General features: G+C 33.6%; 1 protein-coding gene and 1 long non-coding RNA gene across 2 annotated transcripts; one reads left to right on the top strand and one right to left on the bottom strand.

Moving 5' to 3' along the window:
• Positions 1-22,474: 22,474 nt before the first annotated feature.
• On the bottom strand, positions 22,475-24,031 carry LOC107935719 (PTI1-like tyrosine-protein kinase At3g15890). The gene is made up of 2 exons (XM_016868336.2): positions 23,757-24,031; positions 22,475-23,283 (listed from the first exon to the last, which is right to left on the bottom strand). Exons 1-2 carry the CDS (start codon positions 24,029-24,031, stop codon positions 22,665-22,667), a joined length of 894 nt encoding a protein of 297 aa, XP_016723825.2. The 3' UTR covers positions 22,475-22,664.
• A 14,466-nt stretch (positions 24,032-38,497) lies between these two features.
• On the top strand, positions 38,498-40,983 carry LOC107935718 (uncharacterized). Its single transcript, XR_001694248.2, has 3 exons — positions 38,498-38,854; positions 39,811-39,855; positions 40,753-40,983. It is a non-coding gene; the product is annotated as an uncharacterized lncRNA (long non-coding RNA).
• Positions 40,984-72,089: the final 31,106 nt, after the last annotated feature.

A 72,089-nucleotide genomic window follows, 5' to 3' on the forward strand; every position in this document is an offset into this window, starting at 1 on the left:
AGGCATCAGAGGTGGGTTAATCAAGTTCGAGGGTTTTTGAACAGCCGGATTTGTCCGGATATAATGATTAAACCAGTCACTCATCATATTATTGAAGGCTTGTTTAGCCCCCTCGTCTTGGTTACTCGCAGCTAGTCGAGATTCAACCAGTGCGGCCCCTTGAGCGGGAGCAGGCGCCACTCTCTCGACATCATCGGCTACTACTCATTTGGGATCTTGATCCATTTACTATACAAAAAACACGTTTTAAGCATCAGAAGTCATCACACTATCATTTAATAATTTATGGTATGTATAGCTAGACTCACACGCGCCACGTGTAACATCCTGAATTTGGGCCTAGAAGTATTGGGCCTTAAGTGTGGGTCCGTAAGGAGGTTGTATATGGTATTTAAATGTGCAATGAAATGACACAATTAAATGTCTGCTTTAGTGGTTAATGGCCATGAGAGGTGTTGGAGAAATCTTGGGTTCAAACCTGGGCTTTAGCCAAAATTTTGGTATTAAGTGAATAAAACCCTGGATGCTTGGATGATGGCCTTTTAAATTATTGTGTTAAATAAATTACACAATGAAGCATGTAGTCTAGGGTTGTGGCGTCATTAAGGATGCAAGGGAGCCTGGGTTTAAGTCTTGGCTCTTACAATTCATTTTGGTTTTTCTCTTAAGTGAATCTGGACGTTGGCACATATGTCTTAAAGTTAATTATGGATGTTTTTAACACAGAAAGAGTCTGTGGTGAAGTGGCAAGGTGGCATGTTGTGTAACTGTGAGGTTTAAGGTTCAAGTCTTGGGATGCACAATAGTGTATTTATTTTTCTATTTGAGCTGCGTAGGAGGTGCAGTTGGACTAAAACTCTGTGGTTGAAGTGATCATAAAAATGAGGAATTTTCCAATTGGTTGGAAGTAATCCCACATCGGGAAGCTAATAGGAGAATTGGTGAGAAGCTGGCTTTAAATAGAGCAAACCAGATGAGTTAGGGGGAGACGAAATGCAGAATGTGCCAAGGTTGGTGATCGTGGACTTCGGCACGCTCTTATAAACAGGTGTGTATTTCACACCACTCTAGCTGTAGAACGGCAAATGCCGGAATGCTGAAATGCCGGTCACACGGCGATGGCAGCCACACGAGCGTACAAGCGCACGTGTGGGAGCTTTGACGTTATGGTTGAGGCCATCATGAGTGCTCTCGTGGACATAGGTTGCTTTGGGCCACGATGGGCCAGGATGGGCCATGTGGGCCCAATGGGCCCATAGGCCCAAGTCGATAAATTATATGATTGTGTAGTAAATATTGGTTTGGACTATGTGAATCTCATATCTGTAGGCTAGCATTACTGAAATACCCTTGTAAGGTAGAATTACTGAAATACCCTTATAGGATAGAATTATTGAAATACCCCTATAGGGTAGAATTACCAAAATACCCTTGGTTTATAAAATTACCAAAATACCCCTAGTTTGTAAAATTACCAAAATACCCCTGATTTGTGAAATTACTGAAATACCCTCGACCTATAAAATTATTGAAATACCTTCGACTTGTAAAATTACCGAAATACCCACGATTTGTAAAGTTACCAAAATACCCCTGATTTAAAAAAGTACTAAAATACCCTTAATTTAGAAAATTACAGAAATACCCTTAACTTTCATAAATTATAGAAATACCATTAGTTTGCAAAATTACTGAAATACCCTTGGGTTGTAGATTTACCAAAATACCCTTGTAGGATGAAATGACTAAAATACACCTAATAGGTAAAAAGACCGTAATGCCCTTGTAGGGTAAAATGATCGTAAAGCCCCTGTAGGGTAAAGTGATCGTAATACCCCTTCTCTCTGTCGAATCTTTTCTTATCTCTTTTAGTCATCTTTTTAAATCCCTATGATTACTCGGTTAGTTTGATTGAGCGAGTTCGGTGCCTCTTTTCTAGTGGTAAGTATATCGCGTGATGACTGTTAACCGTGTTCTCTTATTATTTTCTCTAGTCAAATATCCCTTTTTCATAGTTCTCTGTATTTATCGAGTGGTGACTCCTTTTTCTATGTTGTATGTTCGCGGGGTTCAGTTATCACTGAGGAACGAAGGGTGCAGAGCGTTATTGGGCCATCGAAACCCCATCTTCCAATGCTTGGGTAAGCCGACTACTCCTGATCTTCTTAAGTGTGCGGTATTTAGGGGTAGTAGATTACTTTTAATAAGTTTTATCTGTTAAATGGTCATGTGTGTAGTTAAGGGCCGAGTTGCACGAGATCAACCCTAACGAATCTAGACATCGTGGCCACTTTCTCTTCGACCAAGGTAAGTAGAGGAGTTGGGTTAAGGGTAGTTGTTGCATTGGAATGTAGTGGAGACTAACTAAATGTTGGGTTGATTGTAGGCCTTGAACTCGTAGGGATCCTGTCACTTTCGCAAATCAAGGTGTGTAGTCGTACACCCAACCTTACTCTGTGTGCAATGATGAATGTAGGTGTGTAGTCGTACACCCAACCTTACTCTATGTTCAATGATGAATGTAGGTGTGTAACCGTACACCATTCTGTAACTGACCAAAAGCCAAAAGGTGTGTACTCACCCCACTGCGTAGCCACGAATCGGCAGAAGTCGAAAAGCCAAAACTTCGGCATTTGCGATCACGCGAGCATACGAACACTCGCAAGGTGAATCAAGCCACAAAATTTGGGCGACAGACTGTAGAGGCCACCACGAGTGCTCTCATGGGCTTGGGCCGTCATGGGCCTCTATGGGCCTCTATGGGCCGAAATGGGCCGTGTGGGCTCGATTGGCTCGAGGGCCCACACGTAGTAAAATTCACGAAAAATGATAAATGTTGGACTGGGCTATGAAATTCGCATAGCCACGGCTAGATTTAGGCTAAAAGGGGCCACGCGAGTCTGTGGGCTCGCTTGGGCTGAGTGATGGGCCTTAGGCCCATTTACACTGTTTTAGTCACACGGGTTGTCTGAGTCGTTCGTGATGACTATAGACATTTTGAAGGGTCATTATCTGTACTGAGATCCTAAAATCAGTTAAATGACCAAAATATCCCTGAGGGATAAAAATTACTGATTTACCCCTAACTGATTGTATGACCTTTATAATGCTAGCGGTAGGTTATTTAATGTGTGAATGACATTTCCATGATTGCTTATGAGTATGATATACTACATACATGTATTATTTATGACACGACACCTGCATGGGGTGGGTTATGATATGGAGGAAGTATTGTACTGGTGACTATGTCACGATGATTATTACTGGTGGTTTACCACACTTACTGTTACTGGCAGCTATGCTGCGTTATCATTATTACTGGCAGCTTTGCTGCGATATTGGTGTGCTGGTTGGGTGGGTCGGTTGATATCCCCACAGGTGTGTTGGTTGGTACGGGTGGTGTGCTGGCTGGTATGGGATGGGTTGCATTATGCATTTATATTAATACTGTATTGGGCTTAGGCCCACCTTGCTACTGTTTAAGGGCTAAGGCCCAGACTGTATTGATACTGAATAGGGTTTTGGCCCAGACTGTATTGATGCTGTGTTATTCACTATTTGCTTGTTATGGGGATTACACATTGAGTTTCTGTAAACTCACCCCGTTTCTAACTGTGCAGGTAATCCCTAAGCTTAGATGGTTTAGAGATGCGAGGGACTCGGAGATGGCCACACTACTGCTTCTGTTTCTTTTATTTGCAATTAGATTTCGTTTTGGGTTTTAATTTATGTAATAAAGTCGTTGGTGGCTTTTAAGTTTTAATTTGGATTTTGATTTCTTATACTAAACTGCTAGTCTAGGAAAACACGAGTTTTCAAGATAGCACGATTTTTTAAAGAACACGAGCTTTCATCAACAAAGTTTTTAAAATGCTTCCGCGGTTTAAATTGAAGTAATATACCAAAGGCAAACAAATTGGTAAACGTTTTGACGAGAACTGTTTTTAAACAATAATAAAAGGATTTAGATCCAGTAATGGATTCTTACCGAAAAGATCAATTTTTGAAAAATACTTTGATGTGACACACCAAATTCGGCCATAACATCTAGGCCGCGTTTGTGGTGTTACACCACGTTAGTCTAAGAATCGGCTAAACCGTAGCTCTGATACCAATCAAATTATAACACCCCTAACCCATGTTTGTCGCCGAACGGGTTACAAGGCATTATCAAACAAAATTCATCATTTAATAATTATCATAATTTTGTTAACATAGTTAAACATAAAGTTTAGAACATTTCTATAATATACAATTTATAGACAATATTAAATCATATCAAATACAAAGAATTCATTAAAGTCAAGGATTTCTTACATACATATATAAAATAAATAACACACATATATATATAAGTCACCTGATCATTATCTAAATTCATCTGGCATCTAATCATTATCAATTATACCTTTCATATGGTCATTTGTAAATTCATAAATATGCCAAATTTCAAACATCTAATATACACATGATTTAATAATCAAAGTACCATAAACAAAGTCAATTTTTATCTTGTATGAACTCATCTAATTTAATCAAACATAAATCAATGTCCATTTATTCATTTTATCAACCAAAGTCGAATTTAATTATACTTAATAAAGATCCATTAGCAACTTTCTCATTCATAAAACGTGCATAAAATCTCACATATAACTAAACCGATAAGCCAATCAAAATTCATATCTCATATAAAAAATCTTCCAAGTACACAAATAAATTATTTCTTCTAGAAACGATTATCAACTAATCAATATCAAATGCCCAATTTATACTATAGTCAACGGCATACATCTTTAATAATTTCATATCAACAATCCACTCTTATGCATGATATATCCATAATCTAACCGTACCAACAGATCATGAATTCATTCGCATATACTAAGAATACTAAATTAATTCCATCGCATATATATTTATATATTATAGCATTACTTAATTATGAAATCAACCATAATTTACTTAAGTTTAAACATCATATTTAGCCATTTTCGCATGGCTTCCATAAGTACAACTCAAATCCAACCAACAAAAATACTAGACTATACATGCCATAAATTCAAATTAAACATTCATTAATACCAAAAAAGACGATAGTGTGGTGAACTTCACAGACGATCCCCGAGCACGTAACGATCTCTAAAATCTATAAAATAAAAACAAGTAAACACACACCCAAAGTAAGCTATCTTAGCTCAGTAAGTTGTAAGCAATTTAAACAATTTAAAAGACATTGATAGTCCAATTAAATAACTGAGTCGTACTTCCATAATCACATATTCATCCAAACTTATCAGTCCATATATCTATCAATCATTCACATATAATTTCCAACATTTTCGAATATACATTACTCTTTCACTTTCATCATTTCCAATCTCACATTTTCATAATTAGCCGAATGTTCATATGCAGTTAAAATAAATATTCAAACATTATAACATGTATATAATATATCAATTCATTCCTTTTAACTCCTTCATCTTTCATTTTACTCTTCTTTCATACATTTCACATTTACTACAAACAACCCCGTAATTCCAAATTCAATTATATCAACCACATAAGTTCGATACATACCTACATATTACGAATTTAAATATTCCACTTACTACTTTTGCGTTTGATAAATAACTCGTTCGACCACTTTCGATCACTTGTTGTATTCGCACACTTAGTGCTATTATTTAACTCGCAATGCAATGAGATCACACACTTAGTGCTCGATAGTTTTACTTCGCACACTTAGTGCTCGATAATTTTACTTCGCACACTTAGTGCTCGATAATTCACATATATATCCATTCATGCCTATTCAAAACATTCACTTTCAGCATAATTAACATTTTGCATTTTCCAAATCAGCATGTATATATGTATATATATAAATTGCATTTATATAAGTCAACAACAATAATTTGCTTAGTAACTTACCTCGAATATCGACGGGCTATATTTTTCGACTATTCGACTATTTTCGCCTTTCCCCGATCCAAACCTGATCCTCTTTGCTCTTGATCTATCAAATATTCAAATTGAACTCATTCAAAGAAAATTTTATTAAATTAACTCCCAAACTCATAATCAAGCAAATTCTATTCACGTAACAAAAACTCACATTTACTGAACTTTGCATACAACTATTTATCTCGTAAAGTCTGTATCACAAGTTTCAGATGTTCGGCATGCCCAGTTTTATCACAAGAATAGATCAAAATGTCATCCATAAACATAACCACAAACCGATCCAGATACTCTCTGAAGATCTGATTCATCAAATCCATGAAAATAGTAGGTGCATTAGTGAGTCCAAAAGGCATAACCAAAAACTCATAGTGTCCGTACCTTATTTGAAAAGCACTCTTTGGCACATCGGAGTCTTTAACTCATAACTGATAGTAGCCTGATCTGAGATCTATTTTTGAAAACACTGTAGCCCTTTTCAGCTGATCAAACAGGTTGTCAATCCATGGCAATGGATATTTATTCTTTATAATCACCTTATTGAGTTGTCTATAGTCGATACACATTCTCATAGTTCCGTCTTTCTTTTTCACAAATAAAACTGGTACACCCTAAGGAGAGAAACTCGGTTCCGCGAAACCTCTATTTGTCAACTCTTGCAACTGAGTTTTTAATTCTTTTAATTCTGTAGGTGCCATTCTGTACGGAGCTATCGATATTGGAGTGGTCCCCGGTACTAACTCAACACCAAACTCTACTTCTCTAATAGGTGGCAAACCCGACAAATTCTTCAGGAAACACATCTAGATACTTGTACACAACTGGTACTGATTCAATCTTTCTTTCAGCCACTTTACTATCAAGCACATACACAAAGCAAGCTTTACAACCTTTTCTCACATACTTTTGAGCTAACATCGAAGTTATCACTGCCGATAAACCATTTAGATCATTGATTCAATCTGAATAATCTCATTATTCTGAAACCGTAAATTAATAATCTTTCTTATGCAATTTACGACAGCATCATGCAAAGTCAACCAGTTCATACCCAGAATTATATTGAACTCGTCGAATGGCAACAACATTAAATCACTCGAAAAACACGAATTTTGATGCCGACTGTGTAACACCCCAAACCCGGCCCAAACGTTATGACCGAATCCGACATGCCACATCGAAGCGTTCAAAATATTTTATATTGTTGATCCAGAAAAACTTAGTGTTTTAAAAGATAATTTCATTATAGGTTAAAGTGAATGGAAGATGTGCACCAGGTAGGAAACCGAAAAAGAGGTGGTGAGTCCATCGGACTGCTTAAGTACCAAGCTCCCTTCGGATCCAATCCTAGACATGCATACCGCCATTGCCACACCTTAACGTCATGGATATTTCTAGGAAACTGATTTGATTAAGTCATTTTTAGGAAAAGTGATTAATTTTGGAAAATACTTTCATTGCGGAAGCTTTGCTTGTTGTCGTGTTATTTTGAAATCAATTGTTGTTTTTGAAAATGCACCCTAAAGCTATCCAATTTCAACAGTTAAAATAAGTAATACCTATCTTAGTAATACATATTAAAACCATCAAAAATAATTAAGCAGCCTTATTACATTTAAAAACCCAAAACTTCAAACGTAAATAAAAGGATGTCCAGTTCACCAGAAGAAAATCAAACTTTCAGAACGGGTGGCCACTCCGAATTCCCTCACAGCTCCAAGCCCACTATGGTTGGGGATTTCCTGCGTGGATGAAAATAAAAGGGGTGAGTTTGGGGAAACTTAGTGTGTAAGGCAAACCCATTCAAAGCCCAAGTCAGCTCAAGCCCATTAGATCTAAGCCCATTCAGGTAACAGTGATACTGGGCCAGAGCCCTTTTCAGATTACAATAAACTGGGCCTTAGCCCCTTATTCAGATAACAGTATGGCCCATAGGCTCATTTCAAAATACATGCAACATCAATAAACATATGCAAGCCCATTTGGGGAGACTACTCAACCCACCAACCACTACACTCCACCCATACCAGCCATACACTCCATGTAGGGAATAGCTCAACCCACCCAGCCCAACATTCCACAGTTGCAGCCTTGCTGCTCAGTTAACAGTAAATTGAGGCAAAGCCTCCAGTACGTGGACAAGCCACTTTCACTACTTCCTCCGTCAATATCCCAATCCCATGCATCAGATAATAACAACATGGCATGCAGTAAATAACAACAGTCAAACATGCATTTAGGTCAATTTAACCCTAGGGGTATTTCGGTAATTTATCTACTAGGGGTAAAACTGTAAATTTTCCACTTTTAAAGGTATTTCAGTAATTTATCTATTTTAGGGTTTTTCATGCATATTCCTACTTTTCACGTACTAACAGAATCACGTACCGAGGGTTCTTACCGAATTGGGCCCGTTGGCCCATCATTCCAATTTTGGCCCATTAAGCCCAAAAATATCGAGGGCACAAAAATCATACACTTTGCAGTCCAAATTTTGCAGCTTACCAAAAACATTAATCGATTTACCTTACGAGCATTCGCACACTCACAAATCTACAAAATACCGATTTTCGGCATTTCAGCTTTTCGACTTTTGCCGATCCAGACTAAGAAAGAGGGTGTTAGTTACACACACGTTTACGACGATATGCTGACGAGATCCACACACGAACTGCCTACAATTGGATTACTAACACATTAATCTAACTATTCAAATACAAACTACGTATTAACCCCTTACAATATTCGGCCAACCAGACCTACAGATCATAGTAAGCTTATAAGAAATCAATAAGCAACTCATTAACAAATTTTTGTCAATGTTTACCACATAATCATAATTTCACTGCAAGCTATCTTCCTGAGCAACAGTCACTAAATCATTTATAACTGGAGCTACGAAACTCCAAATCAAGTTCCATTAATTTTCCCTGAAAATAGACTCATATATCTTCTATCCATAAAATTTTAAGAATTTTTGGTTTAGCCAATCAATACCAGATTTTTCTCAAAGTTTCCAATGTTTCACTGTTTGACTAATCTGACCACTCTTCGTTACGAATCAAATTTCTCATTGTACAGAATTCAAAATATGTTCTTGTTTATTTCATTAGAAACTAGACTCAATAAGCTTTAATTACATAATTTATTCAGCTTCTAATTCATCTCCCACAATTTATGGTAATTTTCCAAAGTCACGTTACTGCTGCTGTCCCAAGCAGATTTATTACCAAATCACTCTTTCACACATACCTTGCATGCATGTTATTTAAACATGTATAACACCAATCAATCATCACATATCTATGAATTTACTTAAGTATAATATCCATTTCATCATTTTAAAGCACAACATGTTAGCCGATTTTTTCCTTTAGCATCTAAGGCACATGCATGCTCATTTGTTTGGCTCAACTTCACCTATCTTCCATTTTTCATCAAAAGAACATGAAACAACAACCATTTCCTTCATTTTAATTCATGACTAAATGCTCATAACACAACTAAAAATCAAAATATACTTAAAGAGTTAAGGTAGAATCAAGAAGAACTCATGAACCTCAAAATAGAAGCAAGGTACTAAGAACTTACCTTCAATTTTCCTCCTCCTAATGACCGAATACTCAAGAGCTTTCTCCTCTCCTTTCTCTTCTCTAACTTTCAGCTATGATGAACAAAGATAGACAAAACTTTGTTCTTTTCACCCCTTTTTTATTTTAATAAAACTTCATATTTCATCCATTTAATTCTTTTATATATAAATTTCCTTTTATCTTAGGATTATTTGTAACAGCCCGATTTTAGCTAAATCGGAACAATGGTTTCAGAACTAAAAATTCGAAGTTGTAAAATTATTTTAATATTATTTTTGGTTTTTATAATGTGTTAATTGATATGTGTGAAAGTTTCGTTTGAAAATTTTATTATTTAAATGGTTAATTTGACTGAAGGACTAAATCGCATAAAATGCAAAAGTTGCATTCTATTAGTTAAAAGTGTCTATTTGTTATGAAGCATTAAATGGGAGGTCCTTATGTTGATATTAGACCATTATTAGCTTGAGTGGACCATTATGGACATGAATTAGCAAATTTACATGTTATTAGTAAAGGTTAATTTGGTAATTTGAAATTTAAGTTAATATTAATTAAAAGAAACATTAAGGTGGCCATTTTATCATATTTTCTAACCAATTATGAAGTGAACAAGAATCCATTTGAGGGATTTGATATTTGGCTAGCATAATCTTTGATTGAGGTATGTTCTTTGCTTGATTTTTGATGATTTCTACGTTTTTGTAATCGTTGCTTCGTGTACTAGCTAGCCCGTTCCCTAATTTTTGAAATTTTTGATGATTTTGTGAAGTTCCATTTATGAGTGCTTGATATTTTTAATGATTGATGATTGAAAATGAATAATTGTTGATAGTTTTACATGTTTTATAAAGTGATTTTGAGTAAAAATGTCAATTAGGGATTAAATTGAGAAAAATGTAAATTGAGGGGTAAAAATGTAAAATAAATGAAAGATATGGGCTTATATGAACTAAGGGAATATCTGGCCAAGCATGTGTATAAGGAAATTTTGTGAATTTTGTGTATTTCTGAAATAGGGACTAAATTGAATAAATGTGTAACTTTAGGGGCTAAAGTGAAAAAAGCCTAAATTGTGTGATTTGTATGAAATTGAATGAATTTATGAATAAAAGGGTTAATTTTGAATGTATATAGATCAAGAACGAAAGAAATTAGATTTAGATCGGGAGAAAATGAAAGTTATCGAATAGTCGACTTGTCCGTTTATTCTGACTACGAGGTAAATTCATATACAAATGAATGCCTTTAAACTAAATTATATGTGTATATTATTCATTGAAATGTTATAAATGTTGAATGAACAATTACAAGTAAGAACCGACAGAGTTACGATATCTGAAAGTACCGTACGAACCTTAGGAATAGTATAGGATATGAATGTCATGACATTAGGTTATCGAGATGTGTTTACATGTAAGACCATGCCTAGGACATTGGCATTGTTAATTGATTTCGTATAAGACCCTGTCTGGGACAGTGACATCGTTATGAGGTAACATGTAAAACCATATCTGGGATATGGCATTGTACGAGCTTATGTGATTTTCGAGTATCCTTAACGATTCTGAATGGTTCAATGGGCAAAGATAAGTTGAGAAAGAATGTTTTAACGAGCTAAACGACTCAGGTACGTACGAAGTTTACACGAGTATTGAAAAGTGAAGTAAGTGATGAGTTACATGATGGAATGAATATGTATTCAAAGAGAAAGGTTTGTGTTTATATATGTATGTTTACTTGTACTTGGCCTAGTGATGTAAATGTGATGATTTATATGATAGCTTTATTTGTATATGGCTTACTAAGTTTTTAAAGCTTACTTTGTGTGTTCATTCTTTGTTTTTATAGATCATCAAAGCTAGCTCAGAATAGGGAATCGTCGGGAAACATCATCACACTATCGATCATCTCGTTGGTACTTTTGAAGCTTTGTAAATATGGTATATGGCATGTATAGACTAGTGTCATCTGGATATGTTTTGAGTTGTGAATTTAGCCATATGATTTGGCTTGTAAAAGTTGGTTCATAGCCATTTAAGTTGGCTTAAGTTTTGTGTTTGATAAGTTAATTATGTGATGTATATAATGTTCTAAGTGTTGGCCTGCTTTGGTATGTTTGCCAAATGGTTGTTTATTTAGTTAGTTGGTAATTGATGTGTTTATGCTTGGAAGCTAGCATATTGTGGTTTGATTTGAGATGATCATATGGTATATGTTGAAATATGAAATAGGTATTAAATTGATGGATAAATGCATTTAGTAGTTATGTATGTTTGATGTTTTGGCATAGTGAAATGGTATGTTTGGTTGTGGAATTGAGTAGTAGAAATGGTTATGAATAGATGGTATGATATGTGCAAGAATTGGTAGGCTTTTGGTTGCCTAAAGATGTATTGAAATGGTGTTATTTTGGTTGATATGTATACTTGTGATTAGGGTGGCAAATTGGATTGGCAAATAGCCTATTTTGTCCACACGGGCATGCGCCTCAGCCGTGTGCGACACACGGTCATGTTACACGGCCGTGTATCCCCTGGGTAACCCTACGATTTAAAGTCAGTATACCCTACAGTTTTGACACGGTCTAGACACACGAACGTGTCTATTGGCTGTATGTGGCACACAAGTTGGCACATAGGGGTGTGGTCGGCCATGTGACCCAAGTCAGTAACCCCCTTAATGTAACACCCCTTACCCGTACCTGAGACCGGGACCAAGTATGAGGCGTTACTAGACACATACTCAGAAATTTTCGAAAAATACGGGTTATAAAATTTCGTTCCAAATTAAAACCAATCAAACAACATCTTAGTGTCCTTATTATGGGCCTACGAGACCCAAAACATACATTGAGAATGGTTCGGGACAAAACAGAGAGCTTAAGAAAATTTTAGGAAAATTTTCTAGGTTAAGCCTCACAAGCTCGTGTGGAGACAATGCACACGCCCGTATGCTTTGGAGCACGCTCGTGTGCTTTGGGACACGCCCGTGTCCCTAACCCGTGTGGAATTAATTGAATTTATTTTCTATTTCGAACCTATAAGGGTTTTCACATGGCCAAGCACACGCTCGTGTCCCTGGCTCGTGTCTTTCACACGGCCTAGACATGCCCATGTGGTCACCCGTGTCCAAAAACCTGAACATTCTGTTTATGACGTCAGCATGTATTTAGGGGCACACGGCCAAGACACACGCCCATGTGCTAGGCCGTGCCCTCTACACGGTTGAGACACGGCCGTGTCTCTTCCCGTGTTTCTACTACCATGCATTCTGACTAAAGAAATTTTAGGTGTAGGGGACACATGGTCGTACCACACGCCCATGGGATTGACCGTGTGCCACATACGGCCTAGACACATGCCCGTGTGTCTACCCGTGTGGACCCTTTTTAGGCTATAATTTCAAGCCAATGGTCACCCTCATCATTTCCTCACATATAAGAAGCCCCATTGCATTTAAATTGACCCAAATGTACTGAAGGACTATCATCAATAAATCTATTGCATGGTAACCTCATCTCATCGGTTAAATACATACTCAATTACCCCTTTTTATAATAAGGATTTCTATCCCATTGAAACATATTTAGGCTTGACTTATTATTACAATTCATTGCCAATTATGGCCTAGCCATTTCCAAATGTTTTGGCCACATTACGAATGCCTATTTATGATATATCACATTTAATCATCACAAAAACATTTCTAACATAAACATGCATGGTTGGTAGGTCATAACCTACAAAGAAATGAGCCATGTCTTATGGCCATATACCAAAAACAATAAGTTTAACATTTAAGCCTTTACATTGGCCAACCAATGACATATAACACCAAGTAACCACAAACCTATACATGCCATTGTAACAAAATAGAAGTATCTATATACCAAAATAGGACAAATAGATAGTGTTGACAATACTCCAACCGTCTTCCAATCTCTACGAGTCCTCAAGCTCTATAAGATAGGGAAAAGAGAGGGGTAAGCATTTACATGCTTAGTAAGCCCGAATAATTGGAAAGTAAACTTACCGATTAATTAGCATACAACCATGTTAGGCAACCAGTCCAATAAATATAGGATAGCCTCCTATTACATGCACTCAAACATCAAGTTAGTCCCACAATAATTCATCATGTAATTTGTCTAGATGAGCTCATCATCCAACATTTTCATTTCCATACCTCATGTTTATCCCGTTGAGTACCTTAGAAATCTCGATGGATTATCCATTTACTGTCAAGTCATAAGAGTAATATTCTTAAGTACGCACTCCCATGAACCTCACATCTTACAATGGGATTACCAGTCCAGGCTAAATCCCCCGTAATATAAACTCGTGGAGTGTTGTTGGGATTACTAGTCCAAGCTAAATCCCTTATAGTGACAACCACCATTAATGAATTCGGATCTGAATTACTAGTCCAGGCTAAATTCAGATCCTAATTGGATTACCCGTCCGGGCTAAATCCTTAATGCACACATATTATTCGGGAGGCTCGATCACTCAAGGAACACCTGTCCGGGCTAGATCCTTCGTATATTTGAGATCAATGGATTACCTGTCTGGGCTAAATCCTTTTCTGCAACACATGCAGGATCTCAAGTCACGTAAGCCATAGTTTATCCATCGAATTTCCCTTTTTAGTTCAACTAGGACATTTATCATCTTGTCATTATTATTATTAACACATTTCATGGATTTTCATGCCATCATTATAAACAACTATCACACATTAATAAAACGTGCATTTAGGCATATTATGAGTTTACCTTAAGTTATTCGAACTTACCTGGTATTTGTGTCGATTTTCGCATTTTGGTTATTCCAAAACCTTTCGTTTTCCTCGACCGACCTCCGAAATTTGTTCCTTGGGGTCTATAACAATAAAAATGAATTATCAATATCTCACATTATTCTTTTCGAGCCTAAATTTCACCCCCAGAAAAAATGATCGTTTTGCCCTTAACCTTTCACATTATTTACGATTTAATCCCTAGGCTCGTAAAATGATATACATGCAATTCCTTGGTTACCCAAGCCTAGCCGAATGCATTATAAACTCATACTAGCCCACATTTTCCTCTACTTTACATTTCTACCACATATTTTGTACCTTTTGCAAAAAGGTCATTTTACGGGCTTTTCATGAAAATCACTTAAGAAAGGATGTTTAACACACACCTAACTTTCATATTCTCCCATAAAACGTCAAAGAACAAACATGTCACACATGGGTTACTTTGCATACATGAACCCTAGCTTAAAATATAGGTAGAAATGGCGAGAACATGTTACAAGGATCTCAAAAATACAAAGAACATTAAAAACAGGGCTAGGAGTCACTTACTATTGAGCTTGAAAATGTTGAAAACCCTAGCTATGGAGGGTTTGAGAATTTCGGATGGTACAAGGGAGAAGATGGCTGATTTTTGCCTTCATTTTCCCTTTTTATTGGTTTTATTACCAAATGACCAAAATGCCCCTCCTTACTAAACTTCCAAAATTTTCCATGCATGCCCATTTTTGTCCAAAAACTTAAAAATTGGGAAAATTTCTCTTTAAGACCTTCTAATTAACAATCTAAAGTAATTTCATGCAAATTGCTTCTAGAATCCAAGTTTTGCAATTTATTCAATTTGGTTCTTATTTTCCAATTGGACGCCTTACTCATATAATTTCTTCATGAAACTTTAACACATGCATATTTTCATATTTTAGGCCTCATAATAATCATAAAATAAATATTTCAATGTCGGATTTGTGGTCCCAAAACCACAATTCCGTCTAGGCCCTATTTCGGGATGTTACACTTAGATTTCACACGGCCTGGCACACGAGCGTGTCCTCGGCCGTGTGGTACAAGTCAGTATTATGCCCTGTTTTCACACAACCTGTGACATGGGCGTGTCTGGTAGCCGTGTGAGGCATAAGGCCTGTTCACACGAGCATGTGATCTGTGATTTCATGAAAATTTTTCTAAGTATTCAGAAATTTTTATATGTGATCGGTTTAGTCCTGAACCACTTCTAAGCATGATTTAAGGTCTTGTAGATCTTTTAAGGGGCATTGTGAATGTTTGTGAATAGTATATAATATTAAATGCATATATGTATGAGAATGTGATGTATTGTTCGGTAATGCCTCGTAACCCTATTCTGGCGATTGATACGGGTTAGGGGTGTTACATTATTATTATCTTAGGATTATTATTTATTTGCTTTGACATATTCTTGTATAAATAGGTGCTTGAATGCATCAATAAAATTAAGGTTAAATTACCTAGTTGGTCATCCAATTTTAGGGCATTTTCATTTTGGTCCCCCAAAATGAAATCCTTGTAATCTCGTCACCTAGCTTTTAGGGCGCTATCATTTTAGTCACCTAAGTATTGAATCTCTAACGACAGTTAACTGTACTTGTCACATCATGTTAACACTTTCATTTTGGTCACTCAACTTCTAAGTCGCTTTCATTTTGACCGCCAAAAAAATAATTTTTTAAGTACTAATTGATGTTAAAAAAAATCAAGAACTAATGTGAAAAGGTGGTAGGAATTAAAATAATAGAAAAAATCATCAAATTGTACTTTTTTATCTTGTTGCCAAAAATTCTATTTTTTTAATATTGACATTTTAAATTTCAAAACATCTAAATAAAATAAATAAATTGTTGAATTTTTTTTTCTCTTGATAATGTCAACCAATTTGTTACTATAAGGGTCTGTTTGTTTCACTGAAAATGGCTTCCGAAAAATGATTTCTAGAAAATAACTTACTTTCCTAGAAAAGTTAATATTTTCTAGTGTTTGGACGAATCTATGTAAAATATTTTTTGTTGTTTGACAGATTTCTTTAAAATATTTCATAAAAGTTGTTTTCAATGAAACAAACACATTTGAGATTTTATTATCTTTTCATTATTTAATTGAGTTTATTTTATATTTATAAATTTATATTTTACATTGTTTTTGCATATATTAAAAATATTTTGTTAAATTCAAGTACATTACGACGTTATTTTTTAGTTACATGACTACCAAGTGAGTATTTTTTTTAAATATGACATCAACAAAATTGAAAAAAAAGTTTAATAATGTTAAAAATTTGACTCGATTTTCAAATCTGAAAAGTAGAGAGACTAAATTCTTGAAAATAAAAGTACAGAGGTAAAATTGTAAATTTGTGAATAGTACATAGACTTATGACATATTTTAACTTTTATACTATAGAACATTTATTATTAATATATTTATTATTGTTCAAAACATTTATTATTAAAATATTACTTTTGAATATTTTCAAAATATGTGAAGAATATTATTTGAAATTATTATTTTAAAATTTATTATTAAAATAAAATTGAAATATTAAATAATTTATTAAAATAATTAATTTGTATGTGATGTGATGCTAAGTCCAAGCTACAAGGAGTGTAACACCCCAACATCCGAGTCGATTACTAAAATAGGGTCATATAACAGAACCTGCTCAACTCTTCAATAGAACACTTGAGATAAAAAAAATAATAAAAAATATTTAATAGTGAAACCTTAAATCTAATGAATAATATTACCAGATTAAAACCCTTCTGTTCGTTTAATGATTTATCCCCTATTGACCAAATACACGTACATAATGTAAAAATATATGATTCAATCCTATCACAATTATGAAGTTCTAAATCAAGTTAATTTACGTTTTGAGATTTGTAACCAAACATTTTTAATTTCATACATAGAACTTTAGCCATATTCGTATGGCTTTATATACAATTATACCAAAATAGCAAACCTCCCAGAAATTTCTATCCTATACATGCCATAATGTCTACTAAGGTTTAAAACAAAAGTACCAAAAAGGTTGACAAAAGTTGTGATGACTTCGTGATGGTTCCCAAGCTCTCCTTGATAAGATGATCTATGTAAAAACAAAAAAAAACACACCGAGTGAGTTGTTAACTCAGTAAGTCCTAAGAAAATTTAATACTATAATAATTCAATCATCTATAAACTAAATAATTAACTCCATATTAACCGAATTTAACCATGATATCACGATGAAATATTAGGTCACAAACGCACCTTATGCATTTGGTACATACCTACCCGAATTCACCATGTACTCCTAATCTAAATATACATAATTAAAATACCATGACAATTGTCATATACTACCATTGACGTATATATATATAATATACAAACCAAAAAAATTAAAGCGTAAGCCAAGTTACTCCATCTATCAATCAAATTTCCAATTAAATTTCCAAGTGCATTTTAGATTTCCACAAATAATACTCCATAATCAACATTGCACACTTAGTGCTCGATTTGAAAGCCCGCACACACAGTGCTCTTACTTATTCGCACACATAGTGCAATGTTTTCTCGCACACATAGTGCCACATAATCTAGCACACATAGTGCTGTATTTTCTTACCTTTAATCATCCCATTGACATAGATTGATAAAAAATTTCACATTCTATTCCCAATAACTCATACATACTATGATATCTTATCTAACTTAATTTTCCTAAGGACTTACCTTTTTAATCGGATGAACAACTCCGATCGGCTACTCCACCGCTTTCGCTTTCCCTTTGAACGAACTTGGTTCCCTCTGATCTTGAACTTCAACTCCAACTAAGCAAATAAAATAACTCAATCATCATAACCCTAATTTATACTTCTTTCTCATAGTCACACACACAGAGATTCGGTATTTGCCCATACATAAATTTAAAATTTAACTTTTAAACTTAATGCATATCCAAACATACTTTTCATCTATTCTAATAATTCGACACATTACAAGATCAACTTCGGTAACTCACGTTTTCATATTTTAGTAGCTAAGTTCATTTTCGGTTAGCATTCATTTAAAATCTATCAAGCTCATAAACTTCTAATTTCATGAATTCGACATCTTAATGCCCATTTTAATTAATCAAACAAAATTTCAAATACAAAAATTTGGTCACTCAATTATCTTGATAAACAAAATAATCGGCAAACACACATATATCAAGCTATTTTAACCAAATTCTACTTAACATTTAAACTAAAATATGCATTTAAATTTACTATATCTTCATTAGACCTTTCACTCTCAAAACATAAGAATATCAATTTATTCCTTCTTCCATGTCTCTATCAACTACTTAAATTATCACATAACATAAATTTTGTACTCTCCTATCCATCCTAACTCATTCGGCTTTAACAATTACCCATTTCTCATAAAAGAAATTAACAAATAAAATAAACATTCCATTAACCCATATGGCCGAATGTACCAAGCATTACTTAACTAAAATTCCACAAATTTCAACCTCATAATAATCTCTACTTATTCAATACAACATGAAACAGCCTCTACTCCTAACCTCTTGATATATGGCTTAATGCCCAAACCACCATAAAAGTTTGATTTTTCATGACATTGCCGAAATGCATTTTAACAATTAGCTCAACATACAAAGGAAGTTAAAACCAACATTTCAAAACTTACCTCCAATAAAAAAAAAGGGTTGTCGAATTGCCTTAATGAAAACTTCCCTATTTCCTTCCTTTTTGTTTCAGTTTTGGCAAGGTGGAGAAGAAGATGAACACCCCTCTTCTATTTTCTCTTTTATTAATCTTTATTTTTCATCTATTTAAAATTACTTACCAATATTTAATTATAAATAATATAAACTTAGTGGAGAAAATCCTTACTTGGCCGGCCACTTTGTATAAACTTGGCATTTTAACATGCAAACCCAAACTTTCCTATTTTAATACTATTTGGTCCTTACATATTCACCTATCATATTTTCTTAAGTTCTCAACTAAGTCAATCAAATGAAATTCACATTCATGAGACTAAATTAACAATCTCAAATTTTCACACATGCACTTCCACACATAAAGATATGCAATTTTATTTTTTTTTAAATCACTTTTGACTCGGTTTTGTGGTCCCGAAACCACATTCCGTCTAAGGTCAAATTAGGGCTATCACAAGGAGGGCCTTAATGGGCTTATGCGAATATGTTGGAATTAAGTCCAAACTGGTCATGACCAAGTTGGGTTGAGCCCAACTCCCATGTGAATCCAAATAATTCAAATTTTGGTTGAATTCTTTAAAGGGCTCGATTGATTTAATCATGCCAATTCAAAGACTTTTCTTTTTTTTTTTTTTATCTTAAAGACTATTTTAAGAAGTTTGTGTTTTTTTTTAATCTCAATGCTACAGATTTTATCTTGCATTATGTTTAATATTTTGCATGAGTTATTTATGTTTATGCCTGAATTGAGTTGAGTTGAGTCATGTGTCCATATTATATGTGCATGGAGTGCTTGTGAATTTTATGTTGTTGTTTTCTGTCATAATTATATCATTGATCTTAAGTATTGCATATATGCGTGTGTGAGTCTTGTATGTACATAATATGTGCGTATGAGTGTGTGTGTGTGCATCACATGTTTTAATTCATTTATGCGAATGAACGTGTATCATTCGGAATTGTGCAATGGGATTTTGCGGAATTGTTGTCTATTTATATGTGATGTAGGTGACTATTCGTAGGGTCAAGTTTGACCATTCATTGTCGAATCCATGCATCAGGAATCAACTAGAATATTCAAGAAGTCAACCATCAAATCTAGTGCATGTCCCCAAGCTTACCTTAACGAGGAAGGATACATGGCCATAATTGAAGGTGCATGGATGGTGGAGGAAGAAGATTCTAGAAGTATGTCACCTTCTTTGAACCAGCATGCTCATAAATTCGTATTTAAGAGAGATGCGTGAGCCATGCATTTACATTCGGCCATGGTGGATTTTGGGAAGATCAAAGGCTACTCATTCATGTACAAGGAAATACTTAAAAGCTAAGAAAGCATGAATGCACCTAGTGAAGCAACATCACCATTCGGCCAAGCATGCACCAAGCCATCAAAGCCTGAACCGAATTTAATTCCTAGAGTGTGAACAAGTTTATGCTTGTATGTGAACGTTTTAAGTGCTAGTATCAACATTATTATGCCGAATTTGAGTAGTCATTCTAGAAAAATAGCTTTGTAAAAAAGGACATTTGGAGTTAGACAATTTTTCGAATGTAAACATCTTTGTGAGATTTTTCTCTCTTCGGTTCTAGATTGAACTTATTGAACTAATCAAACTTCTTTCGAGTTTGTGGCGTTCACCTATCTTATCACTTCGATTTCCACCCCGAAGAGTGGCGACATCCTTATATTAAGAGTCGAACATTTGTCAAATTTAAGTGGGTTGAGTTCGAATATAACTCCGGTTCTTTAAAACATTCAAGTGTTTTAGGTTGCGGTTTCCACCATCCTTTGAACCTATTTCAAGACGATCTTTCCTTCAAGCAATTTTTTGAACTTTCCAAGTCTCGGGAAATCGCATTAGTATGTTTAATAATATTGAAAAATATAATATTTTATATTAATATTTCAAATATTTTTAAATATAAAAATAAAATTTACTATTAATATAATAATATTAATCTTGATTTAAGTTAATTTTTGTATAAAAATAAAATTACCTATAGAGGAGTTCTTTTCCGGAAAATGACTTACGTTTTTCAAAAGGGCAAGTCATTTTACAGGAAAAATGGTTTATTTTACGTTAACCTATAAGTTATTTTTCATTGATCAAGTTGTTTTCTGTTAAACAAACTTAAGGAAATGTAGAAAATATTTTTCGTAAAATATTTTTCATAAAATCTTTTACATGTAAACAAACGGATCCTAATATTTAAATTAATTAATTTATTCTAAATTTTAAATTTTTATTTTATGTTTTCAAATTATCATTAATGAAACCAACTCAAACAACTCATATTTAATAAGTTTCCACAAAACTTAAAATTCTTTTAATTATATAATCTTGAATCTTCCTTACTAAACTAAAAGCAAAGGAATAAAATCGTTACAATTAATCAAATTAATTTCTTGTTTTTCATTGGGGTAACGAATTTATGAAAAAATTATGAGTTTTGTTTGACATAGAAGATAAAATTAATTAATTTAATTAATTGTAAGGATTTTATTTTATTTTATTTTTTGCTTTTAGCTTAGTATGGAAAATTCAATATCATATAGTCGAAAGGAATTTGTGTTTCATTGACAATTATTAAAGATGAGTTATTTGAGTTTATTTTAATTTGAAAATATAAAATAAAATTTAAAATTTTAGAAGGTGATTAAATCAATTAATTTAATTAATTTTAATATAATAGTAACAAGTTAGCTGATACTATCAAGTGATAAAAAAATTTCAATAATTTATTTAATTAATTTTGATATTTTGAAATTTAAAATTTCAATATTAAAAAAAAGAAAAGAAGAAATTAGAACTTTTTGGCAATGGGATAAACAAGTAAAATTAGATAATTTTTTAATGCATTATTTTAGTTTTTACAGTTTTTTCACTTTCAATCTTTTTTTTTTACCCCGATCGATACTTAAAAAAATATTTATTTGGGTGACCACAATGAAAGTAATTTAAAAGTTATGTGACCAAAATAAAAGTGTAAATATTATATGATGTAAACAATTAAGCGTCTTAAAAATTACTTCACTAATTAATTTACCCTAAAATCAACCAATTTTTGCTTTATCATTCGAAACTTCTGTAGTTTCCTGGCTTGATTCTTCTTGTTGTACTCAATTGGAATTTTTTTCTTTGTAGTTTTATATATTTATATGAAAACCATCCTAATATTTGTTCCATATATTTTAACATTAGTATGAAATATGATTTGTTTGAATATATATGAGAAAAAAAAATAAAAAAAAAAGAAAGAAAGAAAGAAGAATACAACCATGTCAAACGCATCTAATACAATTTCAAATGAAAGCCAATATAAATTCATAAATGCGATCTTCCCTTCATTAATTGTTAACAAACCCAACAAGCATCTATTGAAATATAAGTTAAGTAATAAAAGATTTGGATCAATTTCGAAATCGATATTTGGAGCTCCCAATGAAACAACGTTTTCTTACAAATTATACACAAAAGAAAGAAACAAATGAATTAAACATTCAAAGGTTTTTTCTATCCTTTTTTCTTTTTTCTTCCCTTTTAACGTGCCCATTTCCGCCTTACTTCAGATTTTGCCATTCTAAAACCTTCCAAATCAGTATCCGTTTCTTTATCTCCATCTTCCTCAAGCATGTGTTCAATATTAGTCATCTCTTTCCTTCTTCTCCCAACACTACCCTTCAGCCACTCCACTACTTCCAAAATGCTAGGTCGATTCTCCGGGTTGCTGTCAGTGCATTTCAACGCTACCATGACTGCAGATTTAAGCTCAGCACGATCAAATTTCCCCTTCAACCTGGGATCTACAATACGGTCAAATGCACCCTTTTGAACATATGGGGTAATCCATTGCACTATGTCACGTTTCACTCCACCAGGGAGTTTCTCCAATGGTTTCTTCGCACTAATGATCTCTAAAAGTAAAATGCCGAAGCTATAAACATCACAACTCTCGGAAACTTTCCCCCACATTGCATATTCAGGTGCCAAATATCCGAGAGTGCCCTTCACCCTTGTTGTCATATGCGTAACGCCATCTGGTATAAGCTTTGCGAACCCAAAATCTGCAACTTTTGCTTGGAAGTTTGCATCTAAAAGAACATTGCTGGCCTTTATATCTCTGTGTATTATATGAGGATTGGCCTCATGATGCAAGTACCTTAAGGACACATTTAAAAATACCAGAATTAAATTTGGACGGTTTCAGAGTAATATTATTTGAGATAATATGGAAAATTTCATGTCAAACTACCTGCCAAGTCCATGTATTATTGGCTTAGGAGTAAATTAGCTCCTCTACTATAAAAATAGCAAAATTAGCTCCTCTACTATAAAAATAGCAATTTAGTCCTTATCTATTTAGTTTTGAAGTAAACAAATAAAATTTTAAACTACATTAAGGTTGAACTCATGTTTTAAACTGATGTAAAAGTAAATATGAGCAATGTAATCTTTGTGATGTTTTAAAACTTCTCAAGTTTAATTGTTTTTTCACATCAACATACTTTAACCTTTTTTTTTATATTATTAGGGTTTCTTTTTATCGGTTTTATTTCCGTAAAGACTAATCTTTTGGTTGATGATTTATTTACTAATTGAAGTATTTATTGCGAATGAAGAAAGTATACTTACCCAAGACCTTCGGCTGCACCGATAGCGATGCTCATTCTACGCGGCCAATCCAGCAAGCAATCGGCGGCAAGTTGGCCATGCAGATGAGTGATTAAACTATAGTTGGGCATGTAATCGTAGACTATTAACCTTTCTTCCCTACTGGCATAAAATCCTCTCAATCCTAACAGATTCTTATGCCTAACCCTCCCAAGAATCTCTACTTCCACAGCGAACTCCATCTCTGCCTTCGCACTCATCGCCTTGAGTCGTTTTACTGCAATCTGCAACACCATGTTCGCTACATACAATTAACACACAAGACTATATATGCATATACTTGAAGCTAAAGATTTTAAGGAAAAAAGTAAGATTAATTGCCTCGACGCCTTTACTTGTACGACCCCAATAGACGCTTCCAAATCCGCCCTCGCCAATCTTGTTATCGTTGTGGAAGTTGTTTGTTGCATGCAAAATCTCCTTCAGAGTGTATATTTCCCAAAGGTTATCCCTGCTCTTATTATTCTCCCTGTAAGCAAAACCAAACAATTACAAAAAACCAATACTAAATTAACCCTAGAAATGCTTTTTGTGGTCTAAACTCAAGAAAAGCCTACTTGTTCCCATCTTCTTTTTCTTGATAGATGCAACAGCATAAACGTCTCCAATTCATAGTTTCTATGTTAACACATAAGAAAAGAAAATATATTAAACAGGTTTGGTTCTTGAGATTACAAAGTAGCAAGCAATAAATTATGGATCGGAGATTTCTGAAGAAGATACTAGCTGCTTGCAGTGAGGACAAAAGGTAGCCTAGGAATGGCTTGTGAAAACAAGATGAAGAATACATTTCTATTACAAGTTAATTAAACAGCTAATTGAGTTTTTGTTGTTGTCCTGACTCGTTTATCGATTTTTCCCATCGGAAACATCACACTATTCTATCACTCATTAGACATTTTTATACATGATTTTTTTTATATTTTTGGGATAATTACCATGGATAAGTTTTTATTTTGATCATTTAATTAAAAAAAATATAATTTCATCACTGAATTATTGAAATTTTTTTATTTAAGTCATTGTACTATTTAAAAGTTTTTATTTAAGTTATAGGACAGTAAGTTTCTTTCTTTTTTAAAAATCCGTTAGTAAACTTCAAGCGACAATTTAACTATTGATATGGAGGATCAATACCTCATTAACAAGTAGAAGAACATACTTTAGATTCAAGTTTATCTGACAGTCACTTGAATTTTGATTCGCAGATTCATAACGTTTAAAGTTGTTTTATAAAAAAAATAATTCGTAAAAGAGAAAAGAAAAAAAACTTTTAATTGATACAGAGAGCACAAACAAACAAAATTATATAACATTCCTTTTAATAATCTAATAATTTAAATGAAAACTTTTAATTAAACAATCACGAAATATAACTTTTATTTTAATTAAATAATGAAAGGAACTTATAATTTAATAATTAATAAAATAATCTAACTGCTATAATTTAATAATTAATGAAATAATGTAACTTCTTTTCCTGTCTGATATAATACAGCTGGGTTATTTAATTGCTAATTAATATGATAATCATGGTGACATGTAGTTTTGTTTAGATGGAAAGTGGCTCATTCAAAGCTAATGTGACCCTAACATATCAGTTGTCAGTATTTCTGGAGCGTTGATTTAATTCATCATATATCACAATAGAATATGTTTAACCGTATGATCATCTTGAAGTACTTATGTTTGAATCAAAGACAATCAGAGGTAATAAATCCGTTCAAAAGTGGTATCACTGGACGCATAATGTTTTTAATCAATTAGTATTACTTAATGTATTTTGTCAATTGGACAATGGCCTATTCTTTCAGACCAAATCAGAATTATATATTTATAGGAATACAACAATTTACGGTAGATATTGACGAGTTTTAGGTTCGAAATATTGGCAGGAACTATTCGATCAATGGTTAAGAAGAAAACCTACTTTTCCATTAACAAAAATTAGTTTCTTTTTTCAGAAAATATATAATTTTAATAGTTTTAAAAATATTTTATACGGTAGATGTATATAATTTTAATCGTTTTAAAAATATTTTATACAGTAAATGTTGACAACTTTTGAATTAAGAAATTAGAAGTCATTTTCAATTAATCAACTAAAAGTAAGCGAGGTATCTCTTTGTTTATTTTTTTAAAAGAAAAATGTATTTTAAAATCATTTTAAAATATCAAATTTAATAGGTTAAATCACAGGTGATGTGTAAAAGATTTGAATTCTGAGAAATTCTTTTTTTCACTTTTATGAAAAATAAAAAAATAAATTTAAACAAAGCCTAAAAATATCTTTATTTTATATTATAAAAATAATTTTACTCACACGATACATAAGTTTAATTGTACGTATCAATTAAAATAATATTGAAATTATTTTATAATTTTATTTAAAATTTATGATTCATATTATAAATATTTTTAAATTATTTTTGTAATTTATTTATAGATTTTGTAATTCAATACTTTATTTGCACCAAATATATTATAATCTTTATAAAATTTTATATTTATAAAAATATATATTTTCGTAACAGTTTTTAGGTTTGCTAGACAAATTTTAAAAAATATAGGGCTGCTACCAATCTTCTTTGATTTGGTGTGATTGGCCACATAAGAACATACCCCTTAATATAATTTTAAAATGAAATTAAAATTTATAAAAAAGATCATTTTTGGTCTACAAAACAAAAACTGAGCTCAAGAGTACTATTACGCATGAGGATTAGCACCCTCACAACATCTGATAAGAAAAACGGTAGCATTTAATCATGTATTATCCTCAATTTTGAAATAATGAATTTATATCTAATATCTAAAAATAATTCTTTTTATAAACTAATTTTATTACGAGTGATGTGAAATTAATAGTGCTCAGTGATAGCTGGGAGGAAGGCAACCGGAGATAGCAAGAAAAACAAGTAACAAAGTAGAGAAACAACTTAACTAGAAACAGATAACAGCAAAAGAAGAAAGAAACTTGGTTTATGTATTGCATCAGAAAAAATTGCCATTCCAATATGTATAAAGCATGATTTTATAAGCTAAGCAAATAACTAAGCAAAGAGCTCAAGTAATTGACTTAACTGCTTAACAACTTCTTCAACAAACTAACTCATCCAAATTGTTTTCATACTATTCAACATTCCCCATGCTTTTTGGTTTCCTTACCCTCCATGATCAATAACTTATTTGCCTCTTGAATTGAAATGACGTTTAACTTGTTCCTTAGCTTAGTGAAAAGTGGTGCAAGTAACGTTTTTGTTAGAATATTAGCAATTTGAGCTACTACTGGCACATAATTCACCTGCAATTGATTACTCAGAACCTTTTCCTTCACAAAGTGATGGTCTATGTCTACATGTTTGGTCTTCGCATGTTGGATAGGATTGGCAGCCATGGCCACTGTACTAGTGTTGTCGCACCACACTTTGGGAATGTTGGTTAAGCTAATCCCAAAATCAATTACATTAATTGCATCCACATAACCTTTGAGGAATCATCATCTAGACTTCTATACTCAGCTTCTGCAATGGACCTTGAAACTGAACATTGTTTTTTTGAACTCCAAGACATAAGATTAGCCCCAAGGAATGTACAATAACCTGAAATAGACCTTTGATCATCTATATCACTTCCTTAGTCAGCATCAAAAAAGGCAATTAGAGTACCACAAGTTGAGGATGACATGACCAACCCATAATCACTAGTACCATGTAAATAATGAAGTATACGCTTAACAACAACCCAATGTTCAACACAAGGTGACTACATAAACTGAGCAACTTTAGTAACACTAAAAGAAATTTCAGGTATTGTGTGACACACATAAAGTAATTTTCCAACAATGCTTCGATAGAGCTTAAGATCATCAAATTTCTCCTCCATATATTCACAAAGCTTTTTTGATGCAACCATAGGTATGCGAGTTGGATTACAATTTGCCATGTTTTCCTTTTGTAAAAGTTCAAAAATATACCATTTTTGGCTCAACATAAATCCTTTTCCAACCTTTTGTACTTCAATACCAAGAAAGTATGCAAGTCAGCTAAGATCTTTCATGGAGAACTTAGCATTGAGGTTTTGCACAAGTCGGTCCACTTTTGCTGGAGAATTGCTCGTGAGCAAAATATCATCGACATATACAATAAGATATAATGTGATGCCTTTTTCTTGAAGAATAAACAACAAAGAGCCTTCCTTCGAGTTTGCAAAGCCCAATTGACCAAGGTTGTAATATCCTGATTTTGGGCCTAGTCGGAATAGTGGTTTCGTGACCACAAAATCCGATATAGAAATAATTATTTTATGATTATTTTAAGGTCTATGATATGATTGCATGATTGTGTGAAAATTTCGTGATGAAATTCTATGCCTAAAGTGCTTAAATTGAAAGTAGGGACTAAATCGAATAAGTTGCAAAACTTGCATTCTAGAAGTTTTTAGTATGAAATTGTTTTGGAATATTAATGAGGAGGTATTAAATAGAAATTTGACCAATTTTAAGTTCATGGACAAAATTAGGACATGGAAGGAATTTTTGGAAAGTTTAGTAGTAAGGGTATTTTGGTCATTTAGTTATTAAAATGAATTAAAAACAAAATTAAAAGCCAATTTTTGTCCATCTTCTTCATTAGGCCGAAATTTCAAGGGTTCTCCATAGCTAGGGTTTGTTTCAAGCTTCCAAGCTCCATAGTAAGTGATTCCAAGCCCCGTTTTTAATGATTTTTACGTTTTTGGAGTCCCGGTAGCTCAATTAAGCTTATGCTAGCAATAATTCAACCTAGGGTTCATATTTGGAAAAATACCCATAGGTGAAATTTGTGTATTTTGGTGTTTTATGATAGAATATGAGGTTTTAAATTATGTTAGACAACTTGTGCTACTCGGTTTTAAGTGAAAACGAGCAAAAGAGCTTAATCGGTAAAAATACCTAATAGTCATGAGTACATGTTAGAGTGAGAATTTGATGTTGCCATAGAAGGGAAAAATGATCAGCATGTTATAAAACATAAGAATAAGGAATAAAGTTTAATTCCCGAGCCTAGGGGCAAAAGTGTAAATATGCAAAAGTTTAGGGGGAAAATTGTAATTTTTCCAAAATATGATTTTGGGTCAATTTGAATAATGTGAGTCCTAATTAGACTATATTTTAAATGATAGAGCAAGGAAAACTGAAATTCGGGCTAAAATGGGGAAAATACCAAGTTGTGGACGAAATGGTAAAAGTAGCCATTTTCGCATACGAGGTAAGTTCATGTGTAAATGTAGTAACAAAATTGTTGTTTTAAGTAATTTAATGTTGTTTATATGATATGATGCTTATTATTATCATGAAACGTTATATTTTGTGGTTATTGTTGAATAATATGTAATTATGTGAATTACTTAATGAGTATGAATTGTCACCGAGTATCGGTTCCAATATTCCGTGGAAGACGGCAAAGATGTGAGATCAAGGAAAAAAGCCCGTTTGAACCTTAGGAATAGATTAGGATACAAGTGACATGTCACTAGGATGGTTGAGCATCCGAACTCGTTGAGTTGAGTCCGAGTTCACTTATGGATGCGAATGTCCGAACTCATTGAGTTGAGTCCGAGTTCGAGAGATCTAACTAGGCATCCGAGCTCGTTGATTTGAGTCCGAGTTCACTTATGGATGCGAATGCCCGAGCTCGTTGAGTTGAGTCCGAGTTCACTTATGGGCGGGTTACATGGTAGCTTGGCTACATATATGGCATTTATGTGCAAACTTTCCATGTATCCGAATTATATTCCGATGTGTTCAACGGGTAAAGTTCTACTGAAATGGAGGAATACTCAAGATGAAAGGGACGTATTGGTAAGTGTTGTGAAATGGATACTTTGAACAGGTATGTACTTAACCCTCGGGTTGAAAAATCGATATAACAACAATATGGTAAGATGATAAATGAAAATGTGATATGAATGTCTTGGTGATGATTATGCAAATGATGTTTTATGTTTGCTTATATGGTTATGTTACTTGCTATTCGTATGTGAACTTATTAAGCATTTATGCTTACTCCCTCCTTTTCATTCCTTGTAGTTTTGACAAGCCAGCTCGGAAATCGGGAACGGTCGGAGGCTCGCTCACACTATCCGTATACCATCTTGGCATAATGGCTTGTATATTTTGAGTATGGCATGTATAGCATTATAATCATTTTGTATATATGGTCTTATGATATGGTTATTGAGTGGTATGGAAATGCTTGGTAATGATTAGCCATTGGAATGGCTAATCATGATCATATTTGGTGTTATGTATGCTAAATTGCTAGCTAATCCATGGAAACCATGAAATAGGTAAAATTTACCATAAAATAGATTCAGACAGCACCAGTGACGTGAGTTTGAAAAATCACTAAAAATAGTAGAGATACAATTAGATGATGAATAACATATGGAATTGAAGAATTATGAGTCTATTTTCATATGGATGGAACAAAACAGGTATATGAGTTATATTTTATGAGATGTTTAAATTTTTGTGAAACAGGGCCAGAGCGATTTCTGGATCCCCTATTCTAACTTTGTAAATTCACCATAAACTTTACAAAGATAATTAGAAGTCATTCTTTATATGTACAGATTCCTTATTGAGTCTAGTTTTATTAGAGATAAACATCATAGTCATTGAAGCTCTGTAGAGGGAGATATCTGATTCGTAATACACAGAGGTCAGAGTAGTCGAACCCTGAAACAGGGGAGACTTTAACTAATAAACTATACTAATTGGCCCTACCAAAAATTCTAGAAAAACATTATTAGATAGATATATGAGTCTAGTTTCAGGAAAAATTTACAGAATTGGATTTCGAGTTTCGGAACTCGAGATATGATTTTTAAAGCGACTGTGATGCAGTTAGCCAGCTTGTTTGGAAATTTTAAAATGAATTGTATGAGCTGTTTAAGTAATGAATTAAGTCTATTAACACCTCGTGTTCGACTCCGGCAATGGTCTCGGGTATGGGGCGTTACATTTAGTGGTATCAGAGCAGGTTTTGTCGGTTCTCGAACTAACCAAGTATGTGTAAAAGTTTAGCTATACATGCCACTGATTTGTGATAGTGTGATGTCTTCCGACGCGTATGAGTACCGTCTTATTTAGACAGGGTACTCTCCAACCGAGCTGTGCCGACCATGTTCAATGTTATGTGAAGGTATTTGAGTAAAGTTATGATTATGATAAGTCTCGGTTCAGAAAAGTATGAATAAAAGTTTATGATACATATGTGATAATATGTGAGATGAAAGTTCATGTTGTGATAAATATTCATATTTGCTTAATGCTCATATGATGTAGTGTATGTGGCTTACTTGATAAGATGAACGGAATAAATAGAAAGTAGTAGAGGTATGAATAAAGGTCATAATATTATGATACGAGTGAAAATGTCCTTGTCTTGATTTGGACGTCGAATGTTGATAAATGTTAATGATATATAATTTTTATGAGATAAAGGATTATAATGAAATGAACTTATCTATGTTAAATTGTTGGACTGAATTATATGATTGTAATGATATGTACATGATGATGCACGAAATGAAAGTTGTGATTGTGATGCAAATATCTATGTTTGTTTGGCCTTATATAATGTCATGAGCATGAATTAATTTAATTAAATGAATGGATAAGTAAAGCTGTCTAGAAAACATAGAATGTATGCATAAGTATATTGTCTAAATGGGACAATAGGAAAATTGGTGTAAGCCAACATAAATGAATGACATGATTTTGATGATGTTATTATGATGATGGAAGTTGTGTCATATGTGTATGTATAAGAAAGTCGAGTTAGAGGTCCTACAACCCCTCCCCCTTACCGAAGTGGTACTTATAATGGAATTTCATGAGATTTGTATTGAATAAGTTTCCGGTTGAGAACCCAAAGAGTACAGTGATAGAATAATTATAAGTATGATTAGAGATTGAAATGAGCTGATAAGTAAAGTCAGAGCCAGTAAAGTATCGGATTGACGTAAAGATTATTGGAGTTATGCACTGTCCCAGTTAGAAAAGGAATTCTCCTTGGTAAACCAAATTACTCAGGTGCAAGGTCGAGAAAAGTGTAAATCGAAATTTATTCAGAATTGGCCTTCTTTAGTGAATGGTTTAATATGAAATTTGTGACGGCAAAACTAGTTGGGGAAATGATAATTGAAATGTGAACTATCTGAGTGTGACAGTTATGACTAGACAGATTTAGCAGTCTCTTTTGAGATGTTCTATGTGTTTACCCGTTCTCAGAAATATTTCTATGGCTATTGATCTTCTGAAGAAATTCTTGTTATATGGGAATGTCTTCTAATTCTGGTGTTGGATGAAAGCATTGGTAGTCTGACTGGTTTATAATTTATATTGCTCTATTTCATCGGGTATTCTATTTCATTTCGTCTTATAAGAATTGATGAGAGAATACGTATGATATTATGATTATGTTTCTTCTACTTGATGCTTCATCTGATATATATGTATGGGAAGATATATTGATCTTGTTATATTTGATTTCAGTGGGATTAAATGATGTTTTCTTCTGGACTTTCTTTCTTTGAAGAATTATCGGGGTATTCTATATTTTCTCTATGAGTTTGGTTTTCGATTCTCCGGCATAGTATCGTATCTTGGGTTTCTTTATTTTGGATTTCTTTATTCTGGATTTCTCTATCTTGGATTTCTTTATTCGGTTTCCTTGTTATCTTTGTTCCATAATTTGTCAATTATGACTCGTGTTCGAAGTGCGTTCTTCAGCTCGTGATAATCATGTCAAATATGACTATACTTCTAATTTGATCTTAGTAATGTGGTGATTTTAGTATTGGGATTTTTTTAATTTCTGTGTAAGGATTTGACATCAGTAAAGGCATAGGTGATAAAAGCGCGAGTTTCAGTCGGTATGGTAAATTATTTATTTGAAAGATTTCATGTGACAATTATGTCAGATTATTTTTTCCCAAGTCTGATAATAGAATTTCATTTTGTACGGATAAAAGAGTAAATAGTTTGAACGAGAAGTGTATATTTATTAGAAAAGAGTTGGATATTAGTTTAAGTCACTACGAATGATAAGGTTTCCATCTTGTGAAAGCTGAAAAGTTTATTACATGTTGACAGAGTTCGGATAGATGAGAATATTGGTAACTGAAGCGTCTGAACTAGACTAATCTACATTGAGTAAAGACTTCCTGACTTTCAGTAATGTACTGTTGTATGAATTGTGATGTGTTTCAAGACAGTGAGGTAATGTGATAGTTTAGAGCATCCGATGTTACATAAAATCGGAGTTGTTAAAGGGGTTAAAACCGAGCATTGGGATCTATCAAAATCATCCTTGTCAGTGTTGATATTGGGAAGGAAATGAGAAGGATTATTCTTGAGGCCATATCAGAATTATTTCAATGGTGGAAAGAGGAAAATATGATGTATCCTATTGTTAAATGTTTGGCGAGATCTATAAATCATATCTGTATTGAATGAATTCCTACTCATTAGGTTCATGGAATTTCAGGTCTCTTTGATTGTTGGATTTCTTGGAATTCCGGTCTCCATTAAATCAAGATGAGATCTGGGTTTTATGTCATGATATCATGGGAAACTGAGAAGGGTTGAAAGTTTAAGAACAGTTGAGAGTTGAGACTGTAAGCGTTTAGATCATATGAGAAATTGAAGAGATGTATTGGAGGTACAGTCTAAGTGCAAGTTCTTCGGCACCGAATATGAGATTAAAAGTGAAGACCACTTTTCTGGTAAGATTTTTGGGGACGAAAATCCCTGAAGGGGGGAGAGTTGTAATATCCTGATTTTGGGCCTAGTCGGAATAGTGGTTTCGTGACCATAAAATCCGAGATAGAAATAATTATTTTATGATTATTTTAAGGTCTATGATATGATTGCATGATTGTGTGAAAATTTCGTGATGAAATTCTATGCCTAAAATGCTTAAATTGAAAGTAGGGACTAAATCGAATAAGTTGCAAAACTTGCATTCTAGAAGTTTTTAGTATGAAATTGTTTTGGAATATTAATGAGGAGATCTTAAATAGCAATTTGACCAATTTTAAGTTCATGGACAAAATTAGGACATGGAAGGAATTTTTGGAAAGTTTAGTAGTAAGGGTATTTTGGTCATTTAGTTATTAAAATGAATTAAAAACAAAATTAAAAGCCAATTTTTGTCCATCTTCTTCATTAGGCCGAAATTTCAAGGGTTCTCCATAGCTAGGGTTTGTTTCAAGCTTACAAGCTCCATAGTAAGTGATTCCAAGCCCCGTTTTTAATGATTTTTACGTTTTTGAGTCCCGGTAGCTCAATTAAGCTTATGCTAGCAACAATTCAACCTAGGGTTCATATTTGGAAAAATACCCATAGGTGAAATTTGTGTATTTTGGTGTTTTAGGATAGAATATGAGGTTTTAAATTATGTTAGACAACTTGTGCTACTCGGTTTTAAGTGAAAACGAGCAAAAGGGCTTAATCGGTAAAAATACCTAATAGTCATAAGTACATGTTAGAGTGAGAATTTGATATTGCCATAGAAGGAAAAAATGATCAGCATGTTATAAAACATAAGAATAAGGAATAAAGTTTAATTCCCGAGCCTAGGGGCAAAAGTGTAAATATGCAAAAGTTTAAGGGAAAAATTGTAATTTTTCCAAAATATGATTTTGGGTCAATTTGAATAATGTGAGTCCTAATTAGACTATATTTTAAATGATAGAGCAAGGAAAACTGAAATTCGGGCTAAAATGGGGAAAATACCAAGTTGTGGACGAAATGGTAAAAGTAGCCATTTTCGCATACGAGGTAAGTTCATGTGTAAATGTAGTAGCATAATTGTTGTTTTAAGGAATTTAATGCTGTTTATATGATATGATGCTTATTATTATCATGAAACGTTATGTTTTGTGGTTATTGTTGAATAATATGTAATTATGTGAATTACTTGATGAGTATGAACTATCACCGAGTATCGGTTCCGATATTCCGTGGAAGACGGCAAAGATGTGAGATCGAGGAAAAAAGCCCGTTTGAACCTTAGGAATAGATTAGAATACAAGTGACATGTCACTAGGATGGTTGAGCATCCGAACTCGTTGAGTTGAGTCCGAGTTCACTTATGGATGCGAATGTTCGAACTCGTTGAGTTGAGTCCGAGTTCGAGAGATGTAACTAGGCATCCGAGCTCGTTGAGTTGAGTCCGAGTTCACTTATGGATGCGAACACCCGAGCTCGTTGAGTTGAGTCCGAGTTCACTTATGGGTGGGTTACATGGTAGCTTGGCTACATATGTGGCACTTATGTGCAAACTTTCCATGTATCCGAATTATATTCCGATGTGTTCAACGGGTAAAGTTCTACTGAAATGGAGGAATACTCAAGATGAAAGGGACGTATTGGTAAGTTTTGTGAAATGGATACTTTGAACAGGTATGTACTTAACCCTCGGGTTGAAAAATCGATATAACAACAATATGGTCAGATGATAAATGAAAATGTGATATGAATGTCTTGGTGATGATTATGCAAATGATGTTTTATGTTTGCTTATATGGTTATGTTACTTGCTATTTGCATGTGAATTTATTAAGCATTTATGCTTACTCCCTCCTTTTCATTCCTTGTAGTTTTGACAAGCCAGCTCGGAAATCGGGAACGGTCGGAGGCTCGCTCACACTATCCGTATACCATCTTGGCATAATGGCTTGTATATTTTGAGTATGGCATGTATAGCATTATAATCATTTTGTATATATGGTCTTATGATATGGTTATTGAGTGGTATGGAAATGCTTGGTAATGATTAGCCATTGGAATGGCTAATCATGATCATATTTGGTGTTATGTATGCTAAATTGCTAGCTAATCCATGGAAACCATGAAATAGGTAAAATTTACCATAAAATAGATTTAGACAGCACCAGTGACGTGAGTTTGAAAAATCACTAAAAATAGTATAGATACAATTAGATGATGAATAATATATGAAATTGAATAATTATGAGTCTATTTTCATATGGATGGAACAAAACAGGTATCTGAGTTATAGTTTATGAGTTGTTTAAATTTTTGTGAAATAGGGCCAGAGCGATTTCTGGATCCCCTGTTCTGACTTTGTAAATTCACCATAAATTTTACAAAGATAATTAGAAGTCATTCTTTATATGTACAGATTCCTTATTGAGTCTAGTTTTATTAGAGACAAACAGCATAGTCCTTGAAGCTCTGTAGAGGGAGATATCTGATTCGTAATACACAGAGGTCAGAGTAGTCGAACCCTGAAATAGGGGAGACTTTAACTAATAAAATGTACTAATTGGCCCTACCAAAAATTCTATAAAAAAATTAGTAGATAGATATATGAGTCTAGTTTCAGGAAAAATTTACGGAATTGGATTTCGAGTTTCGGAACTCGAGATATGATTTTTAAAGCGACTATGATGCAGTTAGCTAGCTTGTCTGGAAATTTTAAAATGAATTGTATGAGCTGTTTAAGTAATGAATTAAGTCTATTAACATCTCGTGTTCGACTCCGGCAATGATCTCGGATACGGGGCATTACAAAGGTAGTCTTTGAGCTTAGAGAACCAACCGCTAGATGCCTAACGCAACCCATACAATACCTTGTGACTACAGTAAAATAGGTTTTTAGCGGAGTTTTTAGCGGCGTTTGAACAAAAAAGGCACTATAAATGAGCATTAGCGGCTCTTTTCTTAAAACGCCGCTAAAAAGTGAGCATTAGCGGCGCTTTTTCAAAGACGCCGCTATAGGTGCACCTTTACCGGAGTTTTTTAAAAAAAACACCGCAAAGCTTATGCTCAACGCTGTCGTTTTAACTGAGCTTCAGTGGAGTTAGCGGCGCTTTTCAAAAAATGCCACAAAAAATTTTGCACAACGCCTTCGTTTTATATTGAGCTTTTATGGCACTTTTTTAAAAACGCTGCTAAAGATCGAGTATTAGTGGCGTTTTTAAAAAAACGCCGCTATAGGTACACCTTTAGTGGCGCTTTTTAAAAAATGCCACTAATACTTGATCTTTAGCGGCGTTTTTAAAAAGCGGTGCTTTTTTAAAAAACGCCGCTATAGATCGAGTATTAGCGGCGCTTTTTGATAAACACTGCAAAAAACATTTCATCTGTCTATTTATAATTTAACTAGTTTATTTATATTAAAATACAATTTATTTTTAATTGAATATTTAAATTCTTCAGAAAAATAATGACACGTAAAAAATTTTAAAAGTAAAAACATAGAAAAATATTTGTTAAAAATGTTTTAATTGAATACTATTTTAAGGTTTATGGATTATGGGCTTAGGGATTACGGTTTAAGGGTTAGGGTTTAAAGTTTAGGTGTAAGGGTTTAGGGTTTATGTTTTAGGATTTAAGGCTTATGGTTTAGGGATTAGGGATTAAGAGTTTAAGGTTTAGATTAATTAATTAATTAATTATGATTATGGTCACATAAAATTACAATAATTATTAAAAATTAAGGTTATACAATATATTAAATATTTTCTTATATAATCGTAAAAGATATAGTATTGAATTTAAAATATTGAATTAATTATCATTATAGTTTAGGGTTTATGGTTTATGATATATGGTTTAGGGTTTAAGGTTTAGGAGTTAATTAGTATTTGAAGGTTTATGATGAATTATGGGTTTAGGGATTATGGTTTAGGATTGGAGTTTAAGGTGTAGGGTTTCGGGTTAAGGGTTTATGGGATAGGGGTTAGAGGTTTAAGGTTTAGATTAATTGGTTTTTTTAATTTATATATTAAAAGATTTCTTATATAATTGTAAAAGAGATAATATTAATTTGAATATATTAAAATTATGATTATAGTTTAAATTATTTAAGAGATAATAGATAAACTTCATATATATTAAACGGTTTAAGATTTAATCTAAAAATATATTGATATATTAAAAATAATTCAATTCAAATTAATTCCTCTACACTTAAATTATTTAAGTGAAAAAACGCCACAAAAAAAAACATAATTGGTTAACTTAAACGACGTCGTTTTCCTTTCTGAAATGTTTTCTTTTTCTCATCCTCGACACTTAGCCATTCCCCCCCACCCCAAAACAGATTTCCCCAATTCTCTAATTTCTCCTAATCCCTAAATTTCCCCCAAAAGAATCAGCAGACACGGTGAAGACTCATTGTCGAGGTAACATACATTTGAATTGAATCGCTTTTCTGTTTTGTAGGTTAGGGGTTTAGTGATTAAAGTGGCATGGGTTAGGGGTTAAGACATTAAGGGGATAGGGGTTTAGGGTTTAATATATGTTAAAAATTTGAAATACTATTATTTAAAATAATTTTAAAGTTTTTTTTGGGTATATCATTGATTTTTTTAAATTTATATATTAAATAATTTCAAATTTTAAAGATTTCAAATTTTTAATAATTTTCAAGATTTCAAATTTTATCTAATTCTTTTAAATATTAGTTAAATTTTAAAAAATTATTTATTTAAATGAAAAAAATTAAAATACTATTATTTAAAATAATTTTAAAATTTTTTAAGTATATAGCTGATTTTTTAATTTATATTGTTTTAAATTTATATATTAAATAATTTTAATTTTTAAAGGCATTAGCGGTATTTTTATTGTAAACCCCATAAAAAGTATACATTAGCGGAGTTTTTAAAAAAAAAATGCCACAAAAATTCATTTCACTCTAAAAAAAATGACGTCTTTTTATCTGCAAATTTCCCCAAAATTTCCCCCACTAAAACCCCTAATTTTTTCCCCTAAAATTAGTATCCTTCAAAACACTCCCAATCTCACCCCTCTGTTTCCCTTTTCAATAAAGAAACTCTCCAACAGTAGCGTCTCCAAGCTCTTATAGAAGGTGCCCACGATTACTCTGGCTCCGCTGTACTTGGATGGGGCGATGGGTATTACACGGGTGAAGAAGATAAAGGGAAAAGGAAGTTGAAAACTTTGTCTGCAGTTGCGGAGTAATTCCTTGTGGAAAGAAGGAATTTCTTACAGAACTTCATCCAGTATTCTATGCACAGTAAGTTAGGTTTTATGTGTTTGTTGTTTTTATTAATTAGCACTAGCAATTAGTGGATTTTTTTGTTCCTTGGCGTTGTTGTTGTTGCCATAACAGTTTACTACTTCGTTCCCATTCGCATTCCCACTCCCACTCCTACATACTCATTTCGATGAAAGATTGACGAACCAACCCACAAAATTTCGAATTTTACATCACAATAGAACTGTAGCAGAACATCGAACCAGGTTCCTTATATTTCACTACAAGTTCTTGTTAAAGCTGGTTTGAAATGTTTACAGGTTTTGTTCATTTATTCTTGAGCTGTAGCATAATGGACATATAAGAAAGAATATATATTATACTTTTATCTTCTTCAAGGATTCCAAAGTAATCGTGTGAACATATATATATATATATATGATGTGAAAATTATGTCAATCTTCAAAATGATTATATTCATTATATAAGGAAAAAAAAGTAATTAACACCCAGAATTACATTCAAAATGATACTGTCGTATAACTCATAACTCATAATAGAATTCTTATTTTTTGTGTTTATCCTTTACCAGCAATATAATTGAATAAATGTATAAGTTTGAGCTTAAAACTATTGTTAGTTTTGTGTTATAATTTGTTCTAAAGTTAGATTTCAAATCCTTAGATTTATAATTAGTGCTTATTGGATTTACTGATATTTTTAGTCAAATCTAATTGTTCATCGACCCTGATATTGCCTTTTGTGATTGTAATTTTAGATATTGGAACTAAAGAATAATTTCTATATAACGTTAAACAATAGTAGTGCAGCATGTTTCTGTTCTACTTTTTGCAAATTAATACTATTGTTCCTTGTTAAATAACAAAAGCATTCCATCGTATTGTGAAACCTCTAGTTTTTCTTGATATGAGTTAACTATGGAATATTATTTTCATTTTCTCATTTATATATATTTGGTAATGCATTTATTGCAGACAATTGAGATTCTTTTTAGCAAAAGGATATTCTTAGATATGGAGGTTAGTTCCTTTAATTCCCTCTTGCTCCTGAGCCTATGCAGTTATGCTGTTCGGCCTTTTTTGTTCTGTTCGGTTATTAGCAACAATGTTTTATTTCTCTTTTGTTGAAACAAATTCTGATTCTTGCTTTATGGTGGCATTATGAAAAATTTATCTTTCCATATCATAATTCAAAAAGATCAGTTAATGTGCTTTGACATATGTGGCTTTGAGGGTCGTATAAGTGTTTAAAAAGGAGAAAACCATTATATGTGTTAAATGCTGAAAATTTAGGTGTTAAATGCTGCAATTTATGGTGTCTAAAAGTTGTGATTTATGATATTCGAATGATGTATTTTAAGTTGTTCGAATGTGTTAAAGAGTTGATTTAATATAATGCTTAATGGTTGTTTATTGTTGTTCAAAGCATGATGAAATAAACATGTTAGGCGTGGTTTAATACATGCCTTGCTGACCTCTAAGGTTGTCCAAAACAAGACAAAATTTAGTTGTCTTTAAGATGTTCGAATGTGGTTGTTCAAATGGTTCTTCAAATTTTCCAAATGTGTCTTTAAGGTGCTCGAAAATGTCATATTAATGTTGTCCATATATGATTTTGAATGCTGGAAATTTGCAGCATTTAATTTCCTACTTGAAGTTGATTAAACCATGCTATAAATGCAAAAATTTAGACGCTATTCACATGCTAAATTAACCATTAGTAAGCTTAAAATTGATCTATTCGAATGTGTTAAATTCCTTGTTCAATGTGATGTAATTTATGCTAATGTATTGAGTATATTAAGTTGTGCAATTTGATGTTATATGTGGCGTTAATGTTGACTTGTTAATTGCATATTTTATTATTAATTTGATGTTATATGTGTCATTCATTAACTTTTGTTTCTTTTTTCTCAGGTTTGAGTTTTTGTTGGATGCATGGTCCAGGATTAGCTGAATTCATGCATAGTGATGACTTGTTTGAGCTAACTGCTTAAAGTATGCATTCTATCATTATTTTGTTCTATTTGTATTTTGTTAGATTTCTGGTGTAGTATGATAAGTGCGGTATTTTGTTTGATTGTTATTGATAAACTTACTGTTTGGTGGGATATATATTTATATCATAGATATTATTCTTTTTCTCAATATTTTGATAATGAATTTTAATTTTTTTATATTTTTCATGACTTTTATAATATTTTATAATATTTTATTTTTTTAAAATTTTATGACCTTTAGCGGCGTTTCCTATAGCGGCGTTTTTTGCCGCGCTCCTAAAAAAACACCGTTAAAAGTCAGTTTTGCTGTAGTGTGTGCAACTTACATACTAAAGAAGTTCCATCTAGAGCTATTTTCTCAAACCCCAAAGGTTGTACCATGTACACTTCTTCAAACAAATTGCCTTTAAGAAAGGCATTGTTGATGTCAACTTGAAGAATTTGCTATTCATTTTCCAATGCTACTAATAGAAAAACATGAATTGTGGAAGTTTTAACTACTGGGCTAAAGGTTTCTTTGTAGTCGTGGCCTACAACTTGTGAAGCCTTTCCCAACCAACTTAGCCTTGTTGCTTTCAATCGTTCCATCAGCGCATTTCTTGACATTAAAGATCCATTTGCACCTAATTGGAGTTCGATTTGGTGGTAGATGCACAAGCGACCAAGTACCATTATCTACAAGTGCTTGATACTCAACCATGACAACAGCTATCCACTTAAGTGGTTGTAAGCTATTATGAACATCAGGTGGAACGTTCTCATCAATAATTGCAACATGTACCTTAAGTTTGAAGATGCATGTTTTACTATGAGTCACCATGGGATGAGTGTTGGTGGACACTATAGGAGTTGATGGAAGAGAAGAAGTATCTACTTGCGTAAACTCTTCTCTATCATCAGCATGACCATCTTGAGATAGGTCAACTAATTGAAAATTAGTGCAAAAAAGGAGCCATGATCAACAAATGAAGGGGAACACATAAATGAACTAGTAGCATAAGAAAAAGGACAATTTGGAACTATCAATAGCGACATAAGTGTGCGTGATTGGTAACTCAACTATCAGAAGAGTGGATGAAACAAAACCAGACACCCTTGATGACTGAGGAGATAAAGAATCACTTCTTTTAGAAAAAGGAAACACATGTTCCTAAAACTTCACATGTTGTGAAATAAGCACCCATCCATAAGAATCCACGCACTTGTACCCATGATACATAGGACTATATCCTAAAAATATGAAAGGTGTACTTCGATGCTCTAGTTTGTGCTTGTTGAAAGGATGAACATGAGGAAAATAGAGGCTGCCAAATACCCATACAAACTCATAATTTAGAGCATGATTATATAGCTTTTCATGAGGAGAAATGTTGCCAAGAACCTTTGCTGGAAACATGTTAATGAGATACATAGCCGTTACAAAAGCATCAGACCAAAACTCAATGGTAAAGATGCTTGTGTGAGTAAAGTGAGGCCAAGTTCCATTATATGTCTATGTTTCATCTCCACTTTTCCATTTTGAAACGATAAGTGAGTACAAGTTAAACAAATTAAATGCCACAATCAACCTAGTAAGAATGAAGACCTTAAAACTCGCCTCCTGAATCCATTTGAACCCCAACTATAGAAGTATTAAACTGATTATGAACAAACTTTTGAAACAATTACATATCTTACAAGGCTTCAAACTTTACTCAAGTAGATACAACCAACAATTCCTATTGTAGGCATCAAAAAATGAGATATAATAATGAAAACCACTAGAAGATCCATGTGTCGGACCCCAAGGATCAATTTCCACTAATTCAAACGGTTTGTGATACACATTGTTTGCTAAAGAAAAGTGTAGTTTGTGACTTTTACCAACATGACAGGTATTTTTAAATAGCTATAGAATTTTTAGTCAAAAGGACTAAAAGTGCAAAACTTGAGTTCTAGAAGTTATAGGTATTAAATAGCTATAGAATTTTTAGTGGAGGGCCTTATGTGATAATTAGCCTATTAATAAGTTAGTAGAAGATATTTTTTTGGTATTTTTAAAATTAGTTTGAAAAGAAAAAGGCAAATTAGTAATTAAATCAGTAAATGTGTATTAAGACAAAATAGCAAAAGCTATCATCTTTATTTCTTACCTCTTCCACTAAAATGAAAAAAAATGGCAGCCATGGATGAGAAAATATTCGGCCAAGCTTTGGAGCTTGATAGGTAAGTGGTTTTTGCCCCGTCTTTAATAATTTCTATGTTTTCGGAGTCGTGGTAACTCGATTTAGCTATCTCGTACCTTCGTTTTCAAAACCGTTAAAATTTGTGAATTTTTCCATTGTTGATAAAGTGTGTATTTTGATAATTGATGATAGAAAATACATCCTTGTTGTTAGATAAACAACATTTGTGAAGTGATTTTTGATAGAAATGTCGATTAGGGACTAAATTGAGAAATGTGATAAATTGTATGGTAAAAGTGTGAATATGTGAAAAATGTCGGTAAGTATGATAAATATTCGACTAGGCTTTAGTAATAAGAAAATTTGATTAAAATCAATTTACGAGCCTAGGGGTAAAATTGTAATTTTTGTGAAAGTCTAGGGCAAAATGGTCATTTTGCCAAAGTATAAATTATGGAATGTATTGGTTAATGTGATGATTTAAAGTAGTGAATTTTATCCTTTTAGATCAAGAAACCAAGATTCGTGCTTAAATCATAAAGTACGAGGTTATGGACTAAAATGACGTAATTAGCCGAAATTGCATTCGAGGTAAGTCCGTGTGACTAAATAAGCATATTATCCATGTCATTGTTAATATACTTGAAATCTATCTTGCTATAATTTTATTGAATTATATGTTAATGGAGTTAGGTATGAGAAAGTGATGCCAAGAGTTAATAACACTCGTGTGATGATAGAATACAATAGAAATTTGATGGAATATGATATTACATTGAAACGAGTAAGTTGTACGTAAATAATGCAAATATAATGTTACCATGTATTGTACAATTAGTATGGTCTGAATTGTTGACTTGCGTTGTGAATGTAAATTATGAGAATTTACGTAGCAATAACTCTCGGTTGAACCTTAGGAATAGATTGGGATATTCATACTATGACATTGGGTGATATGTGTGCTAGTGTAAGACATGTTTGAGACATGTATCGGCCACATTATGAGAGCCAGTATAAGACATGTCTGGGACATGCATCGGCCTCGATATATACAAGCTAGTGTAAGACCTGTCTGGCACATGGCGTCAGCTTGTTGTGTGGCAATGTAAGACCTGTCTGGGACATGGCATCGATACTGATAGATGAGAGCCATTGTAAGACCTGTCTGGGACACGGCATTAGCCTCGATATATAAAAGTCAGTGTAAGACCTGTTTGGGACATGGCATCGGATTTGATGTGCTACCAGTGTAAGGCCATGTCTGGGACATGGCGTCGGAATCTTATTCCATGTTTGAGGCTATTGAATATCCTGTAGTATTCCAAATGATTCAACGAGAGATGTATGGTTTATATTGAATGATAGAGCTTATGGCTATGTTGTGAGTGGTACAAGCACTTATATGAAATTGACGAGATGTGAATTCAATTCATGTTGTATGATTAATAAGGAATGAATATGAGTAAGTATATGAGCATGTTGAGTAACACAAGAATGTATGCCAAACTCATTAGCAATGATTTCGGTTTATTATGCACATTTGGTGAGGATGTAAATAGGTAAGTCATGCCTATGAGAATGATTTTGTGATGACCTTATGATTATAGGTCTATTCTTATGATGTATAAATATGTTTTTCTACCAATGTGGTGAAAATGAATTAATAAGGTGTGAAAAACTTAGTATCATTAATTTACACTAAAACAGTTTTAGATAGCAGCAGTAATGCGACTTTGAAAATCCACAAAAAATTGTGTAAATTGAGTTAGAGGCTGAAAAAAATATGAAATTAAATCTTAGTGAGTCTAGTTTAATATAGAAGAAACATTGTTAGAAAATGAGTTTCATACTATGAAATATTTAAATTGATGTGAGACAGAGTCAGAATGATTTTGAAATCCCCTATTCTGATTTGAGAAATTCATTGAAAATTGTACAAAAATAGTTATAGGTTATAATTTATATGCTTAGAATTATTAATGAGCCAATTTTCAAGAGAAATAGATGAGAACATCATCCAAGTATTGTATTATGAGATAATTTTTAATGAAGAGAGGTCAGAACTGTTAGATAGCTTGTAACACCCCCACCTGTATCTGATGCCAAGATAGGGCTCAAGGCATTACCGGGATTTCACGTTCATAAACATATTAAATCAAGTCACTAAGTTGTGCTCTAATTTAAAACTTTTCAAACATGTATATCCTTTCCCTTAAACTGGTTTTCGATACCAAAAACATGTCTAGGGACGGCGTGGGACAAAACCGAGAATGTTTGATAAACTTTGGGCACCTTAGAAAATTTTTCTTATCTTAAAGTGTTATACGCCCGTGTAGATGGGCCGTGTGGACTCACACGCTTGTGTGACTTGGGACATGCCCATGCCCTTCGGTCGTGTGCAGCACTGACTTATCAACACGGCCGTGGCATACGCCCGCGCTGCCTGCCCGTGGTCAAAACTATCTTTTAGACACGGTAAGGACACACGCCCGTGTGGCCTACTCGTGTTCATTTTTTATTTGAAATTTTAAGTGCAGGGGACACACGGCCATTACCCACACCCATGGGATGGAACCGTGTGTTACACACGGCCTAGACACACGCCCGTGTGCCCGACCATGTGGACCCTAATAGGCTATTTTCCAAGCCTTAAGTCACCCCTTTCTACTCCTCATACCTAGTAGTTACCAAGTTCGAAGGAAAACATGATTATACACTTGTAAATAATCTTGATAAAACTAATTGTATGGAAACCTCATATCATTGGTTTCATACATGAAAGGTTATTTCCCATTTGGTGTTTATAGGTTTCTATGACACTTTAATTTGTCTGAAATTGGCTCATTCGTGTAACTCATTGCCAATTGGTAACAACCCATCACTTGTAAATAAAACCATACAAAAATTCGTAGGTCATAGCCGACTTCAATTAAGCCAAATTTTCGTGGCCATATACAAAAAGATAAACATGTTTTTACATGCCTTCATTTGGCAAATCAAATGACATATATAACAATATACTCAAAAATCCTATACATGCCATTGAACAAAATAAAAATGTCTTTATACCAAAGCTTGACTAGTTGATAGTCTGCCGACTCTCCAATCGTCTTCCAGTCCTTATGAGTCCTCGAGCTCTATGAAATAGGGAAAAAGAGGGGTAAGCATTTACATGCTTAGTAAGCTCGAATAACCGGAAAGTAAACTTACCGAGTAATTATCATACATCCATATTTAAATCATGAAATCATCAATCATGAAATGATTCCCTATCACATGCACTCAATCAATGAGTTAGTCACATAACAAAGCATCATGTAATTTATGTAGGTGAGCTCATTATTCATCATCTTATTGATATACATCATATTAATCCCGTTGAGTTTCTAGGAAATCTCGATGGAATACCCATTATCTGTCAATTCTTATGAATGATCATTTCACATATATGCACTCCCGCGAACCTCACATCCTATGGCGGGATTACCATTCCAGGCTAAATCCCCCATATCATGAACTCATAATAAGGTGATGTCGAGATTACCAGTCCAAGCTAAATCCCTTATAACGACAAGCACCCTTAATGAGCTCGGATCTGAATTACCAGTCCAGGCTAAATTTAGACCCTATATCGAATTACCCGTCTAGGCTAAATCCATAACACACACATATTCTTCGGGAGGCTCGATCATTCAAGGAACACTCGTCCGGGCTAGATCCTTTTCATGAGTGAGATCACGGATTACCCGTCCGAGCTAAATCCTTACTGCAACACATGCAGGATCTCAAATCACTTGTAATTACGGATTACCATCGAATTCCCTCTGTCAACCTCAACCGAGACATTTTTCACATGTTACTATCAAATATGCATTTCTATGATATTTCATGCCAATAATAAATGCAATAATTATGCATTCATAAATCATACAATTATGCATATTAGTGGTTTACTTTAAGTTATCCGAACTTACCAGGTAATTGTTTTGGAGTTGTGTTTCAATTATTCTAAAACCTTGCGTTTACCTCGATTGACCTCCGAAATTTATTCCTTGGGGTCTATAACAACAAAATTATACCATTAATACCCCACATTATACATCACAAGTCTAATTCTCACCCCCGGTCCAAATGACCATTTTGCCCCTAACCTTTGATATTTTTACGATTTAGTCCCTAGGCTCGTATAATGAAACACATGCAATTTCTAGCTTACTCAAGCCTATTCGAACACTTTTACCTCTTATGGTAGCCCACATTTTCCATTATTTTCACATTTCTACCACACATTTTACAACTTTTGCAAAAAGGTCCCTTTAGGGGTTTTTCATGAAAATCACCTAGGAAAAGTTGTTTAACATTCTTTAAAATTTCATATTCCTAATAAAACATCAAAATACAAGTAACTCATGCATGGCTAATTTTTTAAACATGAACTCTAGCATGAAATATGGGTAGAAATGGAGAGAGTAGGCTACCGGGACTTCAAAATTACGAAGAACAATAAAAACGAGGCTTGGGAGCACTTACTAATGGGCTTGAAAAGCTTGAAAACCCTAGCTATGGAAACCCTAGAAATTTCGGCAGCATGGAGAAGAACAATGGCTGATTTTTGGTTCATTTTTCCCATTTTATTTCACTTAAATGCCAAATGACTAAAATACCCTTAGGCCCTTTCTTTGAAATTTCATCCATGCAAGCCCATTTTGTCCAAAAAATTAGAATTTGGGAAAATTTCTCTCCAAGACCTTTTAATTCATAAACCAAAGAAATCTCAGACAAACTGCTTCTAGAATCCAAGTTTTGCAATTTATTCAATTTAGTCCCAAATTTTCCAATTGGGCACTTACTTAAAGAATTCCTTCATGAAACTTTAACATATGCATATTTTCATATTCTAAGCCTTGTAATAATCGTAAAATAAATATTTTGATGTCCAATTTGGGGTCCCAAAACTACTATTCTGACTAGGCCCTATTTTGGGATGTTACATAGCTAAAAAGGGGTAACTTTAAGGAATAGACTATACATATTGGCTAGACCAAAAATTCTGAAAATTTTATGGTAAGAAGATATGTGAGTCTAGTTTCAGGAAAAATTAGAGGATCTTAATTTTGAGTTTCGTAGCTCCAGATATAAATAAATTGATAACTATGACTCGAGAAAATAGCATGACCAAAATATAAGTAAAAGTGTAATTATGGTTTTATTACCTTGAGAAGCATGTTGACGTATTGCTTAGTATTTTCATACGGTCTTACTAAGCTATAAAGCTTAATCCCTTCCTTTCCTTTTCTTTAGTGTTGTCAGGTTGGCTCGGGATTGGAGATCGTCGGAGGCAGCATGACACTATCAAGCCATCACCCTTGGAATATTGATAAATGTTAAGCATGTTCAAGTGAGTGGCATGTATAGGGACTAAGTTTTATGATAAATATATTTATGATTTAGCCAAATGTATTGGCTCATATTCAGTTATTTTTATATGGCCAAAAGGTGTGTCTTATTTTGATTATGGTGTGTAAACCTATCTACCTATGCTACATCTTCATGCCTATGATGTGGTTGTGGTTGTTTGCCATGCTTGGTTGGTATTATGTCATGTGTGTTGGATGCATGCTTTATGACCATTTGAGATGGTCATGGCCATGAATTAAAATGATGCCATGAAATGTGTCCTTGGTGTGTATAAAGATGTGAAGGATTAAAGGTAACATAAAGGCTTGGAAAATAGCCGAAGTGTTGGCCACACGGGCTGAGACATGGCTGTGTGTCTCAACCGTGTGGGGAACAAGGCCTTAGCACACGAGTGTGTGGCTTGGCCGTTTGGTTCAATTTATTTGCTGACGTCATAAACAGAGAGTTACACGGCCTGAGGACACAGACGTGTCCAAGGCACACGGGTGTGCCCCTGTGTCCACACGGGCGTGTGACCCTGTTTCATGAAATTTCTAAGTTTTTCCCAAAAATTTTCAAAGTTCTCGGTTTAGTCTTGGACCTTTTCCAATGTATGTTTTGGGCTTCGTAGACCCGTATAAGGGACGATATGCTTGTGAATGAATAGTTTTAAAATGAATGAAATTTTATGACCTGGTGTTCACGTTTGTTGGTGTTGAAGTCCAGTAATGCCTCGTACCCTGTTCCAGGCTCGGAATACTTGTAAGGGGTGTTACACCTTTTGTCACCCTCAATAACACATGCACACTTACACATCTCAATGACATCTTACATGGCATAAATGAACACTTACACATTCATAAACATGGCTCATGCGTGTCAACTTCTTATCAATTTATACTTGCTCAAGACTCCATATTTTATTTAGACCAAGCTTACCAAATCACATGCAATATGTAACATCAATTTGCTTCCATTTTATACGTTCATGCCTTAGTTGTTATTATGCCATTTACTCACAATTCCATCATCAAATATCCATGATCATATCCACAATTCATTTATGCCAAATGAATTTAACCATATCATGAGTGACCTTAGCACGTGCATGCATATATGAATAGGATTACATCCCCATAATTAATATGAGCCATATCTCATGGCTATATAAAAAATGAATCATCAAATCATTAAAAGCCAACACATTTGGCTAAACCAATATGACATATATGAAAAAGACCAAGTCCCTATACATGACATACTCAAAATACTTGAATTCACTATACCTAAAAGATTAGCTTGATAGTGTTTATCGAGCTCTGATGTCCTTCGATTCCCGAGCTAGCTTGGCGATACCATAAGAAAATAGGAAAAGAAAGTGGGGTAAGCATAAAGCTTAGTAAGTTTGCATGTAAATAATTAACAACATTAACCATGCATTAATATACACATAACATAATATTTATCACAATGCCTCGAGTGTCATAGGTACATTTTTAAGTCATGTCATTTACATAATGTACAATAAAACTCATGATCATAATTCATTCTTTCACTTCTTATCGAGGTCTCATCGCCTGTACCCTTTCAACATGATCATACCTTGTCATCTCTTTGACATAATCTTTGGATTACCCGTTGAACCACTTGGAATACTAAAGGATACTCTGGAATTCTCATACTCATAGTAAGATGCCAATGCCATATCCCAGATATGGTCTTACATGGGATCACAGATCGAAGCCGATAGCCCAACTATGGTCTTATAGGATGGCTCATATTGATGCCATGTTCCTGACATGGTCTTACACGAAGTCATATATCGATACCAATGCCATATCCCAAATATGTCTTACATGGGATCACATATTGATGCCAATGCCATGTCCTAGACATGATCTTACATGGGATCACACATAACCCAATGTCATAACATTTGTATCCTAACAATTTTTAAGGTTCAATCGGGATTTTGAGGTATCAATTCTTTGTCGAATCGTCATTGAGTCATCATTAATCAAATCCATAGAGATAGATATACCTTTCATGCAATATCAAAACATCAAATACATAATAACATGAGGTTGAATCATTTACACACGAACTTACCTCGGTTCCAAAATATGGGTACTATTCGATTTAGTCCACAACCTTATTCTTTCCTCGGTTTACGTCCAGACTCCGTTTTTCTTGATCTATAATAGAAAATTTCACTTATTTAATTATCACATTGTTCGAAACAGTCTATAAATCATACTTTGACTAAATTATAGTTTTACCCCTAAACTTTCACATAATTACAAATTAGCCCCTAGGCTTGTAAAATGAAATGTGTTCATTTTCTTTGTTACCCAAGCCTAGCCGAACTTATAACATGCTCATAGCAGCCCACATTTCTCACTAAATCATACGTCTTACTACTCATTTTATAAACTTTACAAATAAGTCCTTTTCAGCCATTTCCACTAGAAATCACTTAGTGAAAGATGTTTATCACACATCAAACATTCATATTCTTCCATTAAACATCAAAACACATGCATGTCATACATGGGTCAAATTTCAAACATGAACCCTACTTGAAAATATGGCTAGAAATAGGTAAATCAGGTTACGAGGGTTTCAAAAATGTAAAGAGCATTAAAAACAGGGATAGGATGCACTTACTATTGAGCTTGAAAGTTGAAGAAACCCTAGCTATGGAACCCTTAGAAATTTCGGCACACATGAAGAAGATGGACACAAATTTTTGACTTATTTTCCATTTTTATTCTTTTATTAACCAAATGACAAAAATGGCCCTTAAGGCCTTTCTTTCAAATTTTTCCTATTCATGCCCATTTTTGTCCAAAAATTTGGAAATTGGTCAAATTGCTATTTAAGGACCTCTAATTAATAATCCGTGGCAATTTCATGCTTAAAGCTTCTAGAACTCACATTTTGCAACTTTTGCAATTTAGTCCTAAAAGTTAAATTGGACACTTATTCACAAAATTTCTTCATGAAATTTTCACACAAGCATGCTATCATATCATAGACCTCATAATAGTCATAAAGTAATTATTTCTACTTCAGATTTGTGGTCTCAAAACCACTGTTCTAACTAGGCCCAAAATTGGGATGATACAAAGACATTAATGCCATAACCAATATTTTAAGTCACGAGATTGATCTTCAAGATCACTAATGTAAGTATTGTAGACTTGTTCAATGGATGCCAAAAGGAGAGAAGTCTTGCAATCAGAAGCAACTTCATGAGAGCATTAGTTAAAAAGGAATGTATACAATCCATCTTTTTTAAGACCCCGAAGAAAAACCTCACTGGTAACCTCATCCTTAACAAAGCAAAGAGTAGGATAAAACTCAAAAAACACCAAATTATCTTTAGCAAATTTACTAAAAGATAATAAATTCTTGGTGACATAAGGGACATGTAGTAGTTGATCTAAAATAAGTTATCGAGAAGTAGACTTGAAGAAGGACTGACCAATATATGAAATATTGAAAGAAGCACAATCACCTATGGTTGCCATACCTGACTCGGAATAAGGTTGGCTGACATGAAGATGAGAAAAATCATTGCTCACATGATATGTAACCAAAGTCAAGAAACCAAGAGGAAATAGATGGTACAGCGGTAGTAATTGAATTTGCTTGACCAATCTCATTAGAAGATCTAGTGGTTTGAATTACATCAGTGGACAAAGAAGGCCCTAGTACTTGGCTACTAGTAGAAGAGACCGAGAACACAAGAATAATAAGTTTCAAGGGTAGCAAGTACATATGAACAGTAACTTTTAGTAGAAAAATCTTATTGTTCTGTAGGCTCCGAAAAAGCACATAAGTTAACTCCAACAACCAAAATAGGCTGAGGACCATAGGCTTGAGCAATCACCGTAGCAAAGTTTTGGTTGAAGTGATGGAAACACCAATGCATAAGATGTCCAGGTTTGCCACACAGTTGGCATTGCAATCAATTGCTATATTGACCCCGTCCTCTACTTGCATAATTGCTTGAAGCATGAGACAATTGTTGTTGTGCATAGCTAGAACCAGACTAATATGATTTCTCGAACTTGGATAGTTTAAGAAATAGCTCGATTGGGTTGGATCGTCTTGAAATAGTTCAACAGATAGAAACCTCGACTAGTAGTGGTAGCAGCTAAAGAACCTTAGCTATATTAAAGCTAAGACCCGTATAACTAAATTTGCCACACCCTGTGATGGTGAACGGAGTGATAAGACAATTTTAACGCCATAAAGTTAGAAAGTTTGATAAGTTCAGTATAGTTTATTTAAGAACCAATGAGAAAATTCTTACAAAGTAATTGTTTATTTCAAAAATATTGTCTAACCTTACAAATGTTCAATCACTAGCTTTATATAGAGCATTGATGACCTTTCAAATTCGGCATTCACACTAGCTATTAACACAAACATTAAATTCGGTTCATAACTTATGGTGGATAGCGAAAGAGTCATGTCTTTTCACTTGATTCAAGTATAGCTAAAAAGCCATGTCTCTTCAATTGATGAAGGTTTAATATTCTTTAATTGTGTTTTTTATTATCCCTTCATTTTACCCATGGCTGAATGTTATAATGCTTGGCATTCATCTTTTTTAATTGCACCTTAATTGAGCTTTGAGTGCATAAAACCGATCAGACTTGAAAAGCCATTCCTTAGTCCAATGAATAGTCACCTACAACACAAATAAATGGACATTAAACATTTGCAACTTTTCACATTCTAATTCTACTAAAACATTTAACTAAAAATAAACATATTTATGATAGAAATCAACATACTATAAACAAACACATGCACATTTTTTTATGAACATGTAACTCAAACCCATGCTTGAACATAATCATATAAGACACATAAATTTAATGCATGGCTTAATTAAATGCAAACAAAAATAAAAAATTAATGAAAAACTTAACTCATATGAAACATGTAATAAAACAAGACATATTTATTAGCTAGTTTTCAAGACGCATTTAACACTCGATTAAAACTAACTAACTTAACTATAAGCTAACAACATTAAAAACACATAAGACACATATTAATGACTCATACTAAATAAGAATTAATAAAATTTGTAGAATTATAAATAATACGAGATGGATGGTTTGGCCTTAAAAATCCCACATGCAAACATTGTATGGGGTTTTGAATGATTTCATCTTGCATTTGGGCCTTTTGAGCTCAGGCCAATCTCAAGTCCTTCTTGTCAAGTCACAAGATGTGATAGGAATCACATCATTACCTCCATCTTGAGAATGATTTGTCCTCAAATCAGGCCACTTGCTCGTGAAAAATCTTTCGTAGTCACAATTACTTTTGGACTTCAATGCGACAACATCTCTTTCAAAAACATGATAATCAAACTTAGATTGAGAAGAGAAATGGTTAATTGAACACCCCTCCTTATATAAGAGTACAATTATAAGGTGAAATTTCGTTAAAACCTTCTCAAATCCTCCCTCTTTAAAAGGGTACTATGTCAAGTTGTCACCTACACATAAAAGAGACAAATAGGTGACATCATGAAATATAATCACAAGATATTTATCCAGATTCCTTTTCAAAAATGGAACAAACACATCAACTTCAGGATCAAAGATGATGTGTTACCTTACCATTTCAATATGAATTGAAAGTTTTGTTGTTGTCGACAACATAGAAGAAAATGAAGAATTGGAAAGTCAATCACATAATCATTCAAAACAAAAATAAGGTGCTCGAATCCTTTCAACAATTATATAGAACAACAACTTCCAAGATCAAAGATTTGGTTTTGACTTTGCAAGTCATCATAGTTCAGATGCTTTGTTTTTGAAAATAATGACAAAACATTGAGTAAACGAAAGTGATTATCACAATTATACAAAAAAAATAAAATTATGATGCTTGACTTTTCTCAACAATGACTTAAAAAACATTCTCCGAGGTTTAACACATGGTTTTGATCACTTATTTCCAAATGCAACAAAAGTTTTTATTTCAAAAATGAATCACACATGCTAAACAAAGAAGATTTAGATATATGCACATCCAAACAATCAAAACTATTAAACTTCTTTTGAATAGGCATGTATATCCACAAAATTTCACCATAAGGATTAAAAGATTTCACATAATAATTAGAATCAAATATATTAATCGATTTATGTGAAAATTCTTTAACACTTACAACAATTTAGATTTTGCAAACATCTAGTTGGACCAAAGACATCAACAGTTTTATCAACTTTCGACTCAATGTTGCTTGGACCAATTCGATACATGTCACAAGAAAAATGTTTTAAATTATTATCCGTGAAAAAATCATCAACAATATGCAAAGAGTAACAATATGGAATATTGTAAAGAGAACTTTTGAGAACTAAATCATCGATAGATTTTTCACTAACATTTAAAATAGATGCCTTGATTTAATTGCAAAAGATTCTTTACCTTGCTTACCTTTAGGAACTTGATGGACATTTTCATTTTCTAACTTACCTCTCTCAATCAGATAGAATCGTCTCTTAGAAGTGGAGTAGTGTAATGAAAAATTTGGCTAAGGAATTTTGAAAACCTGTGGCAAAGAAACATTACAGGACAAACTTTAGTAATGGTTAGTTAAAACTAAATCACTCCTCACATTTCCTTAAATAATTTCTTGGTTACTTTCTTTTTTTTCTTCTCTCTCGCACTCTTTTTCTCTTTCAATTTCTTTTTCAATCTCAATCTTTTTTTTTAATTTCTTGCTCTCGTTCACACTCTCTTTTTATTTTTGAAAACTCACTCTCATTCTTCATTTCAATTTCTTTTTCATTTCATTTTTCTTTTCTTTCTCATACACTCTTTTTAAATATCTCTTTCATCTTCTTTTTATTTTCTCACGCGCTCTTTCTTTCTTTCATTTTCAATTTCCTTAATAGCTTTTAACTTCATTTGATCTTCAACAATTTGTTTGGGAGTTAAAGATACTAGCGTAATGGATTTTCCTTGGGACACTAAGGAAAAATGATTAAAATGTCCATCGTACTTGGCTCGACAATCAAATTGCCAAGCTTGACCAAAATTAATGTGGCTTTTTCTATGGGAGCTACATCACACCAACCTTTATTGTGGTACTTTCCAACAGAGAATGGAACCACCACTTGCTTTGTTATATTTACTTTTTCACACTTGTTGACCCATTAAATATTTGGGGTTGTGGATGTTTTGACTTGAGTAGGTTTATCTTCTCAACCATGTAAGTGCTCACGATGTTAGCACATATCCCGCCATCGATCTTAAGACTACATACATTGTCGTAGACATGACAGCATGTTTAGAACGACTTTTCTCGTTGTAAGCGTCCATCATTGGTATGAATGTTTGTAGCCTTTCTCCTAACTAGATTTTCTTTAGACATGATATCAACAAAGGATTAGAGAGGAAAAATAATAAATAATGTAACAATCCTTTTTCCATTGGTGTCGGAAATAGTGGTTTCAGGACCACAAATCTGACGAGTGAGTTCGTAAATATTATTATTTAATATTTATGAGTCAAATATTATATTATATAGAATTTTGACCTGATAATTTTTTCTATTTGAATTATTAGTTAAAGTTAAGTGGTTTGTCCCTAAAGTCAAGTGATTTTAGAAAATAAGGTATCGGGACCTCGTTTCTACAAACCGAGCTTGTAAATATTTTTATTAAATATTTACAGAGTTATTAAATAGGTGAATTAAAATTTGGTTAGGTAATTTTGACGTTTAGATAGTTAATTAAGTAAAAAGGACTAAATTGTAAAAAATAAAAAAGTCAATCACTATTAGTTATTGTGGGTCAAATAGATGAGAAAAATTATTGCAAGGTTTTAAATGAAAATTTGGCCATTCTTGGTTTTAATGGATAGTAATAATTCGATTTTAATTGGTATTTTATATGCTATACATTCTAATTAATTATTATAGTTAACTTAATATAATTAAACATAAAGAAAAAAAAAGTCTATCATCTTTTTCTTTTTTCATTCAAGTGAAACCTCCATTTTTGTTAAGGGGAGAGTACGTCCAAGCTATTTTATTATGCATGTAAGTCCATTTCTCATTTATTTTTTTTTCATGAATTTTATGTTTTTGTGATCATTGTATGTTATCTAGTTAGATTGAATACTAATTTATGAAGTTATCAAAGTTGAGAAAATTACTAATGATGCCCTTGTATTCATGATTTCCAATACTCTATCGCGACTTGATAATGGTTGATATTGTATAAATGAAGTGATTAAACAACTCGTATTTATGAAACTCACCTGTTGAATGATTGTGATTGACAGGGTTAATGTTAGCCATTAATTTTGTTAATTATAAAGTTGTGATTATGCGGTAAGTTATAACGTTTTAACCTGTGAACTTACTAAGCTATCCTATGAACTTACTAAGCTATATTAAAGCTTACTTGTGTTATTCTCTTGTTTCCTTGTAGATTTTTTTTACGAAACCAGGAGATCAAATCAAATTGAAGATCACACTATCCAGTTCTATTTTTGGTGGACTTGAAACTATTTTGGTGTTTGGTATGAAATCCAAATATCGTATGGAACTTGTCATGCAATAGGAGTATCTTTTAGTTTGTGTATTAATGTTCATTATAGGTGGCATATTTTGTACTTGTTTATAAGTTGATTGTTTGTGGCTAATAATGTGATTGATCATAGCTTGATTTAGATATTTGAATGTGATATTGAAGTTGATATGTGGTGAATTTAACTTGATGGCATGAAATGTAATAGGTGATTATAAATGTTATGCTTGCTTATCACTTGTGGTTTTTCTCATACTTGATTGATGATGTCTTAGTTAGATTTTGGATTATATGTATATATGTATATGCCTTGGTTTTTGGTTGTAAAAGCTCATAAGTATGAGTTTTGAATATTTTGTATATTGCTAATTGTGAATGGCTAGAATATGATAGAATTAGACTTGAATGAATTGGAATTCTAATGGTAGATTCAGCATGAGATGCTATAAGCATTTGTGATTTTGCTTTGTATATTGAATTGTGGTGTCAATGAGGACATATTGGTTAGACTTTTAAGGTTTTGTATAGGTGATTCTATTGTCTATTGTAAGATATGTGAATTTTGGCATGCATTGAACTTTTAAAGATGAGGTTTTGCCATTTTAAACATGAGTATCGATACTTTGGCATTTGGTATCGATACTTGACCATATGAACAATTTTTAAATTAAACAAAATGCTACTTTAGTAACGAATTTTATTGGAGTTTTGATACTTTTTTATAAAATATTGATATTCTAAAATAAGTATTGATACCATTGTTTTGCAAGAAAATAATATTCAATTTTGGTATCGAATTTTAAAATAAATATCGATTTGGTATTGATACCAACAATGCATTTTCACCTTTAACTTTAAGCTTTAAATTTATTTTAAATAAATCCTATTCAGAGCTTGGATTTTACCACTAGGTACTTTTAGATATTTTTATTAAAGAAAATTTATATGTTTGATTATACAGAATATCAATTATCAATAAGTATGTATTGTTTAGTAATGTGATTATTAATTGTTGAATGTTACTGTAACATCTCTTTACTCAGGTTCGGCAACTGGGCTAGGTAAGGGGTGTTACATTTAGCGGTATAAGAGTGACGTTTAGTCAGTTTACAGACTGAACGTAGCATGTGTGAAGTCTAGAAATTACATGCCATATAAACCTGCACTAGCGTGATGTTATTTGATTCGATCTACCACTGTTTTCCTTATAGATTTTAAAAATGTTGAAAGAATCTAATCGTGCTGATATTGATGAAGTGAATAGTAAGTCCTAACTTCCAAATAGGAAGTAAGTCATAGTATAAATTTTTTGATAGTGTAAAATTTCACCGAATGGGGTAAAATAGGCTCTAGAATATGGAATGAATGAAATTTCTACATGAGGGTTTTAGACTTTTGTTTTACTAAATCATAAATAGTCTTTTCCTTTTTTCTAAACACAAAATAACAAGATAGATACAAACCTAATTTCAAGTTTTTCGAGCTCTGATACCAAATGATGCAATTTTCTAAACTTGAATAGTTTGGTAAATAGCTCGGTTGGGTTCGATCATTTTGAAATGGTTCAATGGATGGAAACCTCGACCCATAGTAGTAGCAGCTAAAGAACCTTAGCTATACTAAAGCTAAGACCCGCCTAACTCAAGAATCTACTAGAACCTTAGTATAAGTGAAGTTGCCACACTCGGGATGGTGAATAGAGTGATAAGACAATTTCAATGCCACAAACGTAGAAAGTTTGATAAGTTCAGTATAGTTTGGTTTAGAACCAAAGAGAAAATTCTCACAAACATTAAATAGAGCTATTGGTGACCTTTCAAATTTGACATTCACACTAGCTATTAACAAAAACATTAAATGCGATTCATAATTTATGGTAGACAGCCAAAGAGTCGTGTCTTTTCACTTGATTCAGGTATAGAAAAAATGTCATGTCTTTTCACTTGAAGAAGGCTTTGTAACACCCCAAACCCGGCCCAGACTTTACGACCAAATTCGGCGTGTCACATTGAAGCATTACTGGAAAAGTCATGTTTTATCTAAAGTCTTTCTTAGTGTTTAAAGAAGATCCTCGTTATAGATTAAAGTGAATAGAAGCTGTGCACTAGGTAGGATGCCAGAAAAGAGGAGGTGAGTCAATTAGACTACTTAAGCACCCAGCTCTCCACGGATCCAATCCTAGACATGCACACAACCATTGCCACACTTTAGCTGAGTGATTGTTCCAGGAAAACCAATTCGTTTAAAACCATTTGAAAAGGTTATTAATTTTGAAAACGTTTTCATTGCGGAAGCTTTGCTTTGTTAACGCGTTATTTTGAAATCGAGTAACCTTTTTAAACTGCGCCCTAGAGCTATTCAATTTCAAACAATTAAAACAATATCATATCTAAGCAAACAAAACATACTAAAAACAATTAAAAATAATTAAAGCGGCCTTGTTACAACTTAAAAACCCAAAACAATTAAAGTAAGTAAGTGTTGATCAAAACACATGAAGAAAAGAGAATTTGCAGAACATGTGGCCACTTCGAATCCCTCACGGCTCCATGTCCACTATGGTTGGGGATTTCTTGCATGGATGAAATTAAAGGGTGAGTTTGGAAAACTCAGTGTGTAAAATAACCCAACCATAGTCCAAATCAGATCAAACTGTAGAAACAGATTAAGTTGGGCCTTAGCCCTAAACAGAATTTAGAATGAAGCCCATAGGTCCATAACAGATACAGAACAGATATATCATGTATGCAGAAAACCCAACCCATATCCATCCGTATACACCCTTGTACCAACTTTACACCATGTGGGGAGACAACTCGACCCACCCATCCGCTACATGCCACAGAATTTGAAGCATGGCTGCCAGAACAGATATTGTGACAGAGTCACCAAATACAGATATTGTGGCAGAGCCACCAGAACAGATATTTGTGGCGTAGCCACCAGAACGCTTCCTCCATCAATATAACCCATATCCCGTGCAACAGATATACATGTCATGGCATACAACATACAGAATCAGAATATCATACATTTCAGTCAAAATTAACCCTAGGGGTATAACGGTCACTTTGCACCTAGGTGCATAATGGTAATTTTCATACTTAGGGGTATTCTAGTAAATTTACTATCTTAGGGTTTTCATGCACATTACAGCCATTAACGTATTAACAGAAACACTTACCGAGCATTTTTACCGAATTGGGCTCGTTGGCCCATTAACCCGATTTCGGCCCATTAAGCCCAAATATACCGAAGTGCACGAAATTGCGCACTCTGCAATCTTACCACTTGAGATTACCAAGATTAACAAACAACTATCCCATGAGTACTCGCGTGCTCGCAAGTCCACAAAATGCCAGCTTTTCGGCATTTCGGCTTTTCGGCTTTTGCCGATCTAGTCTATAAGTGGGTGTCGTTTACACACTTGTTTCACGACAAAATGTTGACAAGTTCCACACACGAGTTTCCTACAATTAGTTACTAACACGTTAAACTATGAATCCATAACAACTTATATAAAAATCCCCTTACCAATAATCGGCCATTAACACCTTAGGCACTAAAGTTCTTACCTTTGCCGGAATATGGACTAGATCTAAATCTAGTCGTTCCAATTATCCAAGCCCTCAATCAGTAGCCTTTAATCCACACTAGAGAAAAACAAATCAAATAACACCACTAAACCCTTTTAGTTTAGTCGATAGGCACCCTTTGCATATAGGGGATTTCGGCTTTTCTTTAAATCACCGAATAATGGATAGAGAAGGTATTCCGAGCACTTACCAAAGATTTACTTGCCAAAAACATTCCCAAGTTCCTTCCTATTCCCGATTTGTTGTAGATCTAATCCAAAATATGAATAGAGGATAGATCTAAGTGATTCGGCTTTTGCAGAAACGAGATGGAGAATAGAAGTTTGTAAAGTAGAGGGGAGATGTCGGTAGAAGGATAAGAGAGTTGTGAGGTTCGACTTTTTGGCACGGAGAAAAGTCTCTATATTCGGTAATAATGAGAAAAGAATCAAAGAGAAAGGACTTATGAGTAGGAGTAGAAGATTAAGCTTGGTGAAGAAAAGATGAACAAAAAAAAATGAAGGTCGATCTAAAAAATAATAATAGATGTGAATGGCCCCAACCTAAATCGACTAACACTTAAAAATACCCAAAACTAAACAAAGAAGAAAAACAACCCATACAATCCCAAATTTTAAGAGCTTTTTCAGCATTTAATTGCCTATAGTCGAATTGGTATTACCATGAGTCCTATTTCGGCATAAAATCCTTCCCAAGTTCAAATTCCTTGTTTTTCTCCTTAATTTTAGCCACCACCTAATTTGAATTCCATCCAAATCCTTCTTACCGATTAGCAGCCACCATTTTCCCACCGCTTGGCTGACTCAATTTGCTGCATGGAAGAGTTTCAGTCCAATTGAATTACTGCCCCCATGCGTGCATCAAAAAGGTAGCCCATTGCGCGTACAGCAGCTCAAAACCGAGACCTCCAGGCACCCATATACGCTGCTTGCCACTGCCCTGAAGCTCCTCTCGTGACATAATCTTCTCACAATTAATTTTAAGGCTTAACTGCTGCAGTCACGGCTACTTAAAAAAATAAATCAAAATTTTGCCTTCTTTGGGGATCGAACCCACATCCTCTCGGCATGCCTAGCACGCTGTTGCCACTGCGCCACAGGTGCTCTTTGTGTCAAACTTCATTCACAACTTCTTTTAAAGCCTATTTTAGTGCAACCCGTTTACTAAAAAACAAACGTTGCGCGCGCCATGCCTCGAACCCAGGCACCTCCCACGCCACTCCCCAAGCACCTATGTGGCGTTACATGCCACTTTACCACAGATCTTCTTGTGGCTTATTTTACCACCTCTATTTCAAAAGCCCAAAATGCCAGAACCCTCTCTCTAAAATTAAAAAAAAAATTGAAATTGCCTCGGGTTAAATTTACTCTTGGGCCTTCTAAAGGCCCACTAACATACTCAGACCTAAATTATACAGTCAAAACATAAAAATTCTAAATTTATTAAAAATCACAGAAATCCCGAAAATCCCGAAAATTGAGGCATTACAACTCTACCCTCCTTAAAGAAATTTCATCCTTGAAAATTACTGATTCAAATAGATGAGGGTATTGTTGTCGCATTGCCTCTTCTGGTTCCCAAGTAGCTTCCTCTCTGCCATGATTATGCCAGAGTACCTTTACCAATGGAACTGACTTCTTTCTTAGAACCTTAACATCTCGATCCAATAGCTGTACAGGCTCTTCCTCGAAAGTCAAACCAGGCTGCACTTCAATCTCTGCAACCGGCACGACATGAGTAGGATCAGAACGATATCGCCTTAACATGGAGACGTGAAAAACATCGTGAATCCTGTCTAACCCCGGAGGTAATTCCAATTGGTAAGCCACTGGACCTACTCCCCTAAGAACCTGATAAGGCCCAATGAACCGCGGACTCAACTTGCCCTTCTTACCAAACCTTAATATCTTCTTCTAAGGAGAAACCTTCAAGAAGACCATATCACCCACTGAGTACTCAATCTCCTTACGCTTCAAATGTAACACCCCTATCCCGTAACCATCGCCGGAATAAGTAAGGGGCATTACCGGACTTGTAACTCATGACAGAACGGTAAAACTTTTTTTTTAGATCATTCATTTGGATAAACACTAAACACAGCCAGGGATAAAATGAAAACTTCTATAAGTAAACATCCAAAAGATGCCATTTTCATATGGCTTATATACAATAGTCAAAATATCATTCTACTATATTGTCTATCCTATACATGCCATAAGCTAAGTCTAATTACATAGTTGCCGTAATGGTAGATAGTGTGACGAAGTGCTGATGATCCCCGAACTGGTAGTCAAAATCCACAACCTATAAACCAAAACATGATCGAACAGAGTAAGCTTTTGTAAGCTTAGTAAGTTTTAAGCAAAACAAAGTGTTCTCATTCACTATCATTGGTCATTCATTTCAACTGTTCGATGAAGTTAATCTAGAGCTTCATCTCGAACTATAATATCAATAAACGCATCACTTGGCTGTCACATATATACTTTCGAATGATAATGACCTAGATGGTCAAATATTTCAAAAGCACATTCTTCATCAATTTTCAACTTTCAATAATCCTTTCCACTTGTTTATAATCACATCCATATTTTTAAGTATTTCAACATGACAAGTACTAAATTACCGTAGGCACATAAAGAACCAAACATATTCCTTATCACATATACGTAAGCTTACAAAACATAATCCTTACCTTGTACTGGCACATCTAGCTGAACCCAACCCATACTCAAATCATAAGGCTTTTGGACAGAATATGCACTAATACATAAGAATATTTCATCACATACTTCATTATACAAGAATACCATTACCAATTAGATCATTCTCATATTTGGAGTTATAATATTAATCACATTTACCTACCTCTTTGATACTGATAATTCACCTTGAAATCACTCCACCGATGAGTAAGTAATACGTACCTGAACATCTTAAATACATAATACCTATTTGAAGGTAACTTATTGTAGATACTCAATACCAAAGTCTTACTTGAATCCTAGCATTTAGCCGTCGGGTCTTTAAAGCTCGGATATAGTACGAGCACGAAGCCTACGGACATTAATCAGGATAATATTCTCGCATAAAGCCTGCGGGGTTTTAACCCGGATATAGTACTGACACAAATGCCCTTCGGGACTTATCACATTTATACACTTTCACATCCATCACATTGGCCATTCAGCCTTATCACATATATACACCTTCACATCCATCACATCGGCCATTAGGTCTTATCTCATATATACACTTTCACATCCATCACATCGGCCATTAGGTCTTATCTCATATATACACTTTCACATTAATCACATTGGCCATTCGGCCTTATCACATATATACACTTTCACATTCATCACGTTTGCCACTCGGCCTTATCACATATATACACTTTCACATTCATCACATTGGCCATTCGGCCTTATCACATATATACACTTTCACATTCATCACATTGGCCATTCGGCCTTATCACATATACACACTTTCACATTCATCACATTGGCCATTAGGCCTTATCACATATACACACTTTCACATTCATCACATTGGCCATTCGGCCTTATCACATATATACACTTTCACATTCATCACATCGGCCATTAGGTCTTATCTCATATATACACTTTCACATTCATCACATCGGCCATTAGGTCTTATCTCATATATACACTTTCACATTCATCACATTGGCCATTAGGTATTATCTCATATATACACTTTCACGTTCATCACATTGGCCATTCGACCTTATCACATATATACACTTTCACATTCATCACATCGGCCATTAAGCCTTATCACATATACACACCTTGTACATCAATTTCATCATAACAAAATTGACTAGGTATACTAGTCATTTACGGTTTATAGCTTCACTTTAATACGGATTTGGTACTTTGATTACCAATATTTAATAGATAGCTTATAAGCAACTCAAATAGTTTTATTAAGGTTTACAACATAATCACAAATTCAGCACAAGCTGTTTTTCCTGAGCAATAGTCATTAAATTATTCGTAAATGGAGCTATGAAACTCCAAATGAAGTGCCGTCAATTTTCCCTGAAAATAGACTCATACATATTTTATCCAACAAATTTTCAGAATTTTTGGTTTGGCCAATAAATGCCAGATTTTTCTTCAAGTTTCCACAATTTCACTGTTTGACTATGCTGACCACTCTTCACTACGAATCAAATTTCTCATTGTAAAAAATTCAAAATATGTTCTAGTTTATTTCATTTGAAACTAGACTCACTAAGGCATCTAGAATATAAATTTTGTCTTTTAAAAATTTTTGTACAATTTATAATGATTTTCTAAAAACAGAACAGAGGATTACAGTGTCATTCTGCACTGTCTCACACAACTTTAAATATCTCATTATCGGAAATTCCTTTGCTTAGACGGTTTCTTTTATAAGAAACTAGACTCATTAAGCTTTAATTTCATGTTTCATTCAGCCTCTAATTCAAGTCCATAAATTTATAGTGATTTTCTAAATTCACGTTACTGCTGCTGTCCTAAGCAGACTATTTCAAATTACACTTAAATTCCCAAGCTCAAAGACTTAAGAACTTACCATTTGAGCTTAAAACATAACATGGCCACATCATATCTTATTAAATCAACTCATCATGTCCTATTATGATTGAATTTACTCAACGTTTAATCACTTAAAACTTACCTCGGAAGTGGTCGACGACTAGATATCCACAGTTATTCGTTTACTTTCTCTTTATCCAAAATTGCCCCTCTATGCTCTTGAGTCTAATTAACAAAATTTAAACTATTTTAATCACCTTGTTAAATCATTAAAAACAACAAGGTAAATCTTCTCAATGAAACTCACACATAAGGCAACACCTCGATACATCTTCACACATTCGGTATTTCATAAAAACAATCCCAAATACATTTACCTAGGTATCACCATGTCGCCTTATATACATATACTAGTTATGTGGTCAATTTTACCGATGACCTATGCATATAACTAATTACACCTTTAATAATATTCACAAAGCCGATTATCCACATGACTACCTTAGCATATTATTAGTTAGCTTCTTATCCAAATTTTCCATAAAGAAAATAACTCATATACCCTCAAGTGCATAAGCAATTGCATCCAAAGGACACTTTAAATGCATGTTATGAAAGTAACTGAATGCACATATATTTATACCAAGACATCATATACTTCAAAACCAACTATCAAGGCATAAAGCCGAACCTTCAAAATCAATTATCAATACACGTTCAAACATGCCCTCCTACAAATATACAAGTTCTCCCTTGGTTAAACTAAATCATGCTTTAAGGTTTAACACATTTAACCGTTAGAGAGTTAATCAAATTAGCATTCAATTATTCTATACACCCACCATTAACCGAATCTCATTTAATCAAATTTATTTCATGACAATTTCATCACATTCGGTCATTAGTAATTTAATCCTATAAAGAGTCAAATTTTACTTCAATTCACTAAGGTGGGGTTATTATAATTTAACCTCTATTTCCAAATGCCCCCTTCTCCATAAAACCATCAAATTTTCAAATTATAATAGGTTCATAACTCATTTAACCACTAATTCCATGCCAAGCATAAAAAGGCCATGGGTTTTACACCTAACTTACAAGACCGTAAAACATAAAGGTTTAATGTTCATCTTTAACACAATTACCACACTTCAAACTAAATTTTCAGCTTCATATATCCCACACCAGATTTTTTTTTTCCATGCTCAATTTCCATGGCCGAATGAAATTATGCCCTAATTCATGAACTTAAACAGCATTGGCCAACTTTCCAAGCTCATTTGAGCCATCAAGCACATTTAGTTTGTTCATACTCAACTAGAATCAATTATCCTCCCAAAATCATCAAACATACAAAATATACCCCATTAAGCTCATGATCGATTGCTACATGCTTCATGAACACAAAAATTTTCACATGGGTCTTGTTGCAAGCTTCAAAACCAACCAAAATTCACAACTTTTCAAAGAAAATAACATGAACCTTACCTTATTTGAAGCCTTCTTTTGCCGAATGCCCTAAGCTCAAAGGTTTCTATTTTCTTTCTAAACTCACGGCAAGAAGAAGAAGAAATGGCCTTGTTATTTTCACCTCAAACATGTTTTATTCATTTATTTCATTAACTTTTATTATTTCTATTTTATGAAACCATTTTGTTTAATATAAACAAATATATTATTAACATTATTTACTAACATACAAAGCACAAAATGCCAAAATGTGTCATTCATGCCCATCCTTGCCGTCCACTACCAAGAAAAAGGAATGTTTGACATGCAAGTCCCTCATGCTTTAAACCATGCAATTTTTAGCCGCTTCCAATTAACCTATGACATTTTCAAGATTTTTCGCATAAGCCCCTTTTTATTTATTTCACATCCAAATGACAAAATTTAAAGCATGAAATTTTCACACATACTTATTCATAAATAATAAGCATAAAATATAACAATTAATTATTTTTGTGACTCGATTTTGTGGTCTCGAAACCACTTTCCGACTAGGGTCAAATTAGGGTGTCACAACTCTCCCCCCCTTTAGGGATTTTCGTCCCCGAAAATTTCCACCGATGCATAGGTTAGGATAACGTTCTCTTATTGAATTATATCCACAAAGACATTAGCTCATTGATAGCAATTGTAATTCATTATTGATTTCGCATCGGTCTATAAAATCATTTTCTTATCTTAAAACAAATACATAAACATTTCTACAAGTATGCACATATATCTCATTTCCTTGATTTCATAAGCAATAATCACTTAATTTAATTCACAAATGCATTTCAAACACATATAAATCACATATTAACATGTATAATTCATATCATCAACCCACATATTCGTAACTCACATTTTTATTCATGTATAAGCTGTAACCTGATCGAAAATACACATATACTCAAACATCTCAATAAATATCCTTTATAACTCCATCATATCTCAATATTCAACTTAACCTGTTTCCGACAGAAAATCAACTTCTACATACCTGAACATTTAATTCGTTCAGCACATTCAATCACCGTTAACGCTATCCGTATACAGTCGATTAGGCATAAATCCTCATATAGTATACCGGCATGGGATTTATTTTAGTACATAACCCATATATCCAAAATTATCAGCATTCATAAAAAATTCTTATAGACTTCCAAATGTTGAACTTAATCAAAATAATTTCTTGAACATGATTAACAAAAATTGGGGTCATTTAGAAATTTATATACCAAGCATCCCATAAACTAAATCCGTAACACATTTATAACATGAATTCATTTCTTAACAACATATCCACCATCTTAACTCAATGCCTTCGTTCCCCACGAGGTCTTACATTAATCTCGTTTTACTTACTTAATGTCTACTGACGGATCTCACACACATAGTGCTCGGTTGAAGAACTCGCACTCTCAGTGCCTCTAATCATTTGCACACATAGTGCCCCTTATTCATTTGTTGTCACACATTTAAATGACTTAATCAAGTCTATAAACATCAAGTATGTACACTTTTAAACATATCTTTTCATTTAACTTTGATTTCATATAATGAAGAACATTAAACTTGGCTCGAATCACTGGCATTAAGCCTGCTAGGCCCGAAGACCCGAATACACATCACCAGTACAAGACCTGCAGAACTTTAACCCATAAATAATTTCAGCACAAAGGCCTTCGGACGTCAAATCCGGATTTTGTCCAAGCACGAATGCCTTCGGGGCTTAGCCCGGATACATCACCAGCACGAATGCTCTTCGGGACTTAGCCCGGATATATCACCAGCACGAGTGCTCTACGGGACTTAGCCCAGATACATCACCAGCACGAATGCTCTTCGAAACTTAGCCTGGATACATCACCAGCACGAATGCTCTTCGGGACTTAGCCCAGATACATCACCAGCACGAATGCTCTTCGGGACTTAGCCCGGATACATCACCAGCACGAATGCTCTTCGGGACTTAGCCCGGATATAACATACTGAACTTTTATGCATATTTATCCATCAAGTATACATTTCACTAATTTATCACATTGACATTTCATTTGCTTTATTCGTATACAAGCACATAATGTATAACTTTCATTTGATATTCGATCTATATATACAAGGATCACATATCCACCTAATTCTCACAGTTTATTTTCTAATGATCATTCGGATACATGCTTTATATACAACTATCTCGTAAACAAATTTGAGTAAAGTAAGATCAATGGGCCATGATTCATATATCATACCTTTATAATATGCCATTCTAACTTTTATACTAAACTTAATTACTCAAAACTTACTAAATTTATCACATACCTCAGGGCTTATACTTCTAGTTCGCACATGATATATGCATATCATAAAATTCATTGCATCATTCGAAAAAGGCACATAACAAAATCAACAAGTACATTTCACATAGCATATCATATTCGTAATTCACTCTTTTCTCAATTTTGACACATCATAAGCATGTTCCAATGCCCTCAATACCATCTGCCATAGCTCGTTCAGGATCAAAATTTATTATTATACGAAAAACACTTTTTAACTGCCAGAAATCATCACACTATCATTTTATCACTTTATGGCATGTATAGCTAGACTCACACGTGCTACGTTAGTCCTAGAATCGACTAAACCGTAGCTCTGATACCAATAAAATTTAACACCCCTATCCCGTAACCATCGCCGGAATAAGTAAGGGGCATTACCGGACTTGTAACTCATGACAGAACGGTAAAACTTTTTTTTTAGATCATTCATTTGGATAAACACTAAACACAGCCAGGGATAAAATGTAAGCTTCTATAAGTAAACATCCAAAAGATGCCATTTTCATATGGCTTATATACAATAGTCAAAATATCATTCTACTATATTGTCTATCCTATACATGCCATAAGCTAAGTCTAATTACATAGTTGCCGTAATGGTAGATAGTGTGACGAAGTGCTGATGATCCCCGAACTGGTAGTCAAAATCCACAACCTATAAACCAAAACATGATCGAACAGAGTAAGCTTTTGTAAGCTTAGTAAGTTTTAAGCAAAACAAAGTGTTCTCATTCACTATCATTGGTCATTCATTTCAACTGTTCGATGAAGTTAATCTAGAGCTTCATCTCGAACTATAATATCAATAAACGCATCACTTGGCTGTCACATATATACTTTCGAATGATAATGATCTAGATGTTCAAATATTTCAAAAGCACATTCTTCATCAATTTTCAACTTTCAATAATCCTTTCCACTTGTTTATAATCACATCCATATTTTTAAGTATTTCAACAAGACAAATACTAAATTACCGTAGGCACATAAAGAACCAAACATATTCCTTATCACATATACGTAAGCTTACAAAACATAATCCTTACCTTGTACTGGCACATCTAGCTGAACCCAACCCATACTCAAATCATAAGGCTTTTGGGCAGAATATGCACTAATACATAAGAATATTTCATCACATACTTCATTATACAAGCATACCATTACCAATTAGATCATTCTCATATTTGGAGTTATAATATTAATCACATTTACCTACCTCTTTGATACTGATAATTCACCTCGAAATCACTCCACCGATGAGTAAGTAATACGTACCTGAACATCTTAAATACATAATACTTATTTGATGGTAACTTATTGTAGATACTCAATACCAAAGTCTTACTTGAATCCTAGCATTTAGCCGTAGGGTCTTTAAAGCTCGGATATAGTACGAGCATGAAGCTTACGAACATTAATCAGGATAATATTCTCGCATAAAGCCTGCGGGGTTTTAACCCGGATATAGTACTGACACAAATGCCCTTCGGGACTTATCACATTTATACACTTTCACATCCATCACATTGGCCATTCGGCCTTATCACATATATACACCTTCACATCCATCACATCGGCCATTAGGTCTTATCTCATATATACACTTTCACATTCATCACATTGGCCATTAGGTCTTATCTCATATATACACTTTCACATTCTTCACATTGGCCATTCGGCCTTATCACATATATACACTTTCACATTCATCACGTTTGCCACTCGGCCTTATCACATATATACACTTTCACATTCATCACACTGGCCATTCGGCCTTATCACATATATACACTTTCACATTCATCACATCGGCCATTAGGCCTTATCACATATACACACTTTCACATTCATCACATTGGCCATTCGGCCTTATCACATATACACACTTTCACATTCATCACATCGGCCATTAGGTCTTATCTCATATATACACTTTCACATTCATCACATTGGCCATTAGGTCTTATCTCATATATACACTTTCACATTCATCACATTGGCCATTCGGCCTTATCACATATATACACTTTCACATTCATCACATCGGCCATTAAGCCTTATCACATATACACACCTTGTACATCAATTTCATCATAACAAAATTGACTAGGTATACTAGTCATTTACGGTTTATAGCTTCACTTTAATACGGATTTGGTACTTTGATTACCAATATTTAATCGATAGCTTATAAGCAACTCAAATAGTTTTATTAAGGTTTACAACATAATCACAAATTCAGCACAAGCTGTTTTTCCTGAGCAACAGTCATTAAATTATTCGTAAATGGAGCTACGAAACTCCAAATGAAGTGCCGTTAATTTTCCCTGAAAATAGACTCATACATATTTTATCCAACAAATTTTCAGAATTTTTGGTTTGGCCAATCAATGCCAGATTTTTCTTCAAGTTTCCACTATTTCACTGTTTGACTATGCTGACCACTCTTCACTACGAATCAAATTTATCATTGTACAAAATTCAAAATATGTTCTAGTTTATTTAATTTGAAACTAGACTCACTAAGGCATCTAGAATATAAATTTTGTCTTTTAAAAATTTTTGTAAAATTTATAATGATTTTCTAAAAACAGAACAGAGGATTACAGTGTCATTCTGTACTGTCTCACACAACTTTAAATATCTCATTATCGGAAATTCCTTTGCTTACACGGTTTCTTTTATAAGAAACTAGACTCATTAAGCTTTAATTTCATGTTTCATTCAGCCTCTAATTCAAGTCCATAAATTTATGGTGATTTTCTAAATTCACGTTACTGCTGCTGTCCTAAGCAGACTATTTCAAATTACACTTAAATTCCCAAGCTCAAAGACTTAAGAACTTACCATTTGAGCTTAAAACATAACATGGCCACATCATATCTTATTAAATCAACTCATCATGTCCTATTATGATTGAATTTACTCAACGTTTAATCACTTAAAACTTACCTCGGAAGTGGACGACGACTAGATATCCACAGTTATTCGATTACTTTCTCTTTATCCAAAATTGCCCCTCTATGCTCTTGAGTCTAATTAACAAAATTTAAACTATTTTAATCACCTTGTTATATCATTAAAAACAACAAGGTAAATCTTCTCAAAGAAACTCACACATAAGGCAA

This window comes from Gossypium hirsutum, chromosome A09 (genome assembly GCF_007990345.1).
Source record: "Gossypium hirsutum isolate 1008001.06 chromosome A09, Gossypium_hirsutum_v2.1, whole genome shotgun sequence".
Taxonomy (NCBI): Eukaryota; Viridiplantae; Streptophyta; class Magnoliopsida; order Malvales; family Malvaceae; genus Gossypium; species Gossypium hirsutum.

Coding starts and splice junctions, on each gene's coding strand:
- LOC107935719 (XM_016868336.2), bottom strand. CDS start 24,031: ATGGTGTTGCAGATTGCAGTAAAACGACTCAAGGCGATGAGTGCGAAG. Junction 23,284..23,756: donor GGTGCAGCCGAAGGTCTTGG/GTAAGTATACTT, acceptor TGTGTCCTTAAG/GTACTTGCATCATGAGGCCA.